This window comes from Canis lupus, chromosome 2 (genome assembly GCF_048164855.1).
Source record: "Canis lupus baileyi chromosome 2, mCanLup2.hap1, whole genome shotgun sequence".
In the NCBI taxonomy this organism is placed as follows: Eukaryota; Metazoa; Chordata; class Mammalia; order Carnivora; family Canidae; genus Canis; species Canis lupus.
In genome coordinates this window covers 82652889-82724977 of record NC_132839.1, presented here as the reverse complement: position 1 = coordinate 82724977, position 72089 = coordinate 82652889, and the positions used below count along the sequence as shown (strand labels likewise).

The following is a 72089-nucleotide window of genomic DNA, read 5'->3' as shown; positions in this document are numbered from 1 at the left end:
ATGATTTCCACTTTCAACTGGCCACTGAAGAAAAAAGCTGCCTGTTGTGGCTTTTATTAGACAAGGGTTCCAGCAAAAAAAAAAAACAACAACAAAAAAAAACTGTGCATATGAAGATTTCAGGATCAAATTTGGTGTGAAATTAGGATAGGCCAAAAGATATTGTTTCTGCCCTTGAAATCTAATAGGAGATAAGGCTGTGAATAGAACATTGACAATGCACTGTGTTATATTTAATGATAGAGTTATTAAAAAATGCCTTGGCAGTACAGAAAATAGACTAATGTATTCATTTTCACCAAATTACTCAATTTGTTCAAAGTTTTATTAATCCTGTGGACCATCTGAAATTCTCATCCTGATAGACCCAAAGTGATTGTTCAGATAACTCATTATACATGCCTTTTCTCTAAGGAAAATTTTCCTTTTTTCTAGATACTGAATCACTATAATTAAATAGCATTTCTCTGTAATGAACTACATTATGTTCTATTAAGTGACTTTCCACCTTAAAAATGGATTTATGAGAGGAAGTACTCATTTGAAATATAATAATTGTCTCTTTTTGATATTTGATTGGGAATTTATCTTTTTAGTATATGATAAGGGTAGTTTCCTTAAGAAGATCTGGTATCTTTGAAAAAAATGAATAAATCAGGAAGATACAGTCTTCCATGATAAATTCTACTTAGATTATTTATATTAAATTAATAATGATTATGCATTATTTTTACTAGAGAGACATAAAATACCTTCTACTATTCAATATTTAATTTGGGCTGTTTGATTCCTAATTTCTTATTGGATCCCTAGTCTCTCTTTATCTCTCTCTCTCTCTCTCTTTCCCTTTTGTTCTTCCTTTTTTTGTTTCTCTTCCTTTATTTCATTTTTTTTTTAAATAGTAATGTCATGTTACTGGTGTCTCTTAGTTGTCCCTCCATTTCCATAAGCTACTCTTGGGTGAAGACTGCTTTCTCCTGGGGCCATTACCTAAGAATGGAACTTTTTTTTTATCTGTAGTTAAAATGCAAAAACATACCTAAATTTAATGCAGGGAACATGGAAAGTGATGACTCTTAACCAACCTTTATATTCAGCAATGTAAAAAATCCTCTATAGGGATGCCTGGGTGGTTCAGTGGTTGAGCGTCTACCTTGGGCTCAGAGTGTGACCCCAGGCTCCTGGGATGGAGTCCTGCATCGGGCTCCCTGTAAGGAGCCTGCTTCTCCCTCTGCCTACATCTCTCCTCTCTTTGTGTCTCTCGTGAATAAATAATCTTTTTAAAATATCCTCTATAGATTATAGTCAAAACAAAGCTTTTCAAAACAAATGAGGAAAATCTTTTTACAAATATGAGGATATTATTTATATAATTCGTGTTTATTTCTATTTATTTCTATTTATTTGTTTATTTCTAGATTCAAGCATCTTCAGCATCTAAAATATTTCTTTCACCCTAATTTGAAAAGCTGCTAGTTGCCTCTTTCTATAAGCCTATTTCTTGAATAATATCATACATTTCTAATGATTTTTAATATTTCTTGATTAATTGACAAGTGGCTATCGTCTTCTACACCATTCACAAGCTAGTTTTTCTGCAGAATATCATTTCCAAATCAAAGATGATTAAAGAAATACATAGAAATACATAGAAAAATTGGCATGAGAATTAACTATCTACCTAGTTAAGAGAAACCAAGTAGGAAATAGAGCAGGACAAAATATCCTTTCAGTATCATTGATAGTATACTTCATGGAGGCAATTGCCAGTTCATTCCGTGGCCACTGAACAAGCAAACAAGCAACTGGATAAAACTAGAATGAGAAAGTCTTCTGTTGTTGCAATAGTACCAATATTATCATATTCATGCCATGTGACATGAGCAATATCCCTGAGTCTTATTATATCAATATCAATATCCCTGAGACCATAGGAAGGAAAGAAGGAATAGTTTTAAAATTCCTTTTTTTTTTTTTTTAGATTTTTTACTATTTATTTTTTCATGGAAGACAGAGAGAGAGAGAGAAAGAGGAGAGAGACAGAGAGAGAAAGAGGGGCAGAGACACAGGCAGAGGGAGAAGCAGGCTCCATGCAGGGAGCCAGCCCAATGTGAGACTCTATCCCTGGTCTCCAGTATCATGCCCTGAGCTGCAGGTGGCGCTAAACCGCTGAGCCACCTGGGATGCCCTAATTTTAAAATTCTAAAATAATTTTCGGAATAGCTGAATAGTCATAGCTACAAATAAGAAAATTAAGGAAAAGAATATACACCAAAGTGATGATAGATGAAGATATTCTTAAACAGTACAGGACAGCACCAAAGCATAATTTTAATAATGTAACCATAGTTTTATGACTAAGAACCAAAACTATATTAACAAGGTATTACTTCCTATTCATTGACTTCTTAAATCTCTAGCTACTCTTCGATATAGGTGTAACCTGACAGAGCACACAGAGATGCAAAGTGGCAAAGATAGGTTTCAAAACTTTTTGCCTCATTCCAAGCCCATGTTTATTTATTTCAAATTACAATTTATTTTATCATACTTTACAAGTCTTTTTTTCTGAATCAGATTTTACTTAGAGACTGTTCAATAAAAACTTCCAAGCATTATGTTTATTGGCACATAATTTACTATTGCCTTTAAATTTCTATTTTATTTTATTTTCATTTTAAAGATTTTTTTTTTTTTTTTTTGAGAGAGTAGTGCAAGGGACAAAGGGAGAGAATCTTCAAGTAAATTGCTGACTGGGGAGCCTGGCCCAGGGCGTGGTCTCATGACCCGTGAGATCGTGACCCCTGAGATCATGACCTGAGCCAAAACTAAGTCCAACACTCAACTGACTGAGCACCCAGATGCCCCATTAAATACCTATTTAAATGTTTTATTTCTTTTAAATTTTTGTTTGTAAATAATCTACAAAATCCTGAAGATACTTGTGTATTCTCTTTGTATAAAACATATTAATTAAGTATATGAGGGACACCTGGGTGGCTCAGCAATCGAGCTTCTGTCTTCCACTCAGGGCATGAAGCCTGCTTTTCCCTCTGCTCTGCCTCTCTCTCGGTGTCTCTCATGAATAAATAATTTTAAAAAGTCTTCTTAAAAAAGTATATGATAAATTAGACAGCTAGATAGATACAGCAAATTAACAATTAAGATAATGCAAAAGAAATACAGGCAAACCTCAGAGATATTGTGGGATCCATTCCAGACCACCATAAGGAAACAAATACTGTAATAAAGTGAGCCAAATGATTTTTTTTATTTTTGGTTTCCCAATGAATGTAAAAGCTATGTTTGTCCTATACAGTAACCCATTAACTGTGCAATAACATTGTGTCTAAAAAATATATACATGCCTTTATTAAAAAAAAAAAATATATATATATATATACATGCCTTTGTTAAAAAATTCTTTACTGCCAAAAAATACTGGCTGTCCTCTGAGCTGTCACTAAGTCATGATCACTGGCCACAGATCACCATAACCAATATAATAACAATGTATACGTTATGTCCTGTAAGTGTTAAGGGAAACTATGCTATTCCTGTATGTCAAGAGATATATTCATTGGTGTGGGCAAAGTCATTTATTCTTTACTGACTATGTATGAGGACAGCCTCACTCAGTTTTTTTTTTTTTTTTTTTTTTTTTTTTTTTTTTTCCTGAAAGATTAGAAGGGATATTTCTACTTGGAGCCTCTGGAATGTACCAGAAGATATTAAAATGGATGTTAAGTAAGTCACAGTAGCAATGTCTACTGTAGCACCATTTAAGTTCTTACCATGTTACTCAACAAATGTTTAGTGAGTGCCTCATGTGTTCCTTGTACTGTCTAGGCTTTAGATATCATTAAACATTTTAACCTAGTTTTCCAGAAGGCAGAACCTGAAGAAATGTCAAGTATTTTAGAGAATGTAATCTCAGAAAACAGAAGCAAGGACAGAAAAGTAAAAAGAGCCTATGTGAAGATGATTCCCATGTTGTATCAAGCATCTGAAAAGTGTCCCAACAACTATTTCTCCATATTTTCCTGCTGCATTACAAAGGAAGATCTCTTCTACTTTTAGCACCAGATTTCCTCCCTTCATTTTACCACCACTTTATGTCACCACCACTTCACTTCATTGTACCCCTGCCCTCATGGAATCCCACATGCACAGGCAGCCAACCATTTTGGAAATGTAACAATAGGAAAGCTCTGGGGGAAATACATGAGAGGAGTATGGTATGGACCAAGGGCATCACTATCCAGTTGTATGCAAGTGAAGATGTGCAGGCCACACAGAATAGGATGCAGCTGGCACTAGATTGGGTCTCAAGGAACTTAGATATGATGAGGCAAAGAGAATATGAAAGAAGACTTCATGGGCAGCCTGGGTGGCTCAGCAGTTTAGCGCTGCCTTCAGCCCAGGGCATGATCCTGGGTCCTGAGATCGAGTCCCACATCGGGCTCCCTGCATGAAGCCAGCTTCTCCCTCTGCCTGTGTCTCTGCCTCTCTCTCTGTCTCTCTGTCTCTCATGAATAAATAAATAAAATCTTTAAAAAAATACCTCAAAACAAGCTACATCCTTATTCACATGGAACTGATCATCTCCAGGATAGACAACATTCAGTAAACATAATAATACATTCTATAATATGCTACTATGTGTTTATTGATAGAATAAAACAAATTCCTATTTGGATATCATTGGAATTCAGCCTCCTAAGTTTTCAAATAGCACGCTATTTAATGAAATTTAGCTCTTTGCAAGTTGTTTGCATTGTAAAGTTTATGTACAACCTTTGCCATCAGTGAATTTCATTGTGAGTGTTATCTTCTCAGTGCACCTTTTCAAGTTTGGAAAGAAGTCTTCTTTCCCCAGGCTTGCTAGGCTAAACACATAGGTCTCTCTGAATTTGCACTCTACCTTTTCTGACACTTCACATCTAATAATTATATGTAATTTGCCCCCTAATGTTCACTGTCATCTGTCTTTTTAAATCTTTTTGATGAAAATAAATTGAGTGAAATCTGTAGTTGTGCGACAAGAGAACAAATTCATTTTCATTGGAAATAATTATAAGTGAAAACCTATGATTTTTATGTATTTATGTAATAAAAAAGTTGTATGACTTGTGGTCTAGAATGTACTGGGATTGTATTTGTGCATTGTTGATAATTACCTTGCATTTATGAAGTTGAAAGCACATCCCACAGTCAAGCTAAAATGTTCCAAAAGGATGCAAGGTGATATCAAGATATTTCTAATGGTTTACAAAATGAAACTGAGAGTGATATCTGTGATGGGCTAATTTTGTAACAAACTAGTTATACAGATAATACAATGTATTTTAAGGGGGATTATGGGTACTTTTCTTCATTGCATTCTTAACTCTGACTAAAAAAAACTTATATTTATAACCATCAAGAGAATGCAAAATATTGTGAAAAATATTAATTTCTCTAATCTTTGGGAGTAATAAAAATATCTTCAGTAAGTGGATTAAAAAAAACTTGATTCTTTTAATCTTAACTATTCCTATACTAACATGAACATTAAACATTAGATCATTGCTGGTCTCATATTGCTAAAGGGATGTTGCAAAACACTTTAGGTTTGGACTATTCTTCATTTCCTTCAATTCTAACATTTTGTTTTCCATAGACAAGGTGCATAACTTATGTGTTCTGATAAAAATGGTCATTGTTAATATATGTTTTCAAAAGTAGGCAACATTCTGCATGATTTTTTTTTTGAAATGTACCAAAGCTCAAATTTACTTAAAATGAAAAATAAAATGCTACTATACGATAGGGACGTGTCACTTATACATTTGTTCTAACTCATAAAATATACAACAGAAAGAGTAAATTCTACTGTAAACTATAGAGTTTGAATGATTATCATGTAACAATGTAGGTTAATCAATTGTAACAAATGTACTACACTGGTAGGGGATGGTGACTATGGGAAGGCTATGCATGGCTATGCCTCAAATGGGACAGGGACATATAGGAAATCCTAGTGCATTCCACTCAATTTTGCTTTGATCTTAAAACTACCCTAAAAAATTAATGTCTTAAGAGATAAATAAAATGCCAATCTTTCAATTCCATCTCTATATGGAGGCTGATGCTTTCCCCTGGGGAACAAAGAAAAATAGTACCCATAATCTGAAGGAAAAACATAAGTGAAGACAAAGAAATTCAGAAAAACAAAAAGGAATTAACAAAAAATAAATAGAAATCAAAGTACCCACATCTTCTTTCTCAAAATATTTAATTGCTAACAATTTCCAAAACACTTGAATTATTACTGTCTTCTTTAAGGTTAGAATCATCCTTCAAAATTCTAATTTATTTCTTAAGCTTCTTTATATTTGTAAACTTCACTTGCTTCTTCTCCTGAACACCTTGCCACGATTTCATAAATATCTTATTAATGACAGTTCTAACATACATAAACTTATGGTAGAAAATGGCAAATATTGGATTAAAAACCAAGTCTTAACTCCAAATCCAGTTTCGTTATTGGCAAATCACAAATCTCTTTTGCACATTTCTTGAATTTCTATTCCTGATCTCAGCTCCATGTATTCAGATAAAATTCTGAATAAACCATTCTGAATCAATACACCACAGAGGTCTACACACAATTATATCTCTAAAAATCTCAAACAACTAGTTACCAACACCTCATATTTTTACATATATCCCTCAGTAAGTCTAATTACAGCTGTAAGGAGATTATACAACATTTAGACTTTAGTTTTTAATCTCTCCAGGTTTATACTTCCTATCACTCTTTTCTTCCTTGACAATCTTAGACTCCTTGATTCATCAATGTCCAACGTAATTGAGTCTCCTGTCGTGTTAGCCTTCTGTCTTGTCTAGTATAACCACAACTCTAGCACAATTGGAGTATCCACACTCTTTGCATTAATATCCAAGAGTCTGAGTATTGCTAGAGAAAATCTCAAATCATGCATACTTGGCGCAACGTAAACCCATCTACTCCTGTTACCTAAACCCTCAGTACAGCCTGGAAATTCTTTTATATTTCCTACTCACTATTTTAAATCAATTGCACTTCAATCCAAACATGCCCAGGCAATCTGAGCCAATGGCCTTGGCTTTTACTTCACAGAGAAAATAAAAACTATCTGAAAATAATCTCTCAACTTATTTTCTCCTTACCTAGAAATAGAAAAAACAAGTGTGCTCGTCTTCTTTCCTTCCCTTCCATTTGGAGGAAAGATATAATATTCCTACTATTGAAGATAAATAATTTTACCAGGGCTCTGAATCCCGTCTTCCAGAAATCATCAAACTCACTTATTCTGTCTTCCATTCCTCACTACTTATCTTTTCATCTCGTCACTTAAATATGTTTAAGACTATCTTTTTATAAAAGGTAAAAACAAATACAAACAAACCTCTCACTCCCCATGTGTTTCTCATTCTACCTAATACTACCCCTGGCCTGTTTAAATATTCAGACTGCTTGAGAAGGTTGTCTATCACCTATCATTGCCAGTTTGTCACCTCCCTTTTATTCTTCAGCCAAATTCAGTATGACTGCAACCAATATCATTCTAGTGAAAGAGTTCTCATATAGGACACCCATGATCTCTGTGTGGTTAAATCCACGGTCTGTTTATCTTACATTGTTTAACCTCTAGGAACATCTGACTCTCTTGCACTACCCTGTATTTTTCCGTAATACTCTCCTCCTTCAGTTCTGTACAAACTCTTTTTTTTTTTCTACCCCTAGATCAGCTCTTCAGCCTTTTTATGAGTGCCTTTTCATTGTGGCTGTTATTTAAATAAGGGTATTTTCCACAATCTGTCACTCGCTTCTTACCTTATCGTACATAATTTCCTTATAGACTCAACAACGGCCATATCTTAATTATCATAATTAAACTCAGGATATATATTTCTAAAATGGTTGTATGTTTTGAGATTTAGACTTTATATCCAAGTATCTACTGATTATTTCCCCTTAAATGGCTACAATTACACATATTTAAATTTCCTATTTATCCCCACTGCTCCATCATGCCTCTAATGTCTCTTATGTTACTTTTCTCTATGGACAGTTTCAACATTCACTTTTGTTCCTCAGCCATAAATATAGACATTATATGTTATTCTATCCTCTTGTTCCCCACATCCAATTTTAGTATATGTGCTGCAGAAGTGAGCACTGGCTTTCCACATCTAACAAATTACTTTATTTCATTTAATTGTACATCTTAGATAGGTCTGATGCTTTCTGGTAGTTTTTGCTTAAAAATGCTGTATGTATCTGCTCACAAAAAGCACTTGACACTCAAAGTAGTCTTCAAATAAGATCAGGAAATGACAACACCAAGACAGTGACATTTTTGATTCCTGATTTGGTTTGCCTCACAAGAACAACTAACATCTATTCAAGTATAAGACAGTACTGAGAGAATCTTAGAACATGGAGATGAGGCTGAAGCACCCACTCCCACCCCCATGGAGCACCTCAGAAACCAAGGGAGAGAACATTAGAAGGGAAGAGAAGTGGCTACATGTTGATTGCATTGCTCCTCCCCCACACCAATGCAACACCACAAGAGAGGTCTCGCCTGAACCTCTGGCTTCTCTAATGGGGAAGATAAACCAAGAGGGACAACCAGCCTCCCTCAGCATTGTGGATTAATTTTTGGGAGCCCATAATCTGATCTTGCTCCATGGGGATTGCAGAGGAATCTGTAAAATGAACTGAAGCATATATCATCAACTAATATTTGACAGGGGATCCAAGAATACTCAATGAAAAAAGACAAACCCTTTAATAAATGGTGCCACAATAATTGAATATGCATATATATATATATATATATATATATATACACAAGAATAAAACTGAACCCATATATTACACCACTCACCAAAAAATAACTAGAAGTGGATTAAAGAGTTAAATGTAAGACTTGAACCATGAAACTCATAGAAAATAGAAAAGAAAACTTCCTAACATAGGTCTTGGTAATAATTTTTTTTTGGGGTATGACACCTACAGCACAAACAATAAAATTATAAACAAAAAGTGGTAGAGGATCCCTGGGTGGCTCACCAGTTTAGCGCCTGCCTTCAGCCCAGGGCATGATCCTGGAGTCCTAGAATCGAGTTCCGCACCAGGCTCCCTGCATGGAGCCTGCTTTTCCCTCTGCCTGTGTCTCTGCCTCTCTCTCTCTCTCTCTTTGTCTCTCATGAATAAATAAAATCTTTTTTAAAAAATTAAAAAGTGGGACTGCATCAAACTAAAAAGCTTCTGCATGGCAAAAGAAACCATCAATGAGGTAAAAGGACAATCTATAAAATGGGTGGGGAGGAATTGCAAACCATAAATCTGATAAGGAGTTAATATGCAAAACGTACAATTCAATAGAAAATAATAATAATAATAATAGTAATAATAATAATAATAAATAACACAATTTTTAAAAGATGCAACCAACATGAATAGACATTTCTTCAAAGAAGATACATAAAAGACCAATAGGTACTTAAAAAGATGTTCAATATTACTAGTCACTAGGAAAATGCAAATTAGGATCACAATAAGATATCATCTTATGCCTATTAGAATGGCCATCATCAAAAAGATAAGAGATAGCAAATGCTGGTGTGGATGTGGAGAAAGGAAATCCATGTGCACTACTGGTGGGATTGAAAATTGGTGCAGCTACTATGGAAAATAGCATGAAGGATCCTCAACAAATTAAAAACAGAACTACCACATGATCCAGCAATCTTATTTCTAGAAATTTATCCAAAGGTAATGAAAATACTAACTGGAAAAAATATCTGCACTTCATTTTCATAACAGTATTATTTACAATAGACAAGACATGGCAACAACCTAATGTCCTTTGATGGGTGAATGCATAAAGTGGTATATAGAGATATAGATTTTCCTCAGTTTACAGTAGGCTTATGTCCTGATAAATGCATGCTAAGCTAAAAATATAATTAGTAGAAAATTCATTTAATATGCCTAACCTGGGGCACCTGGGTGGCTCAGTAGTTGAGCATCTGTCTGCCTTTGGCTTAGGTCGTGACCCTGGAGTCCTGGGATCAAGTCCCACATTGGGCTTCCTGAAAGGGAACCTGCTTCTTCCTCTGCCTATGTCTCTGCCTCTCTCTCTGGGTCTGTCATGAATAAATTAATTTAAAAAAATTCTTATAAAAAATAATAATATGCCTAACCTACCAGACTAGCTTAGCCTCACCTCCCTTCAACGTGCTCAGAACACTTACATCAGCCTACAATCTGGCAAAATCATCTAACACAAAGCCTATTTTATAATAAAGTGTTGAATAGCTCATGTACTGAATACTGTATGAAAGTGAACAGAATGGTTTCTAAGTACATTGGTTATTTACTTTTGTGGTCACTGTGGCTTACTGCCACTGCTCAGCATGATGAAAGATTATCAAGAGTATTATACTTTATATCACCAGCCAGGGAAAGATCACAATTTAATATCTGAAGTATGGTTTCTAATGAATGTATATTACTTTCACCTCATTCAACCATTGTAAGTCAGGGACCATCTGTATATATGGAATATTATTTAGCCACACAGAAAAATGAGGAAATCCTACAATTTGTTGACAATGTGTATAGAATTTGAAGGCATTATGCTATGGGAAAGAAGTCAAGAGAGAGAAAGATAAATGATCTTACTTATATGTAGGAACTAAAAAAGAAAAAAAAAGAAAACTCAGAGAAAAAGAGATCAGATTTCTGTGATTATTACCAGAGGTATTGGAGGGTAGATTGGAGAATGGTGGTTGAAAGGTACACACTTCCAGTTATATGATACATAAATATTAGGGATATAATGTGTAGCTCATACTGCTGTATGTATGTAGAAAATTCTTAAGAAAGTATATCTTAAGAATTCTTATTATAAATAAATAATTAATTAATTAATTAATTAATTTAAAAAATTAACATGGACCCATAATGTAATAAATATTCTAATCCATTCCAGATATAAATGTACAACTTCAGTTTCCAGGAATAACTAGTAAAAGAAGAAGACACGTTAACCTAAGAAATCTGTGCTCAGAAAATATATTATTTATATAAAGACAAAAATGATGACATTTCAGCTTAATAGTATTCACCTAAGTTTCATTGTTACAATGTTTCTCTAAATTTCTACTTAGAAACTCTGATGCCAACAAGAAGACAAAGATTTTTCTTCCTAACCTAATTCATCCTTAAACTGTTGTTAGTCCCACAATAAAAATGGCCTCAATGTAACTAGGTTTCATTGGACTTCATGTTATTGAGTAAAGTCTACTCAATTTCTGCAAAATAAATTACTTTTATCCATTCCAATTCCTAAACTACTTTGTGGAAGAAATATTTGAATTCATCAATTTTAGAGAGATATTGAATCATCCTTCAAGCAATATATGATGACATTTTGAGCACAAATATCAAGATTATTATTTTTAAAATTAAATATTACCTGAGTGTTTAAAGTGGCTGAGAAGCATATTAATATTAAATATTATTTCTGACATTTTAAAAAGGTCAAATATGCTGCTGTTATACAAAAACTATTAGCAGAAACATCAAATTATTATAATCATTCCAAACACTAATTTGGTTCAAAAGTTAACATTTAGAGAGTTTGGACTCAATATTTCTTCTCAATGAAGGTCAACATAATTTCATTCCTCAAGTTTTAGCCAAAAAAATTTCACTCATCTTGAAAACACTAATTTAATATCAACATCGACTTTTGCTCTAATTCTAAGTCAACATTTTAATTTTTTCCTGGCTGATTACAGTTGCTGGAGGGAAAAAATAACTTTTTCAACAACTTTTCAACTTCTAGCTAACTCTTCTGCAAAGCATAATCATTGAGCATCAAATGTTAACTTAAAAAAAAAAAATCTATGAGGTGGAGAAGGACGCTTGCTGCTTTGTAACTGAAATTGTTCTGCTCCTTTATTCACCAGTGACTGAATAGAAGACTAGACCTTGAGCAAAAATTGGATTTTAGCTCCAGAGAATCATTGCCTAATTTTTCAAATTCATCCTACTTATGGTCTTTAATAGGATAAAACGTCTTTCAGAATTAAAGCAATAATCATTACAAGGAGATTTTGGGATACATTTTCTGCATCTATCTTTTCTATATAAATATTGTCTCAATACTTACCTTACTGTTTGCCAATTTTTTACTTCATTCTTTCTCTTTGTGAATTTCCATCTTCTTTATTTAGTCAGTTTTGTTCTCCAGAAAGAATTTTTCACTTTTGGTGCAGCATGTCCTTAACTGCAGCTAACACTTCATAACTGTACCATCTTGAAAAATCTGCGTGTGACCAACTGCATTTCAGTTCTGACAAAGCAGATGATTTTTTTTATTATAGAATCTTTGGTTCTATAAGAATATTCAACAGATCTTCCTTTTTTTTTTTTTAACACATCTTCTTTCTTCAGTCTATCTTCTTTCCTTAAGTGATGACATTGCTTTTTAGAGGCTTCCAGAAACTATTGAAGTCTAGTTAATAAAATCACTGAGGATTTTCAGTATGATAATAACTATCGTACATCTATTCTTTTTTTTTTTTCTTTTTTGTACATCTATTCTTTAAACATGAGTCTTTGACTTACTTTACGGCACTTAATACTAACCATCCTCATATGATAGAAAGTATCCTCATCTTCCATATACTAATAAAGAAAGTGAGTCTCCAACAGATCACACATCTTGTTCAAATTCAAAGAACTAATGTGTCTAAGTTAGATCTGGAACAGAAATCATAAAGCACTATCTTTTGAAATGTTCTTAGAAATGATTATTTGAAAATTTACATGACATCTTTATCTAGCCTCCTTGGATTCAAGTATCAATAAATTCAAGTAGGCTACATAACAAGTAGTTGGAATCACTTCCACACTGGACAAAAAGAAATTTAGAATGTCTGCTGAGCTCGGTTCTATTCTGCTATTAGACTAAATTAGCCAAAACAATTTACTGTTGTTGCCTATGAAAATAAAAAGGGTAGGTGTTCTTGCTCCCACGAGCCAGTATAATTATTTCTATATTTTTAAGAAACTTATACAAATAGAATGGACTGCTTCAACCATAACCCTGATTCACCATATCTTATCTTCAAATGGTGATGTATACAAAATGATGTCACTGAAAAAAAAACTGTTATCAAACGATATTTTCTTACTCTCATTTTCTGTCTAGTTGCTAATAGCCTTCTAAGTTCATACAATAGAGTTCCAGATTTGCTGTAATCTTATTTCACTTTACCCTTTATTATGCCATTGTCTCATTCTAGAACTTCTCTTCTTTAATGTGCCTCATTCTTGGTCTCTAATTATTATAACACAACATATATGAGCCCTAGTAATGTTAAGCCTCATTTTCTTCAGCTATAAAATGGAAAGAATAATGATAATTTAAAATGCTCAGAATAACGCTTGCACATACTAATAGTTTTCAAATAGTTCCTATTGTTGTTATTGTACAGATTTATAGGCTTGTTATTTCAACTTTTAAGTATCTCATGTATCTTTGGTTTTTGTTCTTTGACTTTATGAACTAAACTTTTGGGGGTTTTGTCGTTGTTGTTGTTTGTTTGTTTTTACAACTCAAGAGATTTGCCGTAAGATTGCAAGTGTCATACTTTCTCCGTGGTTTAACCTGAAAGGAGGGGAGATGGGAGAAAAACAATCAGATTCTTCTGTGAGGGGTACTAGACTCAATCACTGTTGGGTTTTATGATTATCTAGGGGCAAATATCCTCTTAAAATGCCTTGAATTGATATGAGAATTTGTTACCCTAAAAGCTTCAACCTTTTGTAAAGAAAACAGGTATTCTCAGATATTCTATATGTTGCTCATCCACATGTGTATTTCTCTGCTTTCCTCTAGCCGATACCAAGCTCACAGAAAATAAATACCTTTGTTTCCTGAGTATGCCTGCAGGACCAGGTTTTGCAGCATGAACTGCATATTCACATTTCCTGCTGCTTTCAATCCATCTAGGATTAACTGGAATTTACCCGTTTACAATAAATGGAATGGATATTGGGTGTTTGATCAAGGACAGTCCTCGGGCCTTGTCGTTTCTTCTATTTGTTGAAATTTAATGTCATTTAACCTCTGGGAGTAGAACACAAGCTTTCTTCTAGATCAGCTTTCTCTAATTCATAAAGGAAGCTTTTTGAATGAAATGGAGCTGCAAGGCTGGTTTTTATTTGTTTTGGCTCAAAATGTTTGAGTTTTTATATCACTTGCTTGCCCCAAGGGCTCCAGAGAATGGGTGATTTTTACAGATCTGAAAAATAAATCAATCGATATGAGAATTTGTTGGTCTGTATTTGCTATTAGTATTACAATCTCTTCTCTCCTGGGACATCTTCTACAAACTCAGTTAATAAAAGAGAAGCCCTTGCAGTGTTTTAAGTCATGGCTATACTACAGATAAATAAATATACTCAACAACCTTACACCAGTACTATTTTACTAAAGCATGGAGCGACGAGTAGAGACTAAAGAGCTAATAGTAAAGCCCACATGGTCTTAACTAGTGTATATTGTCTGATTGTTATTAATGTCACTTTTAAGTGTATCATGGTTAAAAGGTTTTCTCAATCTGTCAAATATTTGCATCAGTGGAGGAATCTCAGAGGATGTATTTGGTGGGATATAAAAAGACAGGAAGAAAGGAAAATGGAGTAGAAGGAGATATATATATATATATATATATATATATATATATATATATCAAAAAAAGAAATAAAACACAAAGAAAAAGCAAAAAAATAATAAAAGTTGATCCCACAATAAAAGTCTAAAGAATAATTTGACTGAAAAAAATTAAGTTCTAGAATAATATATAATATTACTTTCTGTTAATGCTTAAAATATTTAAATGCGAATAATCAAGTACTTTTTATAATTAAAATTGATATAATACTTGGTGAAACTAAAGGGTCTTTGACTTACACATAAATAATACTTAAATATAAACATCACTAAGATTTTAAGACATTAAGTTAAAGAAAGTAAATATGTATAGCACTGAGACTGGCATATAGGAGGTTTGCAATAATTGTGCAATGAATATTTAAGGGATAACAATTAAAGATAACATTTGATGAAGAAAACAATGCTCAATATGAACCATAAAAGGAATTGCTTATATTTCTGTTTTATCATTCATAACACATACGATTTAAACAAAGCACACACTTTTTTCTAGGTTCCAATTTCTTGACCTAAAACAAGTTGGGATACTAGTATGAACCTTGGCAATCTTTCAAAGTTATTGTGACAATAAAGTTAAGTATTAGTTTATTAATAGATGCTTACTTTCAACTAATTTGTATTGGACATGTATGAAATCTGTTCTAGTTATGAACTAGTCACTAGGAAGTAATAAAACCCTGCCCTCAAAGAAGTGGGTGATGTTTACTGAAAGACCAAATATACAAATGGACAGAGACCAGAACATTGTATAAATATAGAAATGAAATTCTGTATAAATGAAACTCTGACCTATACTTTGTGTAAATGTATAACTGAAACATAAAATGAAACATGTTATAGCATGAAATGAAACGCGCATAAATGAAACTCTGACCTATAACCTCTGCAGCAACCAACTCAGAAAACCAACCTAAAATTTCTCATGTGTTATCCAGTCTCTGTTTCCCCCACACCAACAACCACCAATCAGTGCTCAGATGAAACCTTTTCTTTCTCACCATGAAGATTTCACACTTCCCTGCCTGCTTCTGAGTCCCCTACAAACTCAGAATAAATTAGCTGCAACTTGTTTTCATTTGAGCAGTCTTAGTCTATTACCATATTACATAAAAAGGCACATCTTATATCAGTAAACAAGAAGTGTAATGCATTCTGTTAAGTAGGAATTTGTGTGTATGAAAAGTAAGGGAGACCATGCTGGATAATGACCTTTACCAGGGAACTGAGGAAGGTTAAAGATAATGTGGATTTCTAGTTTTAAACTAAATTTATAAAGAGCTTACTAGTTATCATTTGTATTGCTACAATGAGAAAATAACTGGACAGATTGAAAATTGAGAATTTTTCTTGGACCCATCAGAAAACTGATATTGCAGGAAAACTACCATCCCCAAATCTGGAGTGTCTGATACATGGAGAAAGATTTTGCATCCAAAATTAGCTTACCAAAACCAAAAGCCACTGTCTACCCTAGGTGGTAGAACACTTAGATGGCCATTTTGATAAATTACTGGAGCCTCTGTGTGGACCAGCTTGAGAGATAGAAACATTTGGGGATGCACAGTCTTAGAGTCTAACATGGAATTTGAAAAAGATTTTGTGGCATTAGGAAGAGAAAGGAATAAGGATCATTATAAAATATGGTCAGAGTCTTCATATTGCCTACTCTCCAATGGAAGGGTTTTGCCAGAGCACAAAAGGACAAGCGAAATTTATCCCAGATGGTAGAGAGGGCATTTCTCCTCACTTCCTCTCTCTCCAGCCTTCCTGTCTTACCTAAGGAAAAGAGAGAGAGAGACACACACAAAACAAATGTAGTTGACCAAGAATAGGTCTTCTAGGACATAGGAATGTTGGAGCCAGGAAACAGTGTAGAAACAGGGAGAAAAAGCTGTAGTACAGAGGGAGAGGCAGTAACACTTGTGAGGGTCACTGTCTCAAGACAAAGGATCCCTAAAAGGATTGTGCAACCTGTGGTTCCTGTAGTTAAAATGATTAAACATAGCCCAGCATCTAGCCAGATTAAAACAAATTCTTATACTAAAGGCCTACTATCTCAGTTCCTGTCTGACACAGCATATGCATCTTTCAACAAATAATTATAAGGTATCACAAAAGGCAAGAAAAATGCAGTCAGAAGGGACAATGCAGTAATCTATACCAGACTCACAAATGATGCAGATATCGAAGTTATCAGACAAGGATTGTCAAATAACTACAGTTACTTTATTAAGGTCTCAAATGGAAAACATAGACAACAGGCAAAAGAGATGGGTAAGGAGAGAGATGGAAATTCTAAGACAAAAGGAAATGCTAGAGTTCAAAATCATCATTAAAAAATATGAAGAATCCCTTTATGGACTCAACAGTAGATAAAACAAGACCAGAGAAAGAATCTGTGAACTTGAAGATAGGTCAATAGAAATATCCAAAACAGAAGTTTCATTAGATTTATTTATTTATTTATTTATTTATTTATTTATTTATTTATTTATTTTGGGGGGGAGCAGTGGCAGAGGGAGAAGGAAAGAATATCCAGCAGATTCTGTGCTCAGAGGCTGAGGTGGGGTTTAATCCCATAACCCTGAGATCATGACCTCAACTGAAACCAAGAGTGGATCGCTCACCCAACTGAACCACCCAGGTGTCCCAAAATAGAATTTTTTTTTTTTTTTAAAGGAGCAACAACAGAACATGCAATGACTGTGGGACAATATGAAAAGTTGTTAGAAGCAACTTTTGACTTGGTCCCTTAAAAAAATTACTAAAGTTATTAGAAAAAAAAAGAAAGTGATCAGAATGTTCCAGGCGTTAAAAAAAGAAGAAAAAAGAACATTTTAGGCAGAGTGACCAGCATTCATGCAAAAAAGCATTAGGCATTAGAAGAGAAGGCACATATGTGGAGGAATTTAAAGTGTAATGTGACCATAACACAGGATGGTTGGAATGATTAGAAAGTGACGCTAAGAATCAGGTTGCAAATAGTTCCCACACCATGTTCTTAAGTTTAGATTTAACTCCGGAGGCATTATGGAGCTAGTATTGGTTTTTTATTCAGAGGAGTAACATAAATTGAGTTGAATTTTTAAAACTAAACTTTAAAAGAAGCTGAATAGTGGGGGGGGGGGGGAAACAGAATAATCTTAGTATTAAGTTTTATTCAATAAAATTTATTTAGCCTCTTGGGGAGAAGGAGGGATCAAGACGTATGGAAATCAAGAAACCCCAACTGTTTTCTTTCCTTTACTCTCCCTCCACAACCCCACTGTATATGCTCAGAACTTGAGAACTGGGGAGATACCAGCCTGTCTATAAAATCCTTCAACATGAGTGTACAACTTCAAATTTGTGGATGCTTGTGGAGTATAAGAGGGTATTTCTCAGCTTTTAAAAGACCATCCAAGGGGCACCCGGGTGACTCAGCAGCTGAGCACCTGCCTTTGGCTCAGGTCATGATCCCAGGGTCCTGGCATTGAATCACATATCAGGCTCCCTGCGGGGGAGCCTGTTCCTCCCTCTGCCTGTGTCTCTGTCTCTCTCTGTGTCTCTCATGAATAAATAAAGAAAATCTTTTAAAAAATAAAAGATCATCCAGAAATTTAGTGACCTGCAGGAAAGTTAGTAAAAAAAAAAACACATAATATTACTTTCAATTGTAAAATATAACAAGCCATAAAATCTGCTTAATATTGTTATTGTAGTTTCTAACTATATATGAAATTACAGTTTACATCACAATTTCATTGTCGTGATCTCTCCAAATATAGTTAATCATTCTCTTTGCTGGGTTAACTCTGTTATTATAGATTTCCTTCTATTCTATTTTTTACACTGTCCTGAAATAAAAAACTAACTTCCCAATTTGAATATGAATAATGTGAGCACAGTCTCAGAATCTATCACAGCACATTAAAAAAAAGTCAACCATTAAAATGTTGGTTGGAAATTATAATTATATATTATAAATATTTAAATGATAATTATATTATTTATATATAATATATAATTATAAATATTTAAATAAAGTCATATTGGAATACGGTAGGTCTTTTGGATATTTAATTATATTTTTTTTATTACAAGCTGACATTTAACCTGATTAAATATACTGAAGCTTCTTAAGAATTGTTAAAAGTCCCAGGTAAGTGACGAGCACATAAATACCAGAGAAACAGGGCTGAAGTAACTACGCAATGCCCTCTATGAGTATTAACATCTAAAAGAAAGGAGTAGGAAAATATTTCTATATGTTTTTGTACAGGTTATCATGTGTGTGTGTGTGTCCGTCAGTAAATATTTCTCTTATCTGATATATAAATATATGCAATTTTCAGCATTCTAGCTATATTACTCCATTATTTTTCTTCCATTCAGAGAAGCATATCAGAATGCAAATAAAAAATTTTGAGGTTAGTATAGGAATAAAGCTATTTCTATTCTAATTTATATTGTTAACATCAAATCACTAGAGAAATTTAGAAATTTAATTATTGATAGTAACAATTAATTATGCCATTGTAAAACTAATGGTGACACACAATGTTATACCATTTAAGAATGGTATAACACCATTCTTAAAAACTATATTAGAATATCTTCTGTTTAATACTGGAAGAACTATGAGTATTATAAACATAATTAGAGCAAATTTCCTCCGTAAAAAGGGTGATAGATTCTTTTAACCTCATAGTGTTTTTTATTAAATGAAATAATGAATACATAATGATTTTCAATGTACCTGGTATACCATGAGAGATTAGTAAATATTTACCATTATAATTGATTGCTATTATGAGCAATTACATGTACTTTAAGATATGCTTTACATGCATTATTTCAACTTTGAAGGATAGGTAGGGATTTGTGTTTTGTTCTTGACTTACTTATAAGACAATGAAATTCTTAAAAAAAAAAAAAATATTTGGTGGAGTTCTCTATCTACTCAGGATAGAGATAGCACAGCGTAGTGGATTACAGACTCATTCCAAAATTGGATTATATGGGTTTCCCAGCTTTGTCACTCACTGGACTTGTGTCCTTTTCTACTTTACTTAAAATATTTATTCCTGTGTTCCTTTTTTTTTTTTTTTTAAGATTTTATTTATCCATTCATGAGAGACAGAGAGAGGAGCAGAGACATGGACAGAGGGAGAAGCAGGCACCATGCTGGGAGCCCGATGTGGGACTTCATCCCAGGACCCCAGGATCAAGCCCTGAGCCAAAGGCAGATGCTCAACCGCTGAGCTACCTAGGTGTCCCTCCCTATCTTCCCTATTAAGTGAGTTCATATTTATGAAGTACTAATGAAAGTTCATGATGATAATAAGTCATTTTTATGTTCATTAAATAAATAAAAGAAAAACAAATTGATAATTTGGGACACCTCTTGAGAAGCCACATTTACCTTAGCCTGAGCTTGTTATGGAATCTGCCTCTTCTAAGTTGTCACAAATTAAGCATTCTAATAGCTAAGAATTTTTCTTGTTAAAAATTTTTTTTTTCTTGTTTCACCTGAAACTATAGGGAATCTTTGTTATTTAGGTCTCAGAAGTGTAGCTCCAAATAACTGTAGCACAAGTCAGGGAGAGCTTCAGGCTTCCATGAGAACCAATGTGGGAGTCGTGCACATCTCAAGGACTGTATTTCCAGGCAAGTTGTTTTGTTCCTGGGCTTCCCTGAGGATCAGGTGCTCTGTAACACAGTCTCTCTCCAGGAAATGCACAATTACCCCCTACCCAATATAGAATCGACTTGGATTCCAGAAGAAAATTTTCTCATATTCTGGGATCTTCTTTGCACAATAAGGTTAAAATCCTCATGCGAATTTTTGTTTTTTAATTCTTTTATTGAGAGTCATTATGGATCTCAGAACATTATTCAAAATCACTATTCCATTAATTTTGCCCAGATTTCACCTGTAGCTCCACGGTGTCGAGAATATGAGGTTAGGGACACCTGGATGGCTCAGCGGTTGAGCATCTGTCTTCCGCTCAGGGCATGATCCTGGGTTTGGAGATCAAGTCCCACATCAGGCTCCCTGCAGGGAGTCTGCTTCTCCCTCTGCCTCTCTCTGTGTCTATCATGAATAAATAAATAAAATCTTTTTAAAAATTATCTTCTCTATATAGAAAAATAATAATTCTTGTGTTATGATGATGCTATAAGTTGACGTCAATCTATCTCTTCACTGTAGAATTTGGAAAAACACCCTCCAAAGACTCTCTAGATGTTAGAGTTTCCTTAAAAAAAATAAAATAAAATAGGTACCTTATTATAGAAGTGTTACTTTACTTTGCATTTTTTTTTAACTGCAATGAAGTCTCTCAGAACCATTAAGTAAAGTCAGGAAAGCAAATTAAACGTACTAGTAAGGCTGTAAAGGAAGTGTGCTAATGTTGATATCTGCCCTTCACCAGAGGCAAATTGTATGATTTAGAAAATATAGTGATAATTTGTATTGGGATTAGTGAAGCTAAACCCAGTTTCCTGGAGAGGATTCAGATTAGATCATTATATTCTTTTTCCTTATGTCTCCATAGTAATTTTATTTGAATAGCATTATAGCTCACCTACTTGTCCTTTTTTAATTTATTTTTTATTTTTGCGGGGGGGTATTTTCTATTCATCTGGCTATCTAACTTAAGAAAACTCTGTTAACCTTCAGTTTGTATTGATTTCCTTCTCTGTAGCCAGAGATTTATCTAGTCAAATGGGGATGATCAGAGAGGCAAAAAGTATTCTTGATGACCATGGAGATATTTATACCTGCTCTCTGAAATATATTTTTTTTAAATCTAGCATGTACTTTTTAACTAGAATGGACACAAGAAGAAATTTTATTAAGTAGGAACTGAGATTACAACTCAGGATAAACAACTCAAACTTTATAATTGGTTGTCAGTCGTGTCATACACTACATTAGAACTACAAACAAGTCCATCAATTTATTTTTGCTAATTGTATAATGATAGCGAGGAGACACTCGAAATGGTGGATTCTGGAGTCATTATTGAAATTCTGGTAAGAAACAGTAACCTTCTCTTCTGACTTCTGCTTTACAACTTCACCAGAGGTTTGCCGTACATCACCTACTGTGTCTTACTGCTGCCTGATAGAATAGGAAGCAACAACTGAACAATCTGTGAACTAATTAAAGTTCCAAGGAACTCAGCTCGTACTCATAATCCCCTTTGTCATTTGCAATCACACTTGTCTCTGAGCCCAACGGTTGAAGATTCAATATCTTACAACCTCACGCTGATGCAGAGTTTGTTTACTGTCACCGTAACAGAGCTTAACCTGTTCTGCATCATTTAAACATGATCTTGCTTTGCATAGAAATGTTGGTGAAATTTCAAATAAAAGTAAAAAATAAAGTATACTAATGCCAGTGTTTCCTCTTTTGCTAAGTTATGTATAATATGTTTGCAATTACTCAACAGGAGACTTGCACATCACTGTTAGGGCCAGCAACTGAAACGTGTGTAGGACTTAAATCTTACTGCCAATTCATTTCACATTTGTTTTATTTTAACAGATAACTTGTAAGTTATCACTAATGCTTTGGTAAAATCATCATAACAAGTACTCAAATTCTGATACATTGAGAAGAGTGACAACTGCAGGAGTCAGTGAAAGGAGAGAGATGAATCAGTTCCCAATTCCGTGAGTTTCAGTATCTTCTTGTGATCATCTATTTCCTCCCATGGATGTCATTGTCATCAAGGTTTGTAGAGATACTGACCTGGGCAAAAACAAACAAACAAACAAAAGGCTGTAGAAAGAATAGGCTACAATATTTATCAACCTTCACAACTAGAAATATAATTTTTCTGTTAGTATCTATTTCTCCAAGTTGTGAGGGAATACCAATGCTGTTGGAGACACAAGGGCCTAAACTGATAACTGTGCCTGAATTATCTGCCTTTGCTTATTTCCATTCACCACGTTCCATTTCTCCTTTACTTTTCTATCAATTTGTAGTTAGATTTCAAGAAACTCTTTCCATATTTCTCCTCTTATTTTAATCCAGCTTGAAAATGAGAAAAGTGAAGAAGAGAAAAGTGAAGAATGAGAAAAGTGAAGAATGAGAAAAGTGAAGATCATGATCATATCATGATCAATCCATATCCATCTTCCTTACCTACCTTTCACTTCTAATTCTAATTTTCCACATATGCTTTTAGTGTAAAATAATTCTCTGTGTATGTGTGTGCCTTTTACACAATCAGTACATTCCTCAAATGAAAAATTTGGCCTCTTGATTCAAGAATGACTTGGCACAATCCTGGATTCCTATCTCTGACTTTGAAAGCCGCAGTTTCCTTTAAGACCATAATTATAACTAATTATACTTGCCTCACCAAGATGCTCTGATGATTAAAATAGTGCATGTTCAGGACAGCTCAATTTCCTTTTAGGGTAAGTATTGTAAGAGGATAACGGACATAGTTTATGGTTACGATAGATAGCAATTATATGTTGGTATTGAGTTCCTCCATGAAGATCATAAATTTCTTAATGATTATACTTTTTATTAAAATTTCAATATGAAATTAAATTTTAAAAAATCATTATTTTATAACTTCATTATTTCAAAACTGTTATATAAAAAATTATGGAATCAATAGTACTAAAATAAGTGTCAAATGGCTGAAAAAGAAATATTTGACTCTTGCCTTTAAACAAGTTTCAATTTAGTGATGAATGGATTTTATACATGAATACATGAATACACACACACACACACACACACCAAGATGTTAGCAATGAGAGCAAGTTCATAGTATCAATAATTTTTGAAAATAATAAAAGGTGCTGAGTAAGAAGTAATTGATGAAAAGAGGGGCCTCGAGGTAAATATCAATACTTCTCTCAACTTGATGTTTATGCTTACTCTAGGTTCAAGTCACACAAAGGAACACTTAGAAACTGACATAACATATTTTCAACAGAATTGGTGAACTTTGTTCATTTAATGTCCCTTATTATTGGGCATGAGATTAAAGACTTTAAGGTAGGGCAGCCCCGGTGGCGCAGCGGTTTAGCGCCACCTGCAGCCTGGGGCATGATCCTGGAGACCCAGGATCGAGTCCCACGTGGGGCTCCCTACGTGGAGCCTGCTTCTCCCTCTGCCTATGTCTCTGCCTCTCTCTCACTATGTCTCATGAATAAATAAATTAAAAAAAATTTAAATTAAAAAAATCTAAAAAAAAAAAAGACTTTAAGGTATGTATATTAGTTTGTGTAAGGTTAGGTGAAACATTATTTTATTAGTTTTGGTCCACCCTATGGAAAGTTTACTGAGAGCAGTGTGGAACAACCCTTTGCAGCTCATATTTAAACTTGAAAATAAACCACCTGAATCTGCCATCTCGGTCCCCTCCCTTAAACTCATCCCGGCTGGAAGTCAGTGAGATTATTTGAAGTTCATTTTCTGACATGGGTTTTAATACAGAGTACATATTATGCATCATAAAGAATCCAACTTGGTAGTACTTAATCATTTACCTTTTTTGGGGTATGGGCTTGAACATCGAGACTGATTTCTTGAATACTGCCACTGAAATGACAGAATGAATGTGGATTAAATTCCCACTTTGTTCCAAAGTCTTGCATAGATAATAAAGAGTAAAAAATAATATATATGGACTCATTAGAAGTTAAGATCTTTAAATGATTCTATATTAATTTCCTGTTACAAACAATGGAGTAGCCATTAAGATCAGTGGAGTTCATTAACTATTAGCATCTAAAATACCAAGCAGGTGTCCTAAATGTGTGAGATATGCATATAAAATTGTTCGGGTTTCAGATTAAAGAATTGTAACAACTTCCACTTTGAAACAATCTTGAAAATTTTGAGAACACAGCCTACTCTGAATATTAGTACAGAGTCGTGGAAAAATGTGGGTTTTGTAGCCAGTCTGACTAGGTTGAAATGTCTGCTCAAACTCTTATCCTTTGACCTTAAGAAAGCACCTCATTTTTCACGTTTACAATTATAAAATGGGGGAAAAACCCACTCCTTATAAATGTATTTTATTGCTTAATTTGATGCATGCAGAGTAAATAACAATGACTCACATATGCTGAACACACAATAAAATTCAGATACTAAGGAAACTATAAAGAGCATTTCCTTTAAAGTCAGAAAGTCTTTTTTTTTTTTTTTTTTTTTTTATCTAAAGGGCCAGATTTCCAATATTTCAAGCTTTACAAGCCACGTAATTTTTCTCCCAACTGCTCGGATCTACCACTGCAGCACAAAAACAGCCATAGAAATTGTTTAAATAAAAGATAGGTGTTTTATAATAAAGATTTACTTATGAACACTGTAATTTGAATTTTATATAATTTCAAGTGTCACAAAACATTGTTCTTCTACTGACATGCTTCAACCATTTCAAAATGTAAAAATCATTCCTACATTTTGGACTGTACAAAAGTATACAGCAGGCTGTAAGGACTATAGTACTCTGACTCTCCATTTATTCCATATAGGTCTTTGGGGCAACTTGGGTTGTTGGTCTTATGTATATAATGAAGATTGTAGCATCTCATCACCTGACACTATGGGGTTGTGATATGGCAACGGGGAAAACATGCTTCAAGTAACACATAATTGGCTTATTTGGTAGAGCGTGAGATTCTTGATGTTGGAGACTTGAGTTCAAGCCCCACTTCATAGGTAGAGAATTTTTTTTTTTTTTAAGGAAAAAAAAAGGATATGGTGACTAATTGGTCATTTGGAAGCAAATAAAGATGTTATGGTAAAATTGCAAGTTCAACCATACATTAAAAACATCTTTATTTTTTTCTCATTTTTAACAATTATCACCCTTGTAATTAGAAGAACGTCCTCCTCTTTGGATTGTAAGCTCCTCAGGGCAAGAACTGTGTATTCTATGTATCCTGACCTCAGTCCACCTGAGTGAGTGCTGCATGGTAGGCTGTCAATAATATTAAATATATGAAGACATAAAAAAAAACACATATTCCATTATCTAATCTTCTCTCTTCCATGTTTCAAGAGTTTAAATTTAACTAGATTGAAATAAATGGAGGAAATTTGGGTTACAAACCATTGGATTATTGTTGAAAAGATTACTACTGTCCTCTTCTAGAACATATGATGATGCATCTATTGTTCACAACTTGATTATGTGACTTTATTGTAATTTGCCTAGAAGCCTGCTAGTCAGTTTCATTTTATTTATTTATTTATTTATTTATTTATTTATTTATTCATGAAAGACACAGAGAGAGAGAAGCAGAGACACAGGCAGAGGGAGAAGCAGGCTCCATGCAGGGAGCCCGATGTGGAACTTGATCCCGGGGCTCCAAGATCACACCCTGGGCCAAAGGCAGATGCCAAATCACTGAACCACCCAGGGATCCCCAGTTTCTTCATTTTTTTACTCTGCATTTTCAGATGCTTCCACTTATGATGAGTATTTTAATTTTTTGTCTAAATTCATTGTTAAATATAAAATAATTGATTCAATCTATTTCTTAAACTAAAAATGACTACATGAACACATCTATAAAATTTGAGGATATAAATAAATTTAATGGGCAACATACAGTTTTTTAAATATATTTTAGGGAGAAAATTAACAGATTCTTTTGCTACCATGTTTTCCTCCACTTTTCCCTCCTACTTCTATTTTCCAATTATATAACTGATAGCCTGACTCATTTGTTCTACATTTTTTAAGTGACTGTTTCTCTAAAGGTAAAATTTATACATTTTATTCTATCATTTTTCAATTTACATCTTCTAATAGATTCTGTTTATTGCCTACCTCTCTGAGATACCTTTGACATATTCTTATTCTTATTAAACTACCTATGTTGCTGAAACATCAGGTAGCAACCACAGCAATGGTCTACTTCAAAATGGAAGATAAGATTCCAAAGTTGTTCTTAAATTAACAAAGAGAAGAAAGTTTCTTTTTATTTGTAGCCCTTAGAATCATCTGGCATTTCTCCACAGAATTACTACAGGAAAGTGATTTGAAGCTTCCACCAATATATCCCCCAAAGTTCCTTGTAGGTACAGTAAAGAGCTTTGAGAGTGTGAGATCATTTCCCACATCTTTTTAACTTCCTTACTTTTTCCCACTAGATTCATCATTCTTATCTAAGAAGGAGGTAAGATTTTCATTTTCCATGCTTTTACTCTACCACAGTGTCCTCAAGGGAGCAATTTGTGGGACTATGGGTTCCAGAGTGCCTTTAAATTTTCTAGCAAGTATAGTCAGCACCCTCACTGGAAGACATACCATATTCTGCTATACCAGAGATTAGGCAGTTGGCATTTTGCCATTACTTAACATGCTAAGAGTGCAAAATAATTTATTTTACATCATTTATTATTCTTAGGTAATATGTCTCCATCATTTTGCCTTCAATTGAAAGACACGATTATATTTAAGTACTGGATTCTGTACATTTGATCCTTATGAACTTTAGACTAAATTTCTGTTCAGTCTAGAAACTAATTTCTAGACTTGTGGTTTAATAACAGAATTATTCCTATTAGCATTGTATCACTGCAAAGACACTCTCAAATATACACTTATTGTATATGTTATCCAGTGTTCAGATCAGAATTCAACAAATCTTTGTAAGAAGTTATGAAGTACAGCTGTTGATTCATTATAATCTTTCTATAAGATACAAAATATTCAATTGCATCATCAAAATATCCATCCTTTGAAAAACTCTAAATTTTCTTCATTGCAAACACACTCAGTTGCTACAAATTATCTCATTTAAAAAAATAAATTGCTCTCATTTTGCAGAATAGTTAGAAAAGTTTTTTTTTATCTTTTGTGCTAAAACCAACGAGAACAACACACAGAAATTTCCATTTAAATATCTATTTCGTATTTAGCTAATCTGTAGAGATGTATAGTTACATTTTAAACATAGGATTTTGATGGTTTATATATCTCTACTTGAAGGTTACAGAAATGAACCTGAACAATAAAAAAGTTGAGAATTTACCATGAGAAGGCACAGAGCTCTCAGAATCCAGTCAAGACTACAAGAAGACCTGAACAGGAAACCAAACATGTTACTTTCTCTCCTTATCTTTGCTTCTCTTCTCTTGCCATATGCTCATTCTGCTCTTCCGTGAACTGTCTTCCTCTGCTTTATTGCACAGTGACTCTCTAACGCCCCATTGCTTTTGACTTTTTTCTCCATAATGTTTCATTCCAATAAACCTGGGTATCAAGTGCTGATCATTCCAACATGCACTAGATCACCATCTGTAGTGCAGTCAATTGTAAAGGAGGGAGTAGGCAGGATTACTTAGTTCAGAATGGTCATGGAAGTCTATCACTATTGATAAGTTGGAAGAGGGCAAAAAGAATGATCGATAACAATTGGCTGAGCTCTGCAGCCAGTTCAAAAGCTACCCATTACCCATGAGGTATGTGTCAGTCTGCCCGAGTTCTTATAATCAAGATTTACATATCCCAGTTTCCCTTGAATTAAACACTTGAATAATCTACTGCAATAATTAAGTTTCAGTATTTTTGACTCTCAAGTAAAGTAGTCTATAATGGTCTCAAGGTTTACTCAATCCTTACAAGTTACTTTAAGTTTTTATATTGAAGTGATATTTCACCTAACATCACCATTTATGAAAAGTTGTTTATGGAGAAGATTGAAAGATTGATTGCAGTCTGAAGTTATAATGATCAAAAGTTATAATGATCAAACGGACTGAAACAGGTGTCAAAGTTCCTCCTCCATGGGTAGATTATTACATACATTTGGGGGAAAAAGAAGTGTTTAAAAGGTAAAAATGTGTAATGCAGTGTCAAATATTTAAGTTAACAAGGATAAAATATGAAAATAAGTATCACCTTTGGCAACATATTCCACATATCCCATATGTAAAATTTTGAGATCTAACAAAGCTTATTTGAGACCTTAACCAAAAGCACTGGTTTAGAAGTAAGTAGAGTTTGTTTCCATGATTTGTAGTGAGTGAAAAATGAAAAGTTTACAAGGGAAACATATTATGGGCAAAAAAAAAAAAAAGGGACGTAAATATACATTATCCTTTTCTTTCATTTAGTTATAGATCCCCTCTGAGATTTAGTTGGCCATATGGCTACTCAGCTAGAAAAACATACTCTATATTTTTTTGTAACCTGGTAAAGCCGTATTTTGGTTTAAGCAATGTGAGCAGAAATGAAACATGCAATTTTCAGACTGCCCTCTACTTCAAATTCTTTTTTTTTTTCCTTGAGATTTGGAGCAGCTGCTTTGCACCCAGAAATGTGAACCCTGTGCTATGGAGTCCTAGCAATCCTGCTGCCTCTGTTCTACTTAGTTCAGCTATTTCTTGACAGAGAAATGCATTTCAATTTAGTGTAAGCTACTGCAGGTTGACCTCTCTTTGTGATAAAAAACAAGACATTAAACTTAACTAATTTTTGACAAAGAATGAGCTCATTAGCATTTAAAACTGAGGAACAAAACTTGCTCAGTGAAAAGTTAGAGGGTATATTTTATTTACAACAGAGTTGTAAGTCCATGCAGTGCAGCAGAAAAGGAAGATGGACATGATACCTAAGGGAATTATGTCCAAAAAGGAGAGAACAAGTGACTGAGCTTCTTGGATTTTAGTTGGTGGGCAGACAGAATGGATATATGATGGGTTTGTGTCCCACCATTTTGACTGAAACATTGAATTTCATCTTCACATCTGCAGGAAGGGTCCTGGTAGTATATCTGGTCTTAAATTAGTTCATACAATTAGCAACCAATGCTATTGATCACTATTAAACATAAACAGAGGTACAAAATATTGTGATATGAGGTTCAAATGAGGATATAAAGAACCAGAACTTGACAGGATTAACTATATTCTGATATCTGTGTTAATTTTCTTCAAAGTAGTTTGAATTTTCAGATCAAAATGTTGGAATTCTTCCATTGCAGCTTACAAAAAACAATTGGAAAGGCATGAAAGAATAAGTGAAAGTTTGTTAATGCACAGAAAGTCTTACAGATAATTTTCCACAGACATTGGCCATATAGGTAGTGATGGCTGAGAGAACAAAAAAAGAGAAGAAAACGGTGTAAAGAAATCTCAACAGTGGAACAGAGATATATGGAAATACTCTATAAAATCAGATGGACAAGTATATGGGGAATAAAACAGAAAGAATATTAAGGCCAAATTATAGCATATTAAAGAATGTATAGACTAAATCTCTTTTTTTAGATGAACTGGAGAACAAAAGATGATAATTTACATGATTCAGATTACACAATTATTCAATATTAGAATATGTGGTTACTTGATTTCTTGATCCATGATTTCTTAAGGCATAAGCATCAGTTTGCACAAGTGTGGGTTGGGGAGAGAGGTACTCACACCTTTGAATATTTTAGTGTCAAGAACTTGCTAGGATAAAAAGGTTTTGGACAAATAGATGATATCTTGTCTTATGATTTTTCAATAGAAGCAGCAGGATTTATTTCAATGCAGCCAGCAACTAGTTAGTGATTTCTCCCTCCAACACAAAATTATTGAATGACTTGTCAATATGTTTTCTAAGGGAGAGCCATCTATAAAGGCAAAAAGACATTATTCTGGGGTAATTTTCCAAAGAATGCCCTTTCTTTTTATTTTTTCCCTTTTTCTTTTCCTTGTCCATTTTTCTTCATCCCTCCCTCCTTCTCTTCTTCCCTCCCTCCTTTCTTTCTTTTTCTTTCTTTCTCTTTCCTTTTCTTTTTTCTTTCTTTTTCTCTTCCTTTTTTCTCTTTTTTTCTTTCTACACAGCAGATGAGAACGAAGAACACAGCAAGGTAATTAAAAGGAAGCACTTTGCCTTATGTAACGAGACTTTAGATTCAAGTGAACACTGCGGAGACATCATGACCACAAGGGGTCAGCCAAGGCCCAAAGGGAAGACAGGTGTGCAGTTTGAGGTTTTGCCCAAGGAAACACTGATTTGTCTGAAAACCAGCATTAAAATACTGCTGTATGCCAGTCAAAATCAAATATTTGCACTATTATTGGTTCCAGGTTAGCTTACTTCTGTCTGCTCTACATAACCAGTTTACTAATAGACACAATAAAATGGTTTGGGCAGGACTTCAGCAAAATACTCAAGAAAGGTTCCATACCACCAATAAACTATCTGAAAGAGTAGACAAATCATATAGCCCTCACTTATTAGACCTATCTTTTGACGATGGGAAACAGACTATTTTATTTGACCAATATTCCTCAATAAATGTGAGGCTCACAGTGATTGATGCAAAGTAATAGTAACAATTCATTTAAAATAACTGCCAGATGTGGAAAACCATTATAAGTTGACAATATGTGGGGCATTAATACTTACTACAAACAATGCAATCTTGTTTTGTTCCGCTTTGCATGCTTAAGTGTTCCCTATTGTATTCCTCTGTCTACTTTCAAATCAGAAATAGGACGAGTTCCTTTGTTTGCTGAACTACCACATAGCAGACACATCTTCCAAACAAGGGTTTGTGTACTTCAGCAGCGCTGCAGGAAATAAGTTTTTCAATAAATACCATTTCTTAATAGTCTAGCCCATTAATGATTTTTACTACTTTCTGAAAGTATGCCAAATCCCTCATGGAACACAATCACATTTCAAGAACAAAAGCACAAATACATAGAAACTCTGAAATCTTGTAAAAGGCAAACTTTCCCTCTTTTTCCACCCCTTCTACTGAGACACTTCGGAATATAAAACTATAATGTCTCCTGCATCAGCACATGATGTAATGTAAAATATAGCGATTGAGAGCAAGTGAAAAGCTTAGTCTGGAAAAAAATGTTCACAAAAACTAAAAAGCAAAAGAACCAAGTAGAATTACAGACTCTGATCTTAACCCTTTCTGTTTATAGAAAATAAGAAAGATTTTCTTATAAAAATATTTTTACTCCCTCTGGAGAGAATAAGGTAATAGGGATCCTTCAGCTGGCATCAGTACAACTATAAGTCTACACTCTACAAAATCAACAGAATTCATTATTTGCCATTAAATGTGAAGCTTAGAGATCTCCATGGAGAAGAAATATCAAACTATAGGTACCTGGTGTTACTCTAGACTTGTTCTCTGTGGTGTTTTTCTCTATTTTGTAAGCATTTTAGGCATTACAGTTTTATTGTTGAATTTATCTTTCCAGGAATGCTATGGGTTTGTAATGAATAGTAAATAACAATAATCAGAAGTGTCCAGAAGAAAAACATCATTTTAATTTGCAAGTCAGAATCTTAAAAATAAGCGATAATTTTATTAAAATACAATGTAAATCAATAAACACATTTAAATTACAATATATTTTGTAGTAGAATTAGCATGTTGCTTTGCTTTTTGTTCTTAGATATTGCCCTGACATAATGTCAAAAGAAATATTTTCAAAATACAAGCTTTGGGACACCTGAATGACTCAGTTGGTTAAGTGTCTGCCTTCAGCACAGGTCATGATCCCAAGGTCCTGGGATGGAGCCCTGCACCAGGCTATCTGCTCAGAGCCTGCCTCTTTCTTTCCCTCTGCCTACCACTCTGCCTACTTGTTCTCTGTGTGTGTGTGTGTGTGTGTCAAATAAATTAATTAATTAAAATTTTTAAAAAATTTACAAGCCTCATATTCTTGTTCAAAGCCATGCTTATTTCATGAAGTAACAAATGATTCCTAACAGAATTATTGTTAGATCTATTTACCGTATTCAATTTTGCAGGATAATTGTGAATCTAATCTAGATGGAGGAATATTTATTTTTAAAATATGCCTTATAAAGCTCATCTGGTTATTTTCACCTTCAGGATAAATACAAACATGACAGTGATAATGCAAGTAGAGTTCATAAGCCATGATCAAATTATTATGATTCAAGTGAAATATTAGGATATCATGTGAAAGAAAATCTGCACGTTTGTGTGCTAATTATATCAGACATATTTTGATTACAAAGGTTAAAACTTTAGCAACATAAACCATGGGATATGTAAGTCTCTGATAAATAATAGAGATGAGAAACTCACAATTAACTGCAATATAACTGTGGAAAATAAGGATGATGTAAGACGATGATGATGATAATGAATATGTCTTAATGAAACATATGGTATTAAATTATTTAAAATTACAAAGAACTTAGATATCTTTATATTTGTAGGTAGGAAAGACTTAATGGTGATGACTGACTTTTAAGCTAGTTCTTAAATAAAGAGCTATAATTCCCTACCACCTTCCGTCATCTAGACCCAGGATACAAGAGCTAAGGAGAAATTACATAAATGTCCCCCATACTTCTTTTCATTTCCTTGACCATCAAGTATACAGGTCTTACACGTTTAGCTACGATTGTCTCTTGGCACTTATATCTTTATTAAGCACTGGCATATTAATTTATTTTACAGTCCAATTTTAAGTCCTTCTTGCAGGTATGATATGCTCTCCTGTCAAAAGTTTACTTGATTTTTCCTGATTCAAGTCATGTATCAATTTTATATAATCTGAATATTGAATATTCATATATATGTGTATATGTGTGTGTGTGTGTGTGTGTGTGTGCATAATCCCTTCCCATTATCAAATCCCTCTAGTTCTCACACTGGCTTCATATTCTCCTTTGATGGTTTCTTTGAAATTGTATCTTTAGTTCTTACTCTCAGCAGAATAACTCAGCTATACTTTTTATTCACTATATACCTAATTCCCTTTTATGTCATCGAGTATTGCTATAATAGCTGAATAAAGTCTTTATCTGATAATTTTCTTGTCTAGGTCATTTCAAGGTTAGTCTCCTTAAATGTCTTTTCTCTTGAAAATTTAACTATTTTTTCATGTTCACTTTTTTATCATTTATTAGACATTGGGATTGTTATTGTATGAAAACTCTAAATTCTATTATTCTGAAGAGTGTGGGTTTTGTTTTATTTTTTTAGTAGGTTTCTTTGCTTATTGATTTTAGAAGAAAATTAACTTGATTGGACTCATTCTCTGGTGGGAGCTCAAATCTTAGTTCTTTTCTTTCTGCTTACCTGGTTTGGATGTCAGCAAGGGATTTTGGTAGGATTTATACATAGATTTTTAGGTTCCTGATCCTTGGCTCTCTTCTTTTCAGAATTTTCCCTTAGACTTTGTATCCTTAGTCCTTGCCCTAACTCTTACTTCTAGTCCCTCAGGTCGGAAAGATTTACCAGAATTTTATTTGCCTAACACAGCACCAGTTGGTGCTATATCTTTCCTAATCCCCTTGATTTTTTCCTAGTTTCCTGAGAATCTTTTCATATGTGGAGGGAGATGATTTCTTTTTCACTCATCATATTGAGTCATTTCTCTTGGACAGTCTCAAATCAAGTCACCCTGATTTTCAATAAGTGTGGAACATCTATCCTATACCACCATATAAGAGCTTTATTCTTTTTCTAATCTTGCAGATGATAATCCATGAAAATAACATTGAAGACAAGCGCATGTATTTATATTTAAAGGAGTTACTTAGGAAGCAAAGCTAGTTGCCATAACATAGCTCTTGGATGTCAAATTGAATAAGAAAAGGAAACATTTTTGTTGCTGGAAAATACAACTTTGTACTAACTTCTACTTCAAACAACTCATGAAAAAAAATGCAGGAAATCCTGGAGGAGACAATATAAATACTAAACAGGAATATCCTCTGGCAGTGAGATAGGTCAAGAAGAGGGAACAAGGGTACGAGAGGACCAAAAAAGAACTCTAAGTATAAATTGACTGAATGGTAGTCATCTTTTTGTGACGAAAGAGCTGATTGCCCATGGACGATTTTCAGTTTTTGTTTGTTTGTTTGTTTGTTTGTTTGTTTGTATTGTGATAAAATACTCCATGTGAATTATATGGAGTGTTGTTTCCCAACCACACCTTCTAACTCTTTCCTTGAAATAACAGCCACGTAGTATTACTGTATATCACTGGGGAAAGGCAATATGCAATATTGGGAATGTTTGTGTCCTACCTGGACAATTTCGCATCTGGACTATTGTAGATAGGACCTAAGGATTAGAAGAGTGACAGAGGGAGAGAGTGGTGTAGTATGCAATCTTCAATATTGCTCTATATCTCAGGTACTATAATTCAAACATTTAATTTTTCCACTAGTGGACAGGAAGGGCATTTTGCTTTTTGATATCTGTTACCAAAATATGAAACTGGGAAGAAGTATTAAATTAAATGATGAATACAATTTAATATGAAATATTATATCTGACGCATTCAGGCACATTTATATCTTATTACAAACAGAGGGTTTTTAATGCTAAGCAGCTTGAGAGTCTTGTGTTCAGCAGTTCTTTATTTCCTGCCTTAAGAATGCTTTGCATCATGACTGCTGACATTTTAGTTTGCAGTCCACTCAGGCTCTAAAACAGAGTAATTCTTCCTCAAACTTTCTCTTACTATTGGAATTCTGGCTCAAATGCAAAGGGTTTTTCTCCTGGGACTGAAGCAACTTTCTTTGACTCTGATAATTTGTTCCCTCTCTGAAGCTACACTGGGCTTCGGACTCATTCTTCCCTTGTCTCAGTATGCCAAAGAAGGAATCCTATACTCCCTCTCTCCCTATGGCAGACTGAGGCCCACAGTTTAATTTAAATCATGTAAACTGTAATAATTGGAAACAGCAGGGGGCCAAGATAATTTGTTATCTCACCATACCTGTGAAACAGAAATGTCTGAATTGAAAAAGTCAAGTCCCATACAAGGATGGCCTATTTTATATAGTTTGAAATGAAATCTCAAGAATTCAATATCACCTGATTGGGGAAACCATACCTGTTATAGGGAAACCCAAGTTCTCAAAAGAAGAAGGAGAAGGAGGAGGAGAAGGAGAAGAGGAGGAGAAGGATAGGAAGAAGAATGAAGAACAAGAAGATGAAGGATAAGGAGGAGGAGGGGAAGATGACAAGGAAGAAATCAGTCCCTAACACACACAGGCACATAGACACACACACAGCATCATACTACCCAGATGACCTTATTGATTTGAATTACGGTTTAGTCTCAAAATTCTTATCATATAGGTAACTTGCCTTTCATGTTCTCCATTTTCCTTCTAGGTATAACTAATAATACATAATTTATAAGCAACGAGTTTCATAACAATTCTAGGAAGATGGGTGGGAAGAAGTCAAAATGTATGCAGAAGATAAGTTTGGAAAAACATGAACTCCAGTGGAGAACTTGCCCAATAACAGTCATAAATGAAGGTAAGTAATGAAGACTATTCATAGCAAGAGGCAATAGTATCTGGGAAATGCTAACAAAACCAAAAAGCAGAAGAGGTATTTTTGCTTCATTGGGTCTACCTTGATATGCGAAGTGAGGCATAAATTTTCATTAGAGGAGAGGAAACAGAACACTCGGCAAAACCATCCAGAGAGAGAAAGAGAGAGCCTTCAAGCTACTAGACAGGCTATAGTATCACTTGATAACCTGGAACATTCAAGGGTAAATCGTTATGTGAGGAAGGTAAAGTCCTAAATTATGGTCTGTAATGTAGGTTGGTTTTCTTGGCTGTGAATGTACTTGATATGCATTAAATAGCCAGTCTCTCAGAAAATGCCAGTTGTCTTTGGATTTAAACTCCATTAAAGAGAGCTTGGGGGATCCCTGGGTGGCGCAGCGGTTTGGCGCCTGCCTTTGGCCCAGGGCACGATCCTGGAGACCCAGGATCGAATCCCACGTCGGGCTCCCAGTGCATGGAGCCTGCTTCTCCCTCTGCCTGTGTCTCTGCCTCTCTCTCTCTCTCTCTGTGACTATCATAAATAAATAAATAAATAAATAAATAAATAAATAAATAAATAAAAAAGAGAGCTTGGACTTATTACAAAAAAGCATGAACAAAGTTTGGCTTACAATTTTTCTTTTTTCAGTTTGCTATACAAATTTTAGGTTAGAAGGCCTAGTAGACGTGACAAACAAACAGGAAGTAAGCTCTGGAATTTCTCTTAAAAACAGGAAAGTTCCAATAGTCAATAGTTAAATCTGTTTATAATAGATTTTTTTTCTCCTCTCATAACTTCAGTGGAACTATGATAAAATTGTATTTATCAAAAGACATACTGAGATTAAGTTATTACTGGGAGCTTTATATGGTAATTGATGTTTCATTCCAGCATCACTACATATTTCCTCAAATCATATATCTGTTGCAAACAAACAAAATACCACGGCCAGCAATAGGTATTACTTAATTGTAGGAAAGTTAGTATTTTGAAAAAGTGAACTTCCGAAGCTATACTATCATTAAAAAGAAGTTTATTTAGTATTCTTAAATATTGTGTACTTTTGCTGATCTGAGTGACATGTAAGTGAAAGAAGAGCTGTCACTATTTGGTGACAAAGTAACATGTATTTTAGAAATCCTTTTTTTTTTCTCCTTTTTTTATTTATTTAATGTTTTTGCTTCTAAGAGCTCCCCACAGGAAACTAATTCTGCTTGTTCTTTTTCAAAGAGTGTATTGCTTGAGGACTTTGACAAACTGTGTAATGAAGGGTTTAGTCCCCAGTAATGAATGTCACGATCCTAACAATAAGATCCAACAAACAATTTGAAGTGATGTAGTGAATGCTGACTCTGTTGTAGAGCACACACAGAGTCTGACTGGTCTAAATAATTACTGGAGTTTGGCGGAGCTACAGTTTGCACAGCCAACTACGATGGCACCTGCTGAGGCTTCACATTATTTTGAAAAATAATAGGTTCTTCCAAAGGAATGAATGCTTTATAGTACAGTAATTGAATGCAGGCATCAATATACTTGCTTTCTTTGTGTTCTTGAGAATCTCTTTATGTTGGGGCTTTGTTTTGTCAGCCATGTTATATTAAACGGAGTGCCCATTAGTCTCAGTATTATTATTTATTGGGTCCCTTCAAAGAAGAAACAGTAGTAGACATTTGGGAGATGCATTTGCAAAGGATAAAATACATGCTTCTAATGTATTATAATGATGCATTTGTTAGTTATTTTTCCATTATATAGTTATATACTATATAACTATATACACACAATGGGACAGAGGTATGGGTATAAAACACACCGATTGTGGAAGAGCGTTTTTTTTTTTTTTTTCTACAGTTATGAATCTATCTCTTTTACTTTTCTATGCTGACCTGTTTAAATTGAACATAGTCTGGTTCTAGGCAAGGAAGCAACATTTTTACACTGATAGCAATATCACCACACTTAGAATGCTGGAAGAAACTTTGTTTTTTTCTGTTGTACTAAAGGACTGAGGAGGCCACAGAAAGATCATTTCCATAGCTTCTTTTATTTCAAACAAGAGGTTTGAGAGACATAAACTTCTTGATAGGACCCCAGACACTGTCCCTGCTGGGTTATTATTGAACATTTGAATAAATTAGACCCCTGGAATCTACCAGAAATAGCACTGTACCTGAATTTCAAGAAAAGGTGTCTTTCCGTGGTTCCCAAAGTGTGACTCATTTTTAATTACACTGCCTGATCTGAAGCAAGAGGACACAAAGCTGGCATGATTTCCTATTCAGATGGTAAGGACGAGGTCAGGTCTAGGTCTTTCAGAAACTTTTAGGATAGCATCTCTAAATTCAGAAGCTTGCTGCGAGATGAGACAGTGTGGAGATAGAGTTTCGGACCCATCATCCAAGAGCCAAGGGATACGAGGCTATTCTGACTTTGTTGAATTAGTTTTCATGTCAAACTGTTGGCTTGAATTTTGCCTTGCCAATTGTCCTTTTTTGTCTTCTGAATTTGGAAACCGAAGAACTCCTCTGGATCACCTCTGTTTCCGCACGGGCAAGTGGAGCTGGTTGTCAGAATCGGGAGCACTACATAGCCAGAGGTGATGTTTTCCCCCTTTGGTGAGTATGAATCTGTAGTGATTCTCCTCTGAAGTGTTGATATTATTTATGGAAAAGCAATACAGAAACATCATCAGCTGGAAATGGCCTCCAATGCCACTATTGTACATTTCCTTATGGCTGATCATCTATCTATAAACACTGGCAAAATAAGCCTCTGTTTTCACCAGGCACCATGTATTTACTTCTAGACCTCCCAAGAAAATGTGGGTGCCTCTACATATAGACAAAAACAATCTAGTGTTTTCATTTAATCAGAACAAGTAATCATCAGCACAAGTAAAACTTTGCTTTAACTAAACCGGTTTACTAAGGAGCAAATCTCTAGATTGATAAAATAAGGCATTGTTCATTTAGAGCTTTGAGTCTTGAAATTATAGCTTTCCAAGTGAAAACACATTGTGTTCAGGGAGCACCCAAAGAAAAGACTCATTCTTACTCTGGGAGATTAAAGGGGAAGAGAGTTAGAAGGGAAATTAGAGTTTATATGGCTAAAAGAAAATCGATATTATTTATTTCTAAGGATCTCTTATAATAGGAAAACAAAAGATAAATTCTCAAATAAATATGGGCAGTGCCCATGAGCATATAATAATAGCATTTACATAATAATGATTCCTATGTGCCATTCCTATACAAAATACATATATTACATACCTAATTATATGTAATATAAAGAAAACATATATTATTACATTTAATCCTCACTTTTATTAAGACTATTTCCCACAAATAGGGAAAATAAGGTATGTAGTAGCTGAGTCCCTATTCCCAGGTCATAGGCTAGGAGGTGGCTGACTGGGATTTAAACCAGCACAATCTAGCACCATTGCTCAGGCTTCAAAGCATTTTTCAACAGTGATTCTCAGGAGAAATACCAAATTTCAAAAAGTATATTAGAAAAAAAAGTTCCAAGTAATAGTTAAAATTATTCAAATTAAATTATTGAGATTAAAATATGATATGCCAGACATATTTATATTTCTAAATGACAATACCCAATGACAGCACCTATATAGGAATATTGGGTGATTTTCATACATCAAAACATATTTCTAATTTGGCTCTATCTTTTTGGAATATAATTTAGCAATATGTTGAAAGATTCTTTAAATATTATTTTCTTGGAGCAAATAATGATACTTCAATATTACCTTCCAAGAAAATAATTGGAAACAAATATTTGTGTGAGCAAGACTCAAACATATATTTACTGTATTTTTTTCCTATTGTGCTGCTGTGGCCATATGCTACATGATTTTATATGTACATTTTGTTGAATGAAATATATGTTTAATGACTGATATTCCTTACGTATTATTTATAATATTAAAAATTGATCATGTGCATACTCCCAGATTGCTTACAAAAGTCATATTTTATCTATAAAAGATATATGATGTTAAAGAGTAGGATGACAATTCTACTGATTTTGATGATGCAGGTATGTAGGTACAGAAATACATTAATTTAAAAATTAGTATTAAAAATATTATTAGAAAAAGTTATGCTATAAAATAGAATACATGCCATAGTTTGAAATATTTGTAACATATATATACATACTCTATCTACATATACATATATAATCTATGTATATGAATACATGCATATAAGTGATTAAATTTGGGAATACATACATTCATATATATCTAATTCTTTGTAATAATTTCATATTAGCTTATATCTGGAAAAATATTAATCAAAATATTCAAAGTAACTATTGTTGGTATGCAGTTTTCTTTACTGTTTGCTTTATTCATTGAGAATGCATAAGATTTATAATAAATAATAGTATCATAAATATTTTTGAGTCAAATAAAAAAAGGCTTGATCTAAGGCACCTATTATAAGTCCCACCTAGCTACCCAAATAGAGCTCCATGTTTCTGGTTTAGGAAGTTCATGTAAAAAACATGTAAAAAACACTCTTGTCTGGAAAATTGAGGGAAATATATACATTTTACTAATCAGCACATATCTTTTAGTTTTGGAGGATGGTTTTGGGAAAAAGAAAACTAGCTATTTTACTGATGCAATGATATGTTTTTGTAATATTCCATTATGGGCATATTCCAGTTATAGCCCATCAAAAGAGAGACTAATAGTGAAGTGATAGTACATAGTGTTTCCCTCTCTACATAAAAATAAACAGAAACATATGCTTCTGAATAATGTCACTATCTTACATAGCTCATTTAAAAATATACATATATGATTGATCCTCAGCATTTTTAAAACTAAAAACCTTACCCTACGTATAGTCAATGAATTATTTTTTTTTTTAATTTTTGTATTTTTGTAATCGAAACCGCAATCTACAAATGACTGCACTTTGTGGAGCATTGTTTTATCATTAATTCATGGATCCACTATCATTAATAGCATGTAACTTTCTAATGTGTGATAATGAACATTATTTGTGAAAATAGTCATGACTTATTTACGTAGCTTAGGAAATGTGATGAATGAATACAATCCCTAGTACAACCTGATGAAATTTTTGCTAAATATAAATAGATTTTTAACACGCACTTGTCAGAACGGATATATAAAGACCATATTGTAGATACTATAGGACTTTGTGAAAAATACAGATTAAGTGCCAATTAGAAAATAAGCTGTAAGAGGCACCATGTGCTCATTTATTTTGTTCTAGTTTTGCTGGTTTTATAAATTATGTCCATAAATATAAAATCAAATGTGAAACATGGAACTTTCTCTATTTTTATATACTGAACTTAATATTTGCTTTGAATGTTATCTTGGTCCATTTGGGTTGCAAAAATAAAACACCACAGTCAAAGTGGCTTAAATACAACACCAACTTATTTCTCAGTCTTGAAGGCTAGAGGATTTAGGGTGCCAGCATGGTTGAGTTCTATGGAGAGCCGTCTTCAAAGTTACAGATTTCTCATGTCCTCAAGTAGAAGAAGGGGTTAGAGATTTCTATGGAGTCTCTTTTACCAGAGACCTAAGTGTAATAGTGAGGATTCTATTATTGTGAAATAATCACCTCTTAATCTCATCACACTGAACATTAGGATTTCAGTATGTGATTTTTGGAGAGACACAAACATTTAGACCATAGCAAATATCCAGTTTTCTGGAGGGAACATAATGAGTTTAAGTGGCTGTGAGTTTACTTATTATCAAGCATTCATTGATTAGTAAAATCTTGTCCTCAGAGTCAGTAGAGATTTCAGAGTTCCACAGAGACCCTCTGCAGTCTCCTCATGCCAGTGTCTAAAGGTCTATGGTCCCTCCCTCCACTGAGTTCTCTATTTTTATGGCAAAATGTGCATATCAGGAACATATTTAGGTTCTAAGTCTTTGGAAAACATGAAGCACTGGGACAGGCCCTCTATGATGATCTGTGTACACCACTCATAGTACTCCTGGACTGCTGTCATTCTGTAGTGGTGCAGGAACTCCTCCCTGGGGACATGATGCCTCCAAGGGCTACAGAGGGAGAAAGGATGCAAGACTTTCATATCTCTAGGAGTTTTATCACTTCCAGAATGACATCTAGAACTCAACCTGAGAGAGTGAAAACAAGGATTTTCCTCAGAGATGCTTGGGTGCTTGTCCTTGCTCTTCTTCCCTTCTTACATTAAAATCTTATTAAAATGTTTAAGATTTCTCTTGTTAAAATTTGAAAACAATCGCTGATAACTTATATCGAACTTCTTTATCAACTATATTTTATCAAATATTGATATAATTGACTATAGTATTTGTTGTTACTTTCTTTAACAGCTTTTGGAGTTAAGACTCAGATAATATTTGAAAGAAGGGTTTCAGTTTGCTCTTTGATCCATAATAGCAGAAATAGCACAAGAATGTCATTGTATGTAAATGTTTGTTAAACTTCAGATATAAAACAATCTGGATTAAGCATGTTTTTTAATTTAAGTGTTCATCTCTGGGTAAATGTTTTGTTAAGTTTTTCTAACTCTCTTTGGGTAAGTTTTAGCATTAGAAATTTCTCAAAACATCTAATTTTAATATTCTCTTAAATGTGTTTTAATTTTGGAAGGATAAAAAGGAACTCCTGACTATTCTTTTGTAATTTTTGTAAATCTTTTTTTATAATTTTCCATGATAATTTTCAGCCATTTTTTTCTTTCATATAAACTTTAAACTAAACTTATTAATTACAAAAGCAAATTATACATCATTTATCACTTGATGCATAATTGGAATTTTATTACATTTATAATTAATTTAGAAAGAAGTGACACTTTTATGGCTGAACTATTTCTAGAATATAATGGTCTATACATTAACTCAGATATTATTTTATTATGATATTGGATAATGATTTATATCTTTCAGTTAAAAAGTACAGTTTTCTTCACATAGGTCCTTTACTTTCTGTATATGTATTTCTGGGCATATTTATTTTTCTAATTTTATTTTAATGGATATTACTAATTATCAAATCTCTTACAAATTCTAGTCATTTAATGCTGATTTTTATGTACCTAGGGATTATAAGATAAAAGATATAATTTTCAAATAGTTAATATCTCTTCTCACATAGGTGTATATCTTTGTATGTAATATGAATACAGCAAAAGTTGCTTTTTTTATTTTATTATATAAAAGATGAAGAAAAATGCTGCATATTTTTGGTTGCTGGAACATCATGGGTTCTTTATGGAAACAATATTTCATATAACTTAATTTTTTGGTTTGCTGATTGTTGGTAAATATAATTCATCATGTAAATAATTTCCTCATTTAAAATTCTTCAAAGATGATTTGTATCATTTCTTCATAAATCTTTTCTTTAACCCAATATTGACATAATGGTATGATATTTATTACTAATTTGTTAAATAGCTTTTAAGATCAAGATTTATACAATATTTGGGGGAAGAGTTTTAGTATTTTTCTATATAATCCATAATAGCAGAAATAACAGTAATCTTACAGTGTATAAATGTTTGTTAAACTTCAGATATAAAATAATCTGAACATAGTATATTTTTCAAGTATTCATCTGTGAGTAAATGTTTTGTTGAAGTGTGTAACTTTTTTTTTTTAATTTTATTTATTTATGATAGTCACATAGAGAGAGAGAGAGAGAGAGGCAGAGACATAGGCAGAGGGAGAAGCAGGCTCCATGCACCGGGAGCCTGACGTGGGATTCGATCCGGGGTCTCCAGGATCGCGCCCTGGGCCAAAGGCAGGCGCCAAACCGCTGTGCCACCCAGGGATCCCATCTTTTTTTTTTTTTTTTTTTTTTGTGTGTGTGTGTAACTTTTTTGGTAAATTTTTACACTAGAAATTTTCTGGGAAATGTGTAGAATCATGAAATATTCAGCATTACTGAAATTAATAAATTAATTTGTAAATGTACCCCTTTATTTTTTTTTTATCATTGGCATATTTTTTTAAAGATTTTATTTATTTATTCATGAGAGACACAGAGAGAGAGAGAGAGAGACATAGGCAGAGGGAGAAGCAGGCTCCATTCAGGGAGCCCGATGTGGGACTCGATCCCAGGTCTCCAAGATCACTCCCGGGGCTGAAGGCGGCACTAAACCGCTGAGCCACCAGGGCTATCTTTGGCATATTTTTGTTCACAATTTTCTCTTTCCAACATTGAAACAATTTTATTTCTAATTTTAATTTTCCTTCATTAGATTACAAGGTTTTATTTCTTTCAATACTGTCATAAAATAATCAATTTTAATATTGCCTAACTTTTCTATAGTTTTTTTCCAGTTTTATTAATTTCAATTCCAGGTTACATTCTTATGTTTTGTTTCGTTTTTCTTCTCACTTTACACTGTTTAATAGTTTTCTTATTCTATGGTTGATATCTATTTTATCATAGTATGAATGTTTACATTCTTAAAATATTTTATTTTTAAATTTTTAAAAAAGATTTTATTGATTTATTAGAGAGAGAGAGTGAGTGGGAGTAGGAGCATGGAGTAAGACAGGCAGCCTCTGTGCTGAGAGTGGAGGCCAAGCAGAGCTTGAACCCAGGACCTCGAGATCATGATCTGAGCTGAAATCAAATTCAGTCACTGAACTGATTGAGTCACCTAGGTGCCCCCATTAAAAAAAAAAAAAAAAAAAAATATATATATATATATATATATATATATATATATATATATTCGACATCTAAGTTTATCTTTAAGATACATCTTAAGTATACTATATTAATTTTGTTAAAAGTAAGTCTTTTCATTAATTACTATTTTGTTCATAAAAGTGCTTATATAAAGTATATGTCAATTTAAAAGATTATTTTATCAACCATGTTGAGTTGGATAATCTATGCTTGCTTATTTCAATGTCAAGCTACCTCTAGACTATGTAAAGTTATTAAGGCTGATTTGGCTTTTGAGTCTTGCCTACTTTTATTGTAGTATCTACCTTCAGGACGCAATGATATTGAAAATACTGTATACAGCTCTACTTACAAAGAAATGTACAATTTATTGAATTGCAACAAGGCCAACGTAACCTGGAGCAATTCATTTGTATCCAGATCCTAAAAACCTAAGTAGCAGGAGTTAAAATCAAATACGAAAGCAATGCATAGCACAAAAGGTAGAATCAATTTCTTAGTGAGACATAGTAGATAGCATTACACCACCTATGCTGCTATAGAGTAGAAGTAAAGGGATACATTTAAGGATCTTCTACGCACACATTGGAAAACTGCAGAAGCCAGGACAATAGGTTAAATAGCAGAGTTCTCAGCTTGACTTCAGAATTGTTTCTCTTATGGTTATTGGTCAAGTTTTATTCTGAACTAAAAATCAGTTTTGTTACAAGCAGAAAAACTATACTGGGAGAAAGAAAAATCAGCATAATTTTTGAGGCCTCTATGATCCAGCATGACATAATAATTCCTAGAATAGGGATCCCTGGGTGGTGCAGCGGTTTGGCGCCCGCCTTTGGCCCAGGGCGCGATCCTGGAGACCCGGGATCGAATCCCACGTCGGGCTCCCGGTGCATGGAGCCTGCTTCTCCCTCTGCCTGTGTCTCTGCCTCTCTCACTCTCTCTCTCTCTCTGTGACTATCATAAATAAATAAAAATTAAAAAAAAAATAATTCCTAGAATATTCTCTAATTTTCTGCCAATTTGCCTTCTTTGGATATTTACTGAATACCTGCATAGCATGGCGGGTATAGGGCTGAGATGAAGGTAAAGTAAAATCTTTTACTATCTTGCAGTGCTTGGGAGACAAGTAATGCTAAGGAGAGGTCTTTTTCTCAGGACCTTTGTCAGATTTTGAACTTATTTGAGACACCAAAGAGCTAAGCTAAAAATCTTTGAAAAGCAAAACTTTCAGAGTAGAAGAAGGATATCTTCCAGGATCCAATCCTGAACAAACCAAATGTTAGGAAGTATTATATCTGAAAGGCAGTGAAATCTCTGTCTTTACAGTGCTTAGATATAAAGTCTTTTTACGAGGTAATTACAACATCTATATATGGCATGGAATCATGTATTATAAGTCATAAAAACAGGCATCAAAAGATAAATGATAATTAAATCAAGAATAAGAAACATTGAATTAGGTACACTGATAATTTAGATGTTGGAGTTAGCACAAAGAGACTTTAAAATGACCATAAAAATAAACAAAATACAGAAATAATAGTGAAATAAAGGGTAAAAACATAAAGAAATTCAACAGCGATTGTAATTTGTTAATATAAAAGAATAAAATGAACATTCTAGAACAGAAAAAGTATAACTTTTAAAATTAATAATTCCTTTTATAGGTGTAATAACAAACCAGACATAGTAAAGTAGAGGATTTACTTACTTAATTAGTGTTCATTCAAGTACATGTTGAATTGGAGACTTTCCTCACAGGCTGTAGCTGCCCAGGGGCACTTCCAAAATAGTGGAGAAAGGAGGGATAAACAGCCAAACCATCTTTCTACTCTGGAAGAAAGTCACTTTATTCCTAAGGGCTGAGGGAAGAGGAAATCTTCCTGAGTAATTATTTTGACAAATTCAACCTCACACGCATCTGAGACCTTTTAATTTCACAAAACAATGTCATGACATAGGAGCTTATGCCCTTTAATCTTTATGATCCTTTTTCAGTCAATTATAAAGGTAAGCTTAAAGATTCTTAATTCCATGTCTGTGAACCACTTTCTTCAGGCATCTATTATGGCTCATAAGCATTTAGATTCAATAATTTTACATTTCTGAGAATCCCTCTTCTAAGTTCTTTAAGAGCAAAGACCATCTCTTCTTATCTTCCAGTCCTCTTATCATCAAGCAAGATAACTGGCAAATCACAGTGGTGAATGATTGTCAAATAAAACTCAGAATAAAATAATAGAGTTAAAACTTGGAATATAGCTTAATACACTATTAAAATAAAGAAATATTTACAAAATTTTCTTACCTAAATTAGTGGGTATATTACAGTCAGGGAATTAAGAACAGACAAAAAGTAATAGACAATACAAAATACTGGAAAGCTCTATCTCATCCATCTATACTAACAAATAGAATATGATTGGAGTTAGAAGATATGTAAATATCAGGAAACTTTCTTAATTCTTCATGTGAAAGTTGCTTCAAAAATGTTACCACTTTTCTCAGAAAATTTTTAAGTTCTTAATTTTTAAAATTTTCTCCAAATTAAAACTTAAACGATAAGAATAGAACTTATCAAAGAATTTTTTTTTAATTTTTATTTATTTATGATAGTCACAGAGAGAGAGAGAGAGAGAGAGGCAGAGACACAGGCAGAGGGAGAAGCAGGCTCCATGCACCGGGAGCCCGATGTGGGACTCGATCCCGGGTCTCCAGGATCGCGCCCTGGGCCAAAGGCAGGCGCCAAACCGCTGCGCCACCCAGGGATCCCTTATCAAAGAATTTTTATAAAGATCATATGTTCAGTAATTTAGGATATCCAAATTAGATTATATATAATATATACAAATTATATATAATATGTAATATATATATTATTTGTATAATATATACAAATTATATATAATATGTAATATATATATATTTATATATATATAAATTAGGAAACCAAATCAAGCCTGTCTTAATGAAATGTAAAAGGCAGATTGTGGGGCACCTAGGTGGCTCAGTGGTTGAGTGTCTGCCTTTGACTAAAGTTATGATCTGGGGTCCTGAGATCGAGTCCTACATCAGGCTCCCTGTGGGGAGCCTGCTTCTCCCTCTGCCTGTGTCTCTGCCTCTCTCTCTGTGCTCTCATGAATAAATAAATAAATAAAACTTTAAAAATAAATAAATAAATGGCAGACTATGGAAAAGGGAATTTATATATTCTGAAAATTCTTACATAGTGTTTGAGTGGCCTGCAGAATAGAACTGTCTAAATCTATTTTATTTTATTTTTTAATTTATATACAGCAAAATTCACTTTTTTGGGGTTGTACAGTGTTGGGAATTTTCAGAAATGTATGAATCATACAATCACAACCCCCTCTCCAGTTAGAATGTAGAACAATGTAAACAATGTTTTCTTTTTGTAATCAAAATATTCTCCCTCCTACCTACTAGTGATTGTTGATCTATTATCTATTAAAGGTGTGCCATTACATGCACTAATGTTATTATGTGTGCATTTGATAGAGTGCAGTATTAATCAGTATTTTCAAAAGAAAACATATAGCTATTTGGCAACTAATAAAGAATGAAGGTAAAGATTTATAATTGTTACATAACTTTGGAATCTCATACACTTTTTTCTTCTCTCTACATCATTATCACATTTATAATAAAATTATCAGTGTAAAATGACATTAGTCGTGCTTGCATATATGTAGAACTATGTCTGTACAAAGAATTAGTTTGAAAAGTTATTGAGCCAGAGTTTTATGATCTTCAAAGTTTAAATTTCCAGAGAATCATAGTAAAAATAAAAATAGCATTCAGGTTTGTGTTTTCACTCATATGTAAAACTATGACAACAATTAACAACAGGACGCAAACTTTCACAAAAAGTTTCATATGACCCAAACCTGATTTGAAAGTGCATGATAATTATTGAACCATCATATTTTATGTTTGTAGTCACATGGTTTTAAATCATCCAAATTTGGAAGTTTGTTAATAGGTTAAGATAGTTTATTGTTGACATTTCCTTGTGTAAATACTCTAATAATTAATTTCCTCAGTGAATGAGCTTTCACACTTTATGTGTTTATCTCTTTACCTCTTAAAGTACAGTCTCCACTTATAGAATCATTGTACTAACCTATGGGGAAGTTTGGCTTCAAAATGATTATAAATAGAACTGGCCCTTAGCATTACTGTTTGTGTTTATTAACAATATCAGGATTTGCATGAATGTAAGAAAAGGAAAAATAGTCTCTTATTTGTAGTTCTTGATATTAAATATGTTGAATTTTTAAATATGCTGATTTTGCAGCTTCCATTGAATATAGCTCTTGGAATTGCCTTATAGCAGACAGTGGAGCTAATGCTTAAATACAGATGTTCTGAGCTTGATGAACAATTAAGTGATCGAGATTTGTAAAAAGCATTAACATTCATGCTATTTTCAGTTGCACTCCAACTGTACAGACTCATTCCTTTTCAGTGTTTGCCAAGTGAAAAACCAAAGTGTTAATGGTAGGGAAACATCATTTGGAATTTCTATTACCAAATTACTGTTTTCATCTAGGGAGAATACCTGCTTTGCCTGATGAGGAAGCCTTCTTCTGCAAATCTACATAAGAAAATACTTAAGTGCTTACAGACAATATTAAAATTGCCTTTCAATATCTTGTAAAGGTCATCCCCAAGACTGAAAGCTTTTTTCATATTTACCATGAGATTCTTAAGCATAATGGAATTAAATTATAAACCTCATGAGAACAGGGTTTGAGAGCATCATGTTTATGACTGTTTTCAAGTACCTGGCATGGTGCCTAGTACAGAAATACTCAATAAATATTTACTGGGTGAAGAAAGAAGTATATGAATGAACAAATAAAGACAGTCAAACATCTGACTTAAATCTGAGATTATTAAATCTGATTTTTACTTCTAATATGTGGTATAATCTGAAGAAAATTTGTCTTTTGAAATTAATGAAAAGTGTATTAAAGTAGCAAGTAACACCACACACTTATGCCTGGTGATGCCTGGTCTTCCAACATTTTATAGAAGATAAAAAGTAAAAATAAAAGGGAAAACATTGTATTTATTAAAAGGGAAAAATGAAACAATTCTGCTGATATTGTCAAGAGAGAAGAATTCTGTAAGTGGCCACCCAGCTATAAGGATACTGGTTGGAAGAATGTTGCTGCTATTGTGGTTGGTGTTGTTCCAGAAAAGAAAAATATTCCTGGACAGCTCTTTTGTTTAAATATCAGCATAGATTCCACTGGAAATAAATGGAAGGAAATGTAAAGTATCTGGAACTCACAGGACAATAGGGCTACACAAATCTTAAGTCTATTTTAGCAACTAATCTCATTGGAGAGCAATTTCAGTCTACAATTATCTATAAAGCCCTAAATGGTTACCTCAATCTCAACTCTTCTCCTGAAGACCATCTTGGCTACTGTGAATTGGAGAGCTCTCTTTTTTTTTTTTTTTTTAAAGATTTTATTTATTTATTCATGATAGTCACAGAGAGAGAGAGAGGGGCAGAGACACAGGCAGAGAGAGAAGCAGGCTCCATGCATCGGAAGCCCGACGTGGGATTCGATCCCGGGTCTCCAGGATCGCGCCCTGGGCCAAAGGCAGGCGCCAAACCGCTGCGCCACCCAGGGATCCCTGGAGAGCTCTCTTTGACAGGTCAAAATCATTTTATTGTTCCCATATGTAGAGATAATTGCAAAGAAGAAATAACTTGGTTCTAGATATATATGATTACCTAAACTTATAAACAAAATTTTAATCCAAAAATGAGTGCATAAATGGTATTTTGATGTGTGTATATACCATGTTCATAAGATATTTAAAATTTTAAATTCATATTTTTTAAATGTCTTTATTTATTCATGAGAGACACAGAGAGAGAGGCAGAGACATAGGCAGAAGGAGAAGCAGGCTCCATGCAGGAAGCGCGATGTGTGACTCGATGCTGGGACTCCGGGATCATGCCCTGGGCTGAAGGCAGACACTCATCACCCAGGAATCCCTAAATTCATAATTTTGAAATGTTCACCATGCAACCATTTAAACCAATCTCCATCATCTTGATATGGTTTTCTCAGTATGTTTCAGAAATGTAAATGTATTGGGATGCCTGAGTGGCTCTACGGTTGAGAGTCTACCTTCAGCCCAGGGCCTGATCTTGCACCCCAGGATCAAGCCCTGCATTGGGTTCCCTGCGGGGAACCTGCTTCTTCCTCTGCCTGTTTCTCTGCCTCTCTCTCTCTCTCTCTGTCTCTCATGAATAAATAATAAATAAATAAATAAATAAATAAATAAATAAATAAATAAATATCTTTAAAAAATGTAAATATATTTAAGCTTAAAGAGCATATTTCACATTATACTGTAGATGAAGTGCTGCCCCACATTGTTTAGATACTAATTATATCAGGGACATCAAAAACCTTACCTCACTGGGCCCCCCATATCTAGTTATATTACATCTCTAGTACTGTGGTAACATGTTTTTATGGGCTCAGGAAAGATTCATAGATTCATACAGGCACACGTAATAACACCTTACCTCATGCCCTTGATGCTTCCTGCCCTGGAGCTGTATTGTTGAGGGCTTCATTGGAACCAACATGGTGTTCAACTATGTGCAATTCTGAAGTGTGAATGATTACTCTATGTTGGCCAACAGGTAAAGTTTAGAGGAACACATCTATGGTCAAAGTTAAATTTATTAATTTCTGTTAGCAAAGACTGAAAACAATGGAAAATGTGATATCTTACTATTAAGAGTTGTTAGGAGGGAATAATAGTTAATATTATGTGTTAATTTGACTGGGCTAAAGCATGCCCAGGTCGCTGGTAAAACATTATTTGTAGGTGTGTTTGTGAGGGTGTTCTTTCTTTTTTTAAAGATTTTATTTATTTATTTGACACACACAGAGAGAAAAAGAGAGAGAACAAACATGGAGAGAGGAGAAGCAGCCACCTCAATGAGCAGGAAGCCCAATGTGGTGCTTGATTCCAGGACCCTGGGATCATGACCTGAGCCGAAAACAGGTGCTTAACTGACTGAGCCACCCAGGTACCTCTTGTGAGAGTGTTCTGAAAGAGATTAGTTTTTGAGTTTATAGACAGAGGAAAGATTACCTTCACCAGTGTGATTGGGCAACATCCATTGAGGATGAACAGAACAAAAAAGTGGAAGAAGAATGAGTTTGCTCTTTTTAACTGAGCTAGGACATCCATCTCCTCCTGCCCTTTGACATTGATGGTCCTGGTTCTTGCACTTTCAGGCTCAGACGATACATACACCATCAGTCTTCACTTTCTCAGGCATTCAGATGCAGATTGATTTCCACCACTGGTTCTCTAGTTCTCAGACAACAGATTATGAGACTTCTCAGGATCCATAATGAGGTGAACTAATTGCAATAGTAACACTTATCTATCTCTATCTCCATCTCTATCATCTCTATCTATCTCTTTCTACCTATCTCTATATCTATATCATCTATACCATCTATCTATCTAATCTATGCTATTGGTTTGATTTGTACGAAGAACGTTGACCTATAGAATTTTGGGAATCTGTTAGGAGATTTAGTGGAAGGGTCAAGGAAGTATGGGCTATTCTAGATTGAGTACTCTAGGAAGTCAGAGACAATATGAAGATTTTTTTTTAATGTTAAATACAGGAGGAATAGAGCAGAGTTCAGATTATCATTGGAGAAGTAATGAGTATAAGGGCATGTCTGGTCATATTTTTGTACTTGCAAATATACTTACTTGTATCAGTCTTCAGAGATATTCTGTAATTATCTTGGTTTTCTCTTCTTTTATAGTCAGGTATAGTTCTTGTCCATTGTTGATGTTATGAAAATAGTATATGCTAAACAAAAGAACATCATGGCTAAGTTGGTAGAAAATAGCTACCAGATGTGAGGGCTGACTGTTTTTAAATTCTCTTTCTCAAACCAATATGATAAGATGGAATGAATAAATTCTTCCAGAGAGCCTGTTCTAAGATACAGTTTTTATAGCTATTTGTGTGGGCATTTGAAATATAACAAGCAACTCATTCCAACTAGTTATGGCCATCTTGATAATACATGTTTATATTATCTCTTGCTGGTTCCTGCTCTTGTACTTCAAGTACCACCTTTGAGATTATTATGCTTCCTCAGACTTTCCCTGAGAATCTGCTTTCGGATGAACCAAGTATGACAATGGCTATGATGAGGGGCCCTACACATGTTCAGGATAGAATTTTGGAGCCAGATTACTCATTAGTTTAAAAAAAAAAAAACGTGTTACTAGGGCGCCTGGATGGCTCAGTCCGTTAAATATTTGACTCTCAATTTTAGCTCAGGTCATGATCTCAGGGTTTTGAACTTGAGATCTTCATCAGATTCCATGCTGAGGGATGGAGCCTGCTAAAGATTCTCTCTCTTCCCTCTCCCTCTGTAAAAAATAAAACAAATAAAGAAAGAAATGGACATTGTTACTGATAACTAACAATATATTGGTTGTCAAGTCTTTACAGAATCCTTGTTGTGAAGTTGAAAAAAAAAAAAAAAAAAAAAAAGTAAGCCTTGACTTGAATCCAGAGGAGGAGGGCTGGAGGCTTGGTGCCTGGAGTTAAAGACCAATAATAAAAACCAGAAAAGGAGAGAAGATATGGCTGTTGGGATAGAGATATAGTGAGGAGATAGATATCTGTTTCCAGGGATCCCTGGGTGGTGCAGCGGTTTAGTGCCTGCCTTTGGCCCAGGGCGCGATCCTGGAGACCCAGGATCGAATCCCACGTCAGGCTCCCTGCATGGAGCCTGCTTCTCCCTCTGCCTATGTCTCTGCCTCTCTCTCTGTGATGACTATCATAAATAAATAAAATTTTAAAAAAAAGATATCTGTTTCCATATAGCATCCTGGAATTTACATGATTTTCAGGTCTTCTTGTATTGATATTTTGGATCTAAAGAGTACATTGATCAATATAACTTTGAGAAAGGAAGAGGAGTTCCTGCTTACCATGTTTAACAATATTGGAATGCTTTCTACCTTTTTCCCTCCATTTTTCTCCTTAATTTTATTAAATTTTAAAATTTAGGTATAAGATCTATATATTTAAGGATTTAAAATCTATTCCAATTAAAGTTTTTAGTTAGAATATTAAAATCACCAATCTTACAAGTTATAAATTTGAAATGTAAAATTAAACAAAGAAGTTGGTGATATTTTAAGAAAATTTAATATGTATCTATAGATATATAGATATAGATAAAATATATTGATATATCAGACATTTAGCAAGCTTATGATCACTTTAGCTCAACTGAATCTCAATTTCCCATCAATCCTTGTATTTGAAAAATGCAATATGCATAGACAACTTAGGTCTCTACCTGGTGGAATCACTCATTTGAAATTATGATTTTAAGATAGGAAATAGAAGCACACCCTTTGTCCATTCTGATGAGAGTGGAAGAGTGGTGGGCAATTATTTAGATTATAAGAAAAATTATTGTCAAAGCTCTTAGCAATAGAATCTTTTACTCAAGATTTTCATTACCTTGTCCAAATATATTTCATATATGTTAATTTATGTTGTACCTAAACACAATGGAGTAAATTGCTGTTTTCTAGTAAGGACACAATATTGGACTGGTGAAATATTTCAGCCTCATGTAAATGACAATGTTGTGGAACTTATCAAAGTAAAAGGTTTCATGGAATGTGTCAGGTTTCGTAATTGCTAAAGGGTTTTTTTTAGTAATAATTTAATGATTTTGATATCCACATGCAGAATAATTATCCTTGAATTCATAAAGAATTCCTATGTCACTTGTCCTTTTGGTTTTCTTATATTGGTTATATATAAAAATGTCAGATCTTCCTTGTAAACTGTATAAAAGGTATGGCTTAGTGTCACATATAAGGAAAGAAGAATGCCAAGCCACACCATTTGCCAGGGAAAGCTGTGTGAAGTTGCTTGATCAGTGTCAGAAATTTTATATGATCTGATAGACTGAGAAAAGGAGATCATAACCAAAAATAACAGCCTCTGTGTCTGCAGAGCACTGAGACTATGTTAATGCCAAAAATCTGCTTGTAAGGGTCATATAATCTACCATTTTTGAAGCATGTTATAAATTCAGAGAACAAAATACATGTCATCCTCAATCAATCAAGTCATCCTGAGATGATCTTTAAATTATGCACAATAGTAGCTAATGATGTAGTAAAAGTCTTAGACTCCACTGACAGAGCTTTTTTTTTTTTTTTAAGTGACCCTGAGATTAAATTTATGCATATGTCTTCCTGATCTTACTTTTATTAGAAGCCCTCAAAACATTTTGTCAAGCCTATCCATCAGTGAGCAAGCTCCTGTGATAAGAGAGAAAAAGAAAGACACATGGAATCCAATACTTCTGATAAAAACATAACGAAACAATTTTAAATAGCTCTTCATGTAAATATCCCTAATATATGGACAGCCATTTGAGATACAAATCAACATGTACAGGCAAAAGATTTTGATTGATGTGGTTTTTCGTTCCACATCCCTCCTCCCTACAGTAGGAGTTGGTGCCCCTACTGAAACAATAGAATCATACCTCACTAACTGTATAATTTCAGCCTCTCTAATCTTTATCCACCGCACCTGGTTCATTGTCTCCATTTACTCAACCAATTTCCACAAGCTAGAGTTACAGCCTTAACTGGCTGCTGGCCAAAAACAAACAAAAGGAGGAATAAGTGCGTCTCTGCATTCATGCCTTCCCAACACAACACCAGCTAGAAAAAGGAGTTTTAATCACTACAGCTTTTTTTTTCTTTAAATATATATAAAAACATGCCATTACTGTTTTCAGTATATTAACTTTAAAGATTGTATTTGATTCTTGTCTCTAGGAGGACTTTTAGAAGAGTTAACTTTTGGATAAGCTGGTGAAATTTAATTGGCAAATGATTTAATTGATCGCATAAATTCTGCATTTTAGGTCTTGTGAATAGATATGCCCAGTTTTTGCCGAAGTAAGCATTAGTGCTGGAGTGTTTTTGGTACATGCTAGAAAATTTTACACATATTTTAGACAAGAAAGATACATCTGTGGAAATTTATGTATGGAGTGTTAGGTATTATGGTATATTTGCAAACTTGTTTATAAAATATGCAAATCTCTTGTTGTTATTAATACTAACACCTGTCCAAACCATGTGTTACGCATAGAGAGAAAATGTATGTATTTATTGTGCTGTAGAGATTTGCTAACTTGAATTTTTTCTCCAGTTTATTTTTTATGTGTTTCTGCAAGTTTTAGTTTTGGCTCCCAATTTGAGAGAATAAAAACAAAATGAACCATGGTTTTATGAATAGATTTCTAAGCAAATGTGGTTTGATAAATGTAGAAAAGTAATCGGGAGCAAAACATATTTTTGTGTGCAAAATGCAATTTCAATTTTTAATCCTTCTCATTCAACTAATTATTCCAGTCATTTTTGGTCTCCAAACTCAATTTATCTTATAAAGCATGATTTCCTGAGCAAAAACTATGGTTTATACAATAATAACTCAAGCTATGAATAAAAAGTAATTGAGTTAAATGATAGATATAATAAGAAAGAAGAGAGGTGAGTGCATTTCTACCCAGGGGACAGAGAAAAAGTTGCATTCCAGGAGACAATGTAGCCAACTCTGAAAATATAAGCTAGTATTTCACATGGACAACAATGTCCTCCTACTACAGATTTTATGGAAACACTCTTAGATAGGCTACAGTGGTAGTTTATTAGGCTACAGTCATAATTTTGTTTTATTTTTAAACCTCATTAGCAGTTATCAGGGTCAAGATTATTGTATGAAATTGGTCAAGAAAATCATTAGAGACACAAATTCTGAGAGTGCACAATGGGCATTGTTTTCAAGTGCAGTGCAGTGGAGTGGCTCAGTTGTGCGCAATGAGTTTACAACTATCGATCCAGGCCATGAGCTGTTCAGACTCTCCTTTGTTCTAAGAACCTGCTGTGGAGAGCAAGTAAAGCCTAGCAGGGGCTCCTTGCTCCATTAAGTAAGGCAGAAACTGGCCCTGAGACACATAATTAAAGCCAAAAGGTGAAAGTTTTCTTTCTAGAGTATGTCTACCACTGACTCCCTTACATTTTTTTAAGTTCCTTTCTTCCCACTATACTTGGTTCCACCACAAACATATTAATAAGATGTACAAATATATAATTATAAAATTAATATTATATACACACTGTATTATATCTTCCAAACTTACCTATTTTATAATTGGAAGTTTATAAATAATCTTGACCACCTTGACCCATTCCCAACCCCCACCCTCACTCCATCTCTGGCAACCACCAATCTGTTCTCTGTTTCTAGGAGTTCAGTTTGTTTGTTTTTTTTTTGTTGTTGTTGTTTTGTTTTTGTTTTTGTTTTTGTTTTGGTTCCACATATAAGTGATATCACACAGTATTTGTTTTCCTATCACTTATTTCATTTAGCATAATAAGGTCTGTCATCGTCACAAACGGCAAGATTTCCTTCTAAAAAAAGAATGAATAACATTCCATTTTATGTTTCACTTTTTAAGATATTTTATTTATCTCTCAAAGAACAGGTAGCTGTCCCCCCTATATCTTGGCTGTTGTGAATTATCTGCAGTGAACATGGGGGTGCAAATCTTTGAGGTAGTCATTTTGTTTCCTTAGTATATATACCCAGAAGTTGAATGGCTGGATCATTCAGTATTTCTATTATTAATTTTTTGAGGAACCTCCATACTGTTTCTATAGCAGCTGAACCAATTTACATTCCCACCGACAGTGCACAAGGGTTCTTTTTTCTTCATAGCCTCACCAACACATATTGTCTCTTGTCTATATGATGATAGCCATTCTAACAGGTGTGAGGTGATGTCTCAGTGTGGTTTGATTTGCTTTGAAATGTTGAGTATTTACATTTTTATTTATATACTTTGTTTTTTAGAGTGGTTACAGATTCACAATAAAATAAAGCAGGAGGTACAGAGATTTCTCATATACTGCCCCACCCCCCTCTCTCATACCAGTGCATAGGCTCTCTCAATATCAGCACCCCCATCAGAAAGGTATATTTGTTATAATTGATGAACCTACATTGATATAAAATCATCCCAATTCTATAACTTCTTTTAGAGTTTACTCTTGGTCTTGTGAATTCTATGGGTTTGGACAAATGTATAATGACATGTATTTACCATTACAGCCTCATACTAAGTAATTTCACTGTTAGAAATGTACTGTGTTCTGCTTATTTTTTTTTTTTTTACTAACTCCTGGCAACTGCTAATATTTGTAGTGTCTCCATAGTTTTGTGTTCTCTAGAATGTCACATAGTTGAAATCATACAATACGTGGCCTTTTCTTTTTTTTTTTTTTTTTTTTTTGGTGTTGTTGTTGTGTTTGCTTGTTTGCTTTTGCTTATTCATATTCCTTTCAGATTTCTCCACATCTTCTCATGGTCTGATAACTCATTTCTTTTTAATGCTGAATAATATGCCCATGTCCATATGTACCACAGTTCCTTTACCTATTCACCCATTATCATATATCCTGATTGCTTCCAAGACTTGGGAATTATGAGTTAGGCTGCCATAGACATTTATGTGTAGGTTTTGTGTGGACATATATTTTCAATTCCTTTGAATAAATACCAAGAAGTACAAATGCTGGATCCTATGATAATAGTATGTTTTGTTTTGTAAGAAATCACCAAACTGTCTTCCAAAGTGGCTGTACCATTTTGCACTTCCTCCAGCAATGAATGAGTGCTCTTGTTGCTCTACATTCTTCCCAGCGTTTAGTGTTATTAGTGTTTCAGATTTTGGTCATCTTAATACTTGTGTAGTGGTATTTTATTAAATATTACTATTATTTATTATATAGATAGACTTTTGGGCAGCCCTGGTGTCTCAACGGTTTAGCACCGCCTTCAACCCAGGGCCTGATCCTAGAGACCCAAGATCGAGTCCCTGCAGAGAGCCCGATGTGGGACTCAATCTGGGACCTCAGGATTGTACCCTGAGCAGAAGGCAGATGATCAATTGCTGAGCCACCCAGGTGTCCCTAACTGTACAGTAATTTTTATTACTGTTTTTCAAATCTCGCAGTAAAGAAAGAACTTTTAATTTTTGTTGGTATGAATTTTATTGAGAAATATTAACAATTCCTTAGTTATTTAGTTAACATACTTAATAAGTGTACAAATGTTTTTTGCTGTACGGGTGCAGATATTTTATATATATTCACTATTGTGTCAGTTTGCATTTTCCTTGTGATAAGTGATGTAGAGCACATTTTCTTTTTCTTTTTTTCTTTTTTTCTTTTTTTCTTTTTAAATTTTTTTTTTTATTTTTATTTATTTATGATAGTCACAGAGAGAGAGAGGCGCAGAGACACAGGCAGAGGGAGAAGCAGGCTCCATGCACTGGGAACCCGATGTGGAATTCGATCCCGGGTCTCCAGGATCGTGCCCTGGGCCAAAGGCAGGCGCCAAACCGCTGCGCCACCCAGGGATCCCCTTTTTCTTTTTTTAAAGATTTTATTTATTTATTCATGAGAGAAACAGAGAGAGAGAGAGAAGCACAGACACAGGCAGAGGGAGAAGCAGGCTCCATGCAAGGAGCCTGACATGGGACTCGACCCCAGGTCTCCAGGATCATGCCTTGGGCTGAAAGTGGCACTAAACCGCTGAGCCACCCTGGCTGCCTCTAGAGCACCTTTTCATATTCTTATTTGTCATCTCTATATCTTAATTATTTTATTTTATTATTTTATTTTATAAGATTTTATAAGATTTTGTTAATTTATTCATGAGAGACACAGAAAGAGAAGCAGAGACATAGGCAGAGGGAGAAGCAGGCTCCCTGCAGGGAGCCCAATGCAGGACTTGATCCAGGGACTCCAGGATCATGCCCGGGCCAAAGGCAGATGCTCAACCACTGAGCCACCGAGGCATCCCTTATTTTATATTTTTTAAAAATAAATGGGGAGCCCAATGCAGGGCTTGATTCTAGAACGCTGGGATCATGGCCTAAGGCAAAGGCAGATGCTTAACCAATTTAGCCACACAGGCTACCTCTTTTTATTTTATTTTTAAGATTAATCAATTTATTAGGAAGAGATAGTATGTAAGCTGGGGATGGGGTGGGTAGAGGCAGAGGGAGAGGGAAAGCAGGCTCTCCACTGAGATCAGACCTGAAATCATGACCTGAGCCAAAACCAGAGTTGGACGCTTAACTGACTGAGCCACCCAGGCTCCCCTGTCATCTATTCTATATCTTCTTTAATGAAGTATCTGTTAAGGTCTATTTTTTTAATATTTCATTATTTGTTTTGTTATTGTTGAAAATTAAGTTTTCATATATTTTGAGTAATAATCCTTTATCCAAAAAGTTTCTTGCAAATTTTTTTTCTTTTTTCAAAACTACTATTATGTGTTTTAGTTTGTGGCCTGTCTTTTCATTCTCTAACAGTGTCTTTCATAAGCAAAAGTTTTACATTGTTTTTGTTTTAATGACTTCTGGTCTGTGTTTAGCTTTTGTTTGTTTTCTTGTTTATTTATTTGTTTGTTGGCATATGAATGTCCAGTTGTCCCAGTACCATTTGTTAAAAGATTGTTTTGCTTTATTGTATTGCCTTTGCTTCTTTGTCAAAGATCAGTTGGCTATATCTGTGTGGATCTCTTTTTGGGCTCTCTATTCTGCTTCATTGGTCTACTAGTGTATATTCTCTCCAATGTTTCACTCTTTTAATTACAGTAGTTTTATAATATGTCTTGAATCAGGGAGAGCCAGTCCTCAGATTCCATTACTTTTAACCACATTTTAAATTGCAGTGGGAGGTAGTATGGCAAACTAATCAGGAAAGTATATGGGTTGAATGAATGCTTTGGTCTTAGACAATTTAGGATTGAAGCTCATCTCTGCTTCTTACTAATATTGTGATCTTAGATATTGGCAAACCACTTAACTTGTTTAATCTTTAGTTTCTTCATCCTTAAAATGGGAGTAATTGAAGAGTGTATCTCAAAAAAATTAAAATAAACAAACAAATAAATAGTGTATCTCTTGCATTATGAAATTAAATAAAATTGTTAATATGCAATGTTCCTCAAGAGTGTCCCTCCACATCAAGGTGAGGTATATCATTATTCTCAGTGGCAGCAGTTTTATTATTATTACTAGTATTGATGAAGCACTGGCTTTATCCACTCTGGAATTCAATTCTAGTTCTGAGCTTTGCTATATAAATAGCTACATAGTGTATTGTGAGTATGGAATCTAAACACACCCAACAAATCACCTGGTACAAGTAGGCTCTCAAAAATGTTAGGGAATTGGATAATTGGAAATCAATCTCTCTGATATTCACTTTCCCTTTCTTTAAAAAAAATATGTATATTTAAAAAAAAAGATAATAATACTTACCTTTCAGTGCTCTTGTCAGAATGAAATCAGATTATATATTTAGCTTCCCAGGACATTATAAGGACCGAACAAATTATACCATCATTATTTTATTATTATTATTATTATTATTATTATTAAGAAATATTTTAACTACGGAATTTGAAATAAGTTTGTCATAATCCAAACTCTATATTCGAGACAAATGGAATGTGGAATTTTGGTTATTGTTTGTTTGTTTTTGTTTAATGTACTGATTTGTTTGTTCAAGTGAAAGTAAGCTTGGAAGTCCAAAATAAAAAAAAAGGAAGAAAACAGAACTGCTCTATTTGAAGCACTGGTGGAGTGAGGGGTCCTCATACTGGACCCATTCATTACTCCTCTGATCAAAATGGCCTCTAAGATGTCTCTGTAGAAAACAATTAGAAAACCAATGATCTAATCCAACCCTCTCAGTTCACACACAAAAAAACTAAAAAATAAATTTTCTTCATTAAAGCTTCAAAGGGAGTTTAAAGATAGAACAGAAATGAAACTCAAGATTCTAGACCTCTGGTTTATGCTTTCCTAAGCACAAGGCATGAGTATGATGTTGAGCTTTACAGTGACATCATGATATATGATTTGTATCACAAGTTCCCAGGACCAGGGACAGTGACATTTATTTTTCTATTGCAAGTTCATTAGGCACTTCATACATAGTTTGCTGCTCCATTCACTTCTTTCATGGTTGGAATTTATTGACTGAGAGTCATTTGGTTTTATTTTGTGAAATAAAAATTTAATTCATATGTTGAATTATTATCAGAATACTCTGCAAAGTCAGTGAAAATTAAAAGTTTCATAGATCAGCATCCTAAGTGGCCAAGCCACTGAGCCAAATTTATGAAAGGCATTTTCCTAATTCTCCTAGCCCATATGAATATTATTTAAAACATATTCTCTTTTAAAAAGTATAGTAAACAATATTTTCAAAGGCTTTACAGTAATAACACGGTGACATTAAAGTTTTTTTTTTTTTGTTTGTTTTTTTTTTGGTATTTTAGTATAGTGACAAAGCATTTATCAACCATACAATACCATTCTGGTTAGCATGATATACACTTACTATTAAATTTCAAAAATATATTTTGGAATGTAAAAGGTATAGCATAAGGAATATAGTCAACAGTATTGTAATAGCATATGGTGACAGATAATAGCTACACTTGTGTTGAGCATAGCATAGCATAAACAGTTGTGGAAGCACTATGTCATACACCTGAAACTAATGTAACATTTTGTGTTAAACATACATGATTAAAAAAAAATGTTCGAGACTAAAATATTTAAGAGTTGTCATATTGATAGCTTAAAGGTGGTAAAAAATATTCTTCAATATTTAATCTTTTTTTGGTCCACAAAAATGGAATGTAATGGTGTACTTCTAAATGTATTAATGAATAAAAATAAAGTAAGTGTGCTAATATGAGAAGTGTTGAATGTAGATTCCCCTAAAATATCACTAAAACAACTTGATGAGTTGTTGCTTGCTATAGTAAGGGAAACAATTCCCTCCATAAAGTTTTAGTAAAGGCAAATCCAGGGTATTAATAAGGATATATAGGATTTATTTAGGATTCCATAGAGTCATGTAATAGTTTAGGATTGGTGAATACAGTGAAGTGAGGAATTTGAGGCAAGAGGATCAAAACTTTGGGCTGTAAATTGTGTTTCAATACTTTCTACCGAAGAGTTGGAGGGTCTCATAGGTAGTTCCTAAAATAAATACTAAAATTATTTTCCCTTAATTTTTCTAGGCAAAGGTCTCCCAGAGCGATAAAGTCATGATGATGAAGAAAGTGAATAATAAAAATCACACTAATGGAAACAGGAAGCTGTGTAGATTTAGATGTTTTGATTTCCAGTGGAATCCCATGTAAGAAAGATAAAAATGAAAAATAAAATAAAATCAGAAATTGCATACTCTGGCAAACTTTAAATATATGAGAGTTTTAGTTTCTTCCACAAAATCAATTTACATATATCTTCAAAAGCTTTCCCAGGTCTTGCAATCTTCAACTGAACTGTTTAAAAATTTGTGCTCTGAAACCTCATAAGTACTTCTGCAATGGAATTCTCATTGCCTCAAAGTCCTAATGACATTTTCACAGATAATTTACACCTTGTTCCTTGAAGTACCCCAAGGTGACTTTGCCTCCAGCTGAAAGTACACGAAGAAACTTGCCCTTGATCTCAGTAGCTGCTCCATTACCTTGCACAGATTCTGTATCTAATCTTTTTTCTCTTCAATTCATTATTTCATTCGTTCAACCAATAACTACCAGGTTCCTAGTATGGGCAAGACATTATCGGGTCCCTGGGGACCAAGAAAAGAAAGAAGAAAACATAGTTTTGAAGTTTGACTCCATCTGATTCAGAAAGAAAGAAAATGTAGGCTCAACATTGTAATCTCCACGAATGATCTGAAGGAAAATACAGGCTGGGACCCAAAAGAGTAGATGTGGACCCAAACCTAGTGTAGTCAGGGTGGTTTAGGAATGAGTTTTTGAGGAGGTGAAGTTTAAGCATTGAATTTCATGATGAGTATGATTTAGCCAAGTAAAATGATAGTAGGAGGGAGAAGGCAGAGAGAATCAGGTACAGAAGAAAAATCATTCATTCATTCATTCATTTAGCAATAATTTAACACTCTATTGTATGTCAGACAGTTTTCTAGGCAATGTCAATATAGTAGTAAAAAGAAAAATAAAGAGGGGAACCTTCATGACCCAGTTGGTTAAGTGCTTTCAGCTCAGGTCATGATCCCAGGGTCTTGGGATCAAGTCCCACATGGGGCTCTCTGCTTAGTGGGGGGTTTACTTCTTCCTCTGACCCTCCCCACTGCTTGTGCTCTCTCTCTCAAATGAAAAAGTAAAAAACATGAAAGAAAGAAAGGTGAAAGAAGAAAGAAAGAGAAAGAAAGAAAGAAAGAAAAAAAGAAAGAAAGAAAGAAAGAAAGAAAGAAAGAAAGAAAGAAAGAAAGAAAAAGAAAAGGAGAGAGAGAGAGAAAGAAAGAAAAAAGAAAGAAAGAAAGAAAGAAAGAAAGAAAGAAAGAAAGAAAGAAAGAAGAAAGAAAGAAAGAAAGAAAGAAAGAAAGAAAGAAAGAGAAAGAAAGAGAGAGAGAAAGAAAGAATTGCCTGCTGTCACACTATGGGGGAGAGGGTTATGCCAGGTATGAAGTTCCAAGATAGGAAAGAACATGCTATTGTCATGGAGCTTGAAAAGACAAGTGTGACTTGAATTTGGAAACAACGTAAAAGAAAAATTAATGAATGAGCCTGCAGAGGTAGGAGGTTAGATTATCCAGGACCCTTCTATAAGCTGTGTCAAATAATTCACACTTTTCTTAAAGATAATGAGAAGTCACAGAAGAATTTTAATCATGCATATGGTTGTAGGCTCTTTAAAAAAATTTAAAAGGAGCCCTAGGTAGAAGTAGCATATCTGAAACTGCTTTACATGGTTACTGGGAATGAAGAATTAGATAAATGAGAGTCGATGGTAAGAGTCAAGTTTGTTATTATCAACAAAGGAAATTCAGATAAATAAGAAATGAAGATAGATCGTATGCTGTGGTACTGGATTAGAGCCTAAGATATCAGTATGAATAGTTTTATGCACACACATACACACAAAGATGTAGATATAGAAATAATTTGAGATATCTGCATGTACATAAGCTAATATACATATATTCTCTAGTTAGGTTAGGAAGGCCTAGAAACAAGGGTGCCTCAGTAGCAGGCAGCACACTCAGAACCTAGATCTTGGTTTCTGAATGATATTCACTAATCATAAGAAAAGTCAGCAGTCTTTGGACTAATGCCTGATTTTAGAATTAAGGCAGGGAAGGTGCAAGATAAGCCTGGAGCACCTTAACGTACAATTTAAATGATCTAAAAAAGAAATATGAGGGCTTGTCAAAGGGACAGAGGAGCAAATTAAAGGAGCTACCAATGACCAAAATTTGGACGATTTGAACAACAAAATAAATGTCATGTGGACTATAATCTCACATAAAAATAATATAATGGTAGTCCATACTGATATAAATAAGTAATTGAATAAAGAAACAAATATAAAAAAAGACAAGTTTTCTAATAGAAGAATCCAAAAATACAGATACTTAGGTACTCTCTCTAAGAATTGGGGATTATCTCCCTCCTCCAATCCCATAACCCCTGATGTACACTAGACTTAAAGACTCAATTTCAAAAAGGAAAATCTGTAGCCTTAGAGTGGAGAAACCTAGCAGATACTACCCTAAACAAGGAATAAAGATAAACATCATCAGTGAAGTCATGTGTATATAATTTACTTGCTGATATGATGTGATGACAAGAACACTTCAGTTCTGTAGTAATCTTTTCAAAATATCATAATCTATGTCTACTGAGAAAAAAATATACATATTAGACAAGCCCAGTTTAGGAGCTATTCTAGAGGATACCGAGATGATACTCTTCAAGACTGTCAAGGTCATGAAAAACAAGGAAAGACTGAGAGGACTGGAGAGACATTAGGACTAAGTGGAATGTAGTACGCTGGTGCTATAGACTAAGTATTTGAGTACCCCTAAAATGTGTATGTTGAAACCTAATCCTCAATGCGATTGGTATTTTAAGATAAGTCTTTTGGAAGCTGATTAGGTCATAAAGGTGGAGACCCCATGAATGGTATCAGTGCCCTTATAAAAGAGACTACAGGGGCACCTGGGTGGTTCAGTTGGTTGTGCATCGGACTCTTGATTTCAGCTCAGGTTGTGATCTCAGGGTCATGAGATCAAGTCCCATGTCAGTCTCTGCAATGGAGCCTACTTGAGATTCTCTCTTCCTCTCTCTCTGCCCCTCCCTACCTCAGACTCTATCCCTCCAAACAAACAAACAAACATACAAACAAACAAACAAATAACAACTCCAAAGAATTCCCTCACCCCCTTTCATGATGTCAGGACACAATCAGAAGACAGACATCTATGAACTAGGAAAATGGAGCCTACCAGACATAGAATCTGCTGGTGCTTTGATCTTAGAATCCTCAGCCTCCAGAACAGTGAGAAATACACAGACTATGATATTTTTGTTACAGTTTCGCAAACAGACTAAAAAATCTGGATTATATCAAGAAATAGAAAAAAGATCATCCACTGAAAAAATGGTGAAATCCAAATAAAGTCTGGAGTTTAATTAATAGTAATATGCCAATGCCAGTCTTTTAGTTTTGATGAAAGTATTAGAGTGATGTAAGATATTAACAGTAGGCGAAACTGAATAAGGGCTTTACAGAAATTCTTTGTATTTTCTTTGCAATTTCCCTGTAAATCTAAAATCATTCCAAAATAAAGAGTTTAAATACAAGTAAATAAAAGGCAGCCTCACACCTGCCAAGGTCTCGACACTGCACCCCAGCCATGGTCTTGTCTTCATTTAGCTGCTGAGTATCCATGGAGAGGTATTCAAATTTTACAAGTTAATTATATTTTAACATATATTGGCTCTGAAAATGTTGCTTGGATGATTTTTACTCTAGTGAGCTAGACAATACTTCAAAAAATAATTTGTGTTGTTTTTTTCCCATTGGTTTAGAATAACTGCCACAAAAAATAATAATTTCGAAAACTAAATAAAATCAAGAATGTTACCAAAAAGCTATTAAAGGACAGAAAGAATATTATATTTGACAAGCCGACATTAAACATCTTTTATTTTTTTTGTAAATCTCTATAGATGTCAGAAGTAAACATTATTAGAGAGCATAAAGAATTATTTTTTAACTTGAAAAACATTCAACATTTTTTATTCCTTGGTGACTTTTAAGAGGCCATTATTTTTGGAATGTTTTTAACAACAGCAGGACCATAACTACACAGCATGACTATGTGCAACTGTCCTCTGACTTGTTCCTAATGGATTTCTTTCTTTATTTTTTTCCACTGAGACCTATGTGACACTGCGCTCATGGCTCAGTAATGAGCCAAGAGCCTGTTCTATTCCACAGAATAGTTGTTTCCAGAAGTGACTCCTGATTGGGCAGAGCAGTAGAGAGAGAATGTAATGTCAAGGTTTTTTGCTTCCTTTCATTAGTTCTCCCTGAGCACGAGGATCCTCAAGTCCATTCTACTTCAGGGTTCTGCATTGCTGGACACTCATTATGACCAAAACTTACCGCAGGGACCTGTGCTATTTCGAAGGTCCCTCCGCAGTGCAAAGCACAAAATTTTCTGAGACTTAAGAACTGTGATCTTGCATTTATTTCAGTCCATCCATTTAATTAATGGGTAGTTCTTAATTATTCCAATTTGAAGTTATGTTTTCATAGTTCATATCCTTCATAACTATGCTTAATAGTACAATTGGTTTTCTGGTGACTTCCTGCGTGGACAGATCACTTTGCAAGCCCTGAATAGATGTCTGACTCTTGCTCTTCTCTCTCTCTAACATGTTCTGATTAAATTCTGTGTCTAACTCTTTCTCCCGTTCTCCCCAGAAAAAAAAACCTTCACTTCCAGGAATTCTGATGGCTAAGCACAGTGCCTGCTGTTCATTAAAATTAGAATTTTTATTTCCCTTGACTTCTTGGTAAAACACTGCATAAAGAATAGGAACCAATTCTCTCTTTTTTTTTAATAGGAACCAATTAACCAAAAATGTAATCTTCAGGGAAAAACCATAAATATCTACCTTCCCCCCCCCGCCGCCTCAATGCTATCATTCTTTATGTGTCTTGGGCTTGTCCTTCTGTTTATTACAAAGGTATGTTCCAAGAGTCTTCCTTAGGTCTTTCCCAAGACTGTGCTAGACCTTTCAAAGTTTTATTTTCAGATCTCATATTTTATTTCTATACATTTTTAAGCTTTATAATATTATCATTTAATTTTTCTTTGTTTAGTTTGTCTCTTGAACAAAAGGGAAGGCCTTGCATATCTATTATACTCAACTCATAGCCTAATATAGTTCAGTGAATAAAAGAAAAAGTAAATTTTAATTACTTGAAACTCAGCTAGCTAATTATGTACATATTGTTGCCTTTGACTTTTAGGTACATGATCATCTCATATCACAAATTTGCTAAGAAATTTGCTCCAGATCTACAACTATTCATTTTAAGGTACAGGCAAGTGTAATGTGTAATTAGAAAGTTAGAGAGGCACCTGGGTGGCTAAGTCAGTTAAGCCTCTGCCTTTGGCTCAGGTCATGATCCTGGGGTCCTAGGACGAGCCCTGCATGGGGCTCCCTGAAGGAACCTGCTTCTCCCTCTCCCTCTGCCCCTCCTTCCCACTCATGCTCTCTCACACACTATCTCACAAATAAGTAAGTAAAAAAAAAAACTAGAAACTCTCTCAGTTGCCCATAAAGTGACCACCCAGAGATCTACTAGAAAACACTTGAATAAAAATATACTGTAATATTTTAATATATATTAATGTAATATGCTCTTATATTAATTAAATAGTTAAATTATATATATAATTTTCTTTCTGTTTATATTATCACTTAATATAATATTATGAGCAACAAAAATAATTGCCATGGAATTATTCTTAATTAAACATAATTTAAATATTATTCCAAAATTCATTGGCAAAACCATTACTGTTTGGAATTTACATACTTCACATGCATATTTGTACTCAATTCTGATTATTTCCTTAATAAAGTTTTAAAGTGTAATTTTTGGACAATGGTATATGAACCTAGGTGTCACTTTCTCATTAAAACTGTAAGACAGTATCTGTCATTTTTTTGATGTTCACTAATTTTCTCTCTTGGTAATAAGGTAGACTATATTTGTGATAGTTTATAATTTATTCTTTTACATACTGCTTACATTTTAAGTTTGAAATTATCAATTATTTCAAGTACTTAATCTTTTAATAATATTAACCTCTTATTCACCATGTTTTCAAGAATCATTCTACCAGTTTATTTCTCATTGGTTTGTTTGCACATTAATCTTATTTACAATGTTATATGAGGCTCAAAAGCTTAAAGTGTTTCATAGTAAAGTTGATAAAAAAAATGTCCCTTTTTGGCATTCCCATTTTATTCTTATAAAGACTTTCTTAAAATTTGTGCTTTTTTTCACATTTGTTTTCACTTTTTTTAAGCAAGTTGATATATTTGAAATCTATGGTACTGTGGGGAGTATATAGGCAAATATATTCTTTTTCAAATAGTTAATCAATTTTCCTAAAGCCACTTACTGAATTACCTTTTTTCAACTGGTGTTCATCATATTTCAAATATGTAATTTGGTGAAGCATTTAACATATGAAGACTATAATTTCTTGTTCAAATAACATGATTTCAACTACTCTAGTAGCTTAGAGGGGAAAAAATTGACATTAAACTATGTTTTCAATGTTTTTTAGGTTAGTTTTTTTTTCTTTATTTTTAGGTTAGTTGTTGCTTACTTTTACTTCCACATATCTTTTGTGATCATTTTGTCAATGTTTTATATTTATAAATTAATATGTGAGACAGAATTCCCAACATTTAATCTTTTCTTTGAAGAATATCCCTTCATGTCATCAAGTTTCTTATTTTGGTCGGTCCAAAAATTCATTTTGTATTTTTTTTTTCTTTTTTCAAGATTTAATTTATTTATTCAGGAGGGACAGAGAGAGAGGCAGAGGGAGGAGAAACAGAGGGAGTCCTGACACAGGACTCGATCCCAGGACTCCGAGATCACCCCCTGAGCCAAAGGCAGACATTCAACCCTGAGCCACCAAGGCGTCCCATTTAGTAGTTTTGATCATACAAGTCTTAAAGTTGGCATTTCAAAAACTCTTGCTCAATTGTTTATCTTTTATATCATAGCTCTTCACCATGGTCTCCGGTGTTGAGAATTACAATCCTGATAAGAATTCCTAACATACTATTACTACTGCCGCTGCTGCTACTACTACAGATACTATTATTATGTTCAGTATTCTTTGTCAAATGTCAGTTTATCTTCACCTTCAGTTAAGCAGAATTCAGAGTTTCCACAGATAGGGCATCTTCTGAGTAAAGTCATAAAAATGAAGGTATTCCCAAAAGATATTAAGAGCTAACACAGATTGTGTGAAATATCTGTCAGGAACTATAATTTCATCATCCCCATTTAATCTTCATAACATGCTGCACAACAGGGATTGTTCTTATCATCAACTAACAGATAAAAGAACTTGGATCAATAACAATTAAATAGCATCTTATACTAAGCCAGTGATGGAGCCCAAACTAGAACCCTATCAGTCAGAGTCTGGGACCCATTCATTCCATCACATCATTGTTTCTGACACTTAGTGGATTCAGTCTATTTTCACAAATGGCAAATTCGGGGAGGAGCAACTCAGTTCTTAGGTAGTAAGTCATGTTTCATAAGCCCTATCTCAGTTCCTAGTATCATCCTTGCTATATAGCAAGAATTTTTTTAAAAGTAATTATCTGTTTATCAGCCATTAATTTATGAACTACATAGACATAATTGTTTTATTGCCCAGATTTAACTTTGCTAATGAATAAGGCACAAGTTTTAGTATGTTTCTTTATGATTTCTCAAATTTTATTCTTTACAGAAATTATTATTGTTGTTCATTTACTTTTGGTGTAATCAAGACATGGACTGAGATCTTTGCTCCCTCAGAGAAGAAATAGTTAATATTATATTAAATGTGCCAAAACAAGGTTTATTAGCATAAATGTCCTACATAAATCTTGGAAACAGTGGATTCTGTGAAGTCAATAGATGTCATAAAGCACAACAAAAATAGGTACATGTTATTTTTGCAACATACTAGCAATAGAGGAATATGAAGAAAATCCAAATATTTGCTCCAAAGTTACATTTCTATAATTAATGAATTAAGGAATTAATTATATCATTAAGTCCCTGCAGAAAGGAATAGAAATTGGGAAAAAAAAAAAGATGTTTGGAGAACAAACAAAATTTCCTTAACCAGAATCTAATTATTATTTCTAATAATTATTAATATAATATTAATTTAATGGCATTCTATGGAAGAATATCATTACAAATGGAATTATTTTACAAGAACAAAAGCTTGTAAATAATAAACCTTTGTTTTAGAAAGAAATTATACCGGAAGATCCAAAGCTCAATCTGTAGAATCTCTCTCTAAATTTTGCAATCTTTCTCTCTTTGCTTCAATTTCTCAGAGTCTCTGTCTCTCTCTCTCACTCAGGAGCATTAAGTATGGCTCATAATTTCAACATAAGACAGTTTTCATGTCTATCTTACTGCTAAAGTCACATTTCGTTGCTGCCACAGTAATAAGTTTCTAAGTTAGTTTGTGACCCAGAGAAGTCTGTGTTAAACTCTATTTAACGATAGCTTAAATAGAAACCACTAAGAAGTGTTCGCTTTCAGGAATCTGAAATTGAATACAATTTCATTTCATTATAAATTTTAATAAATCAATCCATTTTATATGATATCTATGCCTATCCAGGAATGTAAAAATTATTCTATCATTTTACATAGTTCAAATCCCATTGCTAACTAAAATTATTAGAAAATTTGATTTTATTTTTACCATTGTTAAATCTCTACTTGCCCATGACACCAGACGCTGAATCTTACATTATCCTACTTTGAAGTATATTTAATCTAAAATGCATTTTTTTGGTATTTTGAGAATTGACAAAATGATAGATTTTCCTGTTAATGGTATGTAAACAAGAGAAATGTATAGATAAGCAAAATCACATCAATATATCTCATAATGAAAGAGTCTTAATAATCAAATATTGCCTATATTAGACAAACTAATTTTAGTTCAGAAAATTTGCAGT

At 33.9% G+C, this 72089-nt stretch overlaps 1 long non-coding RNA gene across 1 annotated transcript; it reads left to right on the top strand.

Moving 5' to 3' along the window:
- Nucleotides 1–35916: 35916 nt before the first annotated feature.
- Nucleotides 35917–63175, top strand: LOC140610588 (uncharacterized). Its single transcript, XR_012012183.1, has 3 exons — nucleotides 35917–36053; nucleotides 38593–38689; nucleotides 63048–63175. It is a non-coding gene; the product is annotated as an uncharacterized lncRNA (long non-coding RNA).
- Nucleotides 63176–72089: the final 8914 nt, after the last annotated feature.